Raw genomic sequence first — 60,948 nt, 5'->3', positions numbered from 1 at the left:
AGTGTTAATAATATGCTTTGAAATTAACGTATTGCTCATGATTCTTATTATTTTACCTAGAAAGCACAAATACATGCAGGCAGATGCACCATTCAACGCCTCACTGGTAGCCATGATGAACACACCCAACTATGACCACATGTTTTAGTATTAACAGTTGGGGATGCAAAATATGCATTTAAATAAGAGGGGACATAAAATAGTGCCCTGCAGACAGACAGACAGACACAATGGCAGTGTGACAGCCTGCAGTTGATGCTCTCCCCTTGCTTGCTTGCTTGCTTGCTTGCATGTGGCCTTTGAACCCATTGTTGTGTCGTGGGGTGACGTCAGTGCCGTGTGCGGGAGACGGAGCGGCGTGCTTCTGGCGAGACAAAGGCGGCGGACCGACCGGGGTCAGGCAGCAGCAGCAGAGAGACACAGAGAGAGAACAACCACTGGGTTTTTAATCTATATAAGATAACTTAATAACCTTGGATTTCAGCTGCCGGTCTCCCTGACGGTACACAGAATGAAGATCCACTGACACTCCCCAGGGAAGATGCTTTAACTCTCCACAAAGAGAGAAAAACAAACCCTCTTCTTTTAACCGTTTTTCTCCAACGCCCCCCAGTTAGCCTGTTAGCTTAGCTTAGCTTAGCATAGCGAGCTAACCTGCTAGCTCCTCTAGCACAGCCTGCTCTCCTCCTCCTCCTCCTCCTCCTCCTGGCTGCTTCTCATCTTTTCCCTCAAAGAAACAAGGCGACAAGCGAAGACAGGATCTCATCAACAAAGACAACATAAAGTAAGTCCATGTGTTTTATTTATTTTTTATAACAAACAGCCTTTTTGAAGGAGAACACTGTCAGAGCTGAGCTAACCAGAGCTAGCTAGCTGTGGTGCTCCCAAACAAAGGGGTCGACAACGTGACTGAGTGGAGCCGACTAGTGTGGAGCAGCTAGCCTGCTAGCTCTGAGCTGTTTGGAGCTAAAACAACAGCATTATGTTTTGTTTTTATTTGTTTTAATTCAGCACAAATAAGAGTGTTAGTGGCACACATGTTCATCTGCAGGAGGAATACTTAGTTCACTAAGTGTAACATGCTTTATTGTCCTGCTTTGCTTAGCTTTGAGCTGTTGGAGCTAAACAACAGCATATCTTTTGTTTTTATTTTTTTTAATTCAGCACAAATATAAGAGTGTCTGGAGTTCACAGGTTCATCTGTATCAGTGCAGGTAAACACTTACATGCTTTCTTATCCTGCTTTTGCTTAGCTTTGTCTGTAGGAGCTAAACAACAGCATTTATTTTGTTTTTATTTTTTTTAATTCAGCATAAATAAGAGTTAGTGCCACACATGTTGATCTGTATCTATGCAGGTAAACACTTTGTTCACTAAGTGTTACATGCTTTATTATCCTGCTTTTGCTTTGGTTGTTGGAGCTAACAACAGATTATATTTTGTTTTTATTTTTTTTAATTCAGCTTAAATAAGAGTGTTAGTGCCTCACATGTTAATCTGTATCTGTGCAGGAGAAATAGTTAGTTCACTAAGTGTTACATGCTTTTATTATCCTGACACAACAACAAGCAGCAGCCTCCTGGATGGTCTCAGTTGTCAGACAGAGGAGCAACAACAGACAAAGCAAGGCGCCCAAATCAACACTGCTAGTGCATGCTGTTGTTTATGGATGGCTCCATTGTGCTTCAGCTTTCTCTTGATGCTTTAATGAGACATATTTTGTATTATTTCAGCAGAGGGTGAGCTCACTCCCAACAAAACAAACAAAAACAAGGCATCCTTGATCTGATGTGAGATCCATGTGAGAGGAGAGACACTATGCCTAGCCCTTTATTCCACCCCGAGATTATGGACCACGACGTGGTGATCAGCAGCCAGCACAACGGGGTCGGTCTGCCTCGAGAGACAGACCACCAGGAGTCTCGGGAAGAGGACCACCAAGAGGCGCTCCGCTACGCCCTGGACCAGCTGTCACTCATGGCCCTGGAGAAGGTGGACTGTGGAGGTGTTGTGGTCGACCCTCTGGATGGGAACCAGCAAGGTCCTGGATCTGATGGCTGCTGCAACGGCTACGTGGATCTACAGATGCACATGGAGCAGCAGCAGCATCCCTCCAACGGGTCCAGGGACTCGCCGACGACCTCCTGCTCTCCATCCCCGGAGTACTACGGCTCGGGCGGGTACCACCACATGGCCGGCTCGCACCCCATGCTCCACGGGGAACAAAGCTCCGTCCTCTGCAGCAGGAAGAGAAGTGTCAACATGACTGAATGTGTGCCTGTGCCCAGCTCTGAACATGTGGCTGAAATAGTGGGGAGACAAGGTAAGAATAGCATGAGAGTGTGTGTGTGTGATGCTTAGGTAGTTATTTGGTGTTTATGTTATTATTGTTCAGGCAGCATGAGCCTCCTTTGTTTGGGTGGCAGTCTGCTGAGAGGAGGGTCTCTCAACTTTTACAGCCTGAGCTTATACTGCACTGTTTTTGCTCTTAAATGTCCGCATAATGCCCATTTTTTAAAAAGCCATACTTACTATATTTATATTCCTTTTTTTGTATTTAGATAATGCATTGACATTAGATTGTGGTAGATGAGTATAGGATGGAGGGGGGAGGGGTGTGAGAGGGTCAGACAAAGCAGCAGCTTGTCGGGGAGTCTGGACATGTCTAGCAGCCTGCATGCACCAAACAAAGGAAATATGCTGATTTTACACGTCGCTCATCATAAGAGGCAGTTTTGAACACCGGACTCACATTTCTATTTCATGCATGTGATTATGGTAGATTATTATGGTCTCTGTTGAGCAGATTTTTAGAGCAGCAGACGCACAAACACGGGACTGGGCGGTGTTACGCCCTGCACCCATCAGCTCTCTGTCTGCTGCTGCTCGCCTTTACGAGCCAATACCTTTTATATATATTTTTCTTTTTTCTTTTTTTATCAACATATGTCCTCCACTTTAAATAGACCCGTGTTGCGGGTTTGGATGGGTCGTCGCAGCCGCGGCAGCGTTATTGCATTGTTCTCTTTGTTTGAAAAAGCCATGCTTTCTGCTTCCCCAGGATGACATCACACTCTGTGCGTCCTATTGGTCGGCCGGGACGAAGCGTCCATATTTAAAGAAACAGAGCAGAGAGTTGACACAAGAGCAGTGCAGCAGCAGCCACTGGGTTCATGTTTGGGCAGACTGAGCTCCTCATGAATATATCCTGCATACTGCTTTTGCTGTTACATATGTTATGCATTAATATCACTTAAAGGGGACATATTATTACATTTCAAATATATTTTTTTTATTATCAGAATAAGAAGAAAGACACTTTGTTGATCCCAGAGGGGAAATTACTTTTTTTTTCAATTTCAGTTCAATTTGCTTTATTGGCATGACTGTCAGGTGAACAATATTGCCAAAAAGTCAATTCAATAATAAATAATAATAAAAAAGAACAAAATAAAAAAACATATATATACATGTATACAATTAATTAAGCAAATTAGAATATATAGATATTTAAAAAGAACATTAATTTTTTGTTGTCAATAAAACAAACAAACAAATAAAAAACAATTAACAATATATTTTAATATCAACGGATAAATGTTTAAAAAAAAAAAAAATGAAGTAGGAGTAAATAAAAGGCAGTAAATTTTTTCAATCTGTTATACACAGTACACACAGGCCCGAAATACACACACACATGCACAAACAGGACCTATATACATGTATTAATGGAGAGATGTCAGAGCGAGGAGGCTGTCCCTGAAAGGCGCCCTGAGCAGTTAGGGGTTTGGTGCCTTGCTCAAGGGCACCTCGGCAGTGCCCAAGAGGCAAACTGGCATCTCTCCAGCTACCAGTTCACACTCAGTACTTGGTCCATGCAGGGACTTGAACCGGCGACCCTCCGGTTCCCAAGCCAAGATGTTTAAAAATGCTCCGTTCATAGAACACTCTGCTGAATATCAAATCAAGTGCTTCCTAAACTAACTAACAGCCACCCACCACGGGGCGATCCAGATGTTTTGGCTTCACTTTTCTGAGTGTTGCGGCTGCAGTCCATAGTAGAAGAGTAATTACAGAGAGCAGACCAAAACAAAAATGCACTGAATTCAGGTGCAAAGATTTGCATATTAGCAGGAATGTAGCACAGCATGGAAGTGAAAGCAGTGCTCTGTTTATTTAATTAAATTATAAGCCTGTAAGTGACTTGGATCATTCTTTTATGTAACATCAGGCTTTACTTCAACATCGCTTTCCTAACATTGTAAAACAAAATGTAACAAATGAGTACATAGATATACATTTACTGAATTGTTAATTTTTAAAATAAATCATACACCAGCAACTTGGTGGTAAAACTTCAAAACGTAAACAGGAATTACAATTCCAGTATATAATGTATATAATATATAAACATAGAACTGAATTGAATAGATCGGCCCCAGGTGTTTATAATATTTTGTCCACCTCATTTATATCAATAAGAGCAGCTAAATACTAGAAACAACAGCATCCAAAATCACCTATAAAGTCAGACGATTACCTTCACATAGGCAGGATCTGTTGTAGGGCTGTTTTATCAGACTACATTAGTTTTACCAAGGTGTACTTAAACTGTGTGTATAGTGGAACAAATCTCATTGTTCTCACACTTGTATGTATGGCGATGTTATAAATAAGTGTATTTGTACTGTGTATATGTGTGTGGGAGTTTGAATGTGTATTAATTATGATGTTTATGTGCTTCTCCATCTTCCAGGTTGTAAGATTAAGGCCTTGCGTGCCAAAACAAATACCTATATAAAGACTCCAGTCAGAGGTGAGGAGCCAGTGTTCATCGTGACGGGACGCAGGGAGGATGTGGAGATGGCCAAGCGTGAAATTGTCTCTGCAGCGGAGCATTTCTCTATGATCCGGGCGTCCCGCTGCAAAGCTGGAGGGCCTGGAGGAGGAGCAGCAGCAGCAGCAGGAGCAGGAGGAAGCAGCAGCGGCGGCAGCGGCTCTCTTCCTGGACCACCACACTTACCTGGACAGACCACCATACAGGTACAGAAACCCCTGTGGCTTAGTCGTCATGCTGTGTTTTTGTTTTACTCTGCTGGGTAACAAAGGGATAACTGGATGTTAGATGTATAACATCTGTTTAAAAACTACAACTCTGTCCTCTCTCCTGTAGTTGCATTAAAGTATTTCTCTTGTCACCAATCCAGGTGAGAGTGCCCTACCGAGTAGTTGGTTTAGTTGTTGGACCAAAGGGAGCAACTATCAAGCGCATCCAGCAGCAGACTCACACCTACATCGTGACACCCAGTCGAGAGAAAGACCCGGTGTTCGAGGTGACCGGCATGCCGGAGAACGTGGACCGAGCGAGAGAGGAGATCGAGACCCACATCACCCTGCGAACTGGAACCTTTGTAGACCTGCAGGGAGACAATGACTTCCACTCCAACGGCACTGATGTCAGTCTAGAAGGTCTGGGCGCCCTGGCCGGAGGGCTGGGGTCGTCTCTGTGGTCCAGGGCTTCTGGCCACCATTCTGCCCCCCCACCTCCTCCTCCAACCTCCCCACCTCCTCCTCCCATTCCCATGTCCATGCACCACTCCTCCAGCCGGAAGATGTCCTCCTCAGCAGCCTATCACACGCACAACGGCGGGATGAGCTCAGAAAACTTCAGCAACACTCGCAAGGCCAACGAGGGAGGCAGCCCCACTAGCCCTTTTAGCACAGGCTCCAGCAGTGCTGGAGGAGGATTCACTTTTGGGGGTGACTCCACCCCAGGGCTGCCCTCCTCAGATGAACTGGGCTTTGAGTTCAGTGCCGCCAACATCTGGGCACCTTTCGTCAACGGTGGAACAGGCAATAAGACGGCCGGCTCCTCCCAGCAGCAGCAGCAGCCTCTACGTCGCAACAGCAGCGGCCTCAGCGGTGGCGCCATCACTCCACGATTGTCTCCAACTCTGCCTCAGGACGCAGGTGTGGTCCTGGATCATCCATTAGCTCGTCGTGCACAGAGCGACCCCCTCAGCACTCTCTCCTGGCTACAGTCTGGCAACGCAGGAGGCAGCTCCTTCTCTGGAGCGTCTAGCTCCAGCTCCGGCGGCTCGTCGACCGGTTACTCCTCTTGCTCGGCCTCCTCCCTGCCCGGCGGCTCACCCACTGACTCCGAGGGAGGCAGCAGCGGCGTGGGCCTCAGCTCTGGGATGCTGAGCCGGCTGAAAGGCGGCTCCGGCCCCGGGGTGGCGGGTCTGGTCGGCGTCGGCCCCGGGATCAACAGGGACTGCTTTGTGTGTTTCGAGAGCGAGGTGACAGCAGCCCTGGTGCCTTGTGGCCACAATCTGTTCTGCATGGAGTGCGCCGGGCAAATCTGCCAGTCAGCTGAGCCAGAGTGCCCCGTCTGCCACACCCCCACCACACAGTGCATCCGCATCTTCTCCTAATGCCCCGGCAGGGGGGTGGGGCGGGGGGGTAAAATATGAGGGGGGCATGACGAAGACGGAGTGGGGCACCAGCTGTGGCGGAGGCAATAGAAGGATTCACACTAATAACTTTCACACACACATGATGGACCATAATAAATGCATAATAGAGATGATGATACTATACGGATGTTGATTTATTGCTGATAGCTGTCAAGATTAATAATAATAATAATAATAATAATAATAATTACAATGACTTATTTTCAGAGTGAAGCTAATTGAAGCTGGTCTGCAGACAGTTGGGGCTCAGACAGTCTCTCAGTGGTGAACTTATGGAAGGAAACTAGTGTCTTATCTCTCTTCAGGCCTTCATTTTGACCCGGAGCAGCCTGCACTGCTGGCTGCCGGTCTGTCTCGACATTTCTTCATTCGGGCTTCTTCAGATCTCTGCCTGCTTTCTCTCTCACAGCCTTTCCTTTTGACACTTTTGTACTTAACAGATATTTTTCGATGAAGCTGTCAATGAGGCCTGCACTTTTCTACTCCTTATTTTAATGTTCTTGACAGGACGCAAACCGTTCCAACAAGCCCCCTTCCTTTCTCCTCTTGCTCTCACTCATGCTGTTGTTTGTGACATGAAGCGGCGGGGTTGCTATTTTTCTGTAAGCTTGGAACTTTTTTTTTTTTTTTAAAAAGGTCCGCACGTAGTCGGGCACCTATCAGAACAATATGCCCGAGGTACCTCGTACTAGGATGACTTCCTGTCTCTGTTGCGACAAAAATTAGCCATCAGTAATGCCAAATGAATGCTATTAATAGATTCTTGATCAAATTCAATAACATGTTGGATGAATTTGGATGCCCCACATTTCAAATGTGGCTGCTACATTAATTCACATTAATGTTCCTCTTAATAAGTGAGAAACGTACCATTAGTGATATTGTAGGAATGTGTCTGAGGTCAGTTCTCTGTACGTTTGAGCTGCCTGACAATCCCTTCACATCTCTCTCTCTTGTATGTGTGCGTAAATAATGCCCACTCATGCTGTTTTCACATCGGCGTCATTATGTGTCCTCACCGTAAGAAGGTCTGGTTTCTCTTCCTGCTGCCCCTCTCCTTCACTTCACTCCACTCTCTCAGTCTTACAGGAAGGCTTTGCTCTGATCCATCCACACCAGGACACTTTCCTCTCACATCCCGTCTGTTACACTCAGATCGGCTTGTTTAGCGTTTTTTCTACTAGTTTTTGACTCGTGACTGTCAAAGTGTGTGGCTCGCAGACGTATTTTGAACTCTAGGATAAGATAGGGCTTTTCTGATGTCACACGTGAATGTTTTATCCAATAAGGTTATGGAGAGGCGGCTTCTCCTCCCACATGAAACAATAACAAGGGGCTCGATTGAACCTGTTTTTTTCATGCACTGTAACTCCCGGCCCCTCTAAAAAGTAAAGAAGAAAAGAAACGGCTCTTACTGTTTTTGTTTTGCTCTTTTTGGTCTTCCACCCCACTCTCACAGCAAAGCTGTATGGCACTCTCTCAGATGACACACAGTCATACCCATATAGCGCTGTACTCCTGGCCAAATGTGGTGCACTATACGGTTAGTTGTTTGAGCTTTGTCCTATGTTTTCATAGCATTACTGAGTAACTCCCGATGAGGCGGTTGCATCCTGTTTTGTGTTAGTGGTTTTTAAAGAATTCAGTGTGAGTTTGCAGTAACTGCCTCCTATAGTGTTAATACTGTACGTATGATTTGGGCGATGTCGGTGCGATGGTACACGGTTGCCGTTAATGGCCCTTTTTGAACATGCATGGAATCAGCTCATAGAATGAGACAAGCCATGATATAAGAATTAAAACGACACACCTAATTCTCAAGGGCTTCCTCTGACTGCACAGACACATGATCACATTTTCAGGCTCACTCGCAGTAGGTAGAACTTGTCCTTTATGGCAGCTAGTAGCTAGGTCATCCAGGGCTTCCAGACACTCTTTGTGTTCAAATCCCAGCAGCTGCAGAATGTTTTGCTTCTTGCTTTTTTTAAATTATGTTTTCTAACTGTCCCTACACAGTCATCACATTCGGATCCTGTCAATAGAGCGTAGGGCATTGCAGTCACAGTGTGTCCTCCTCTCTGGACGTAGTCTCAGATCAGGACGGGTTGTAGGGTTTTAATATCAAGGGAAAAAAGGGTAACTCTACTTGAGTAAATAATTGGCGAGAATGGGCAGTTGCTGCTGTGCTTTGGTGCTCCAGCCAGTATGATGTTAACTTATTTGCTGTCTGACTGTTCGTTTGCTTACTTTAGGTGACGAGGACAGCAGCTGCACAGAGGAATCTAATAAGCCGCTGTCCTGGTTGAGCGCAGCAGTGCACTAATTCATGTGTCCACACGTGTAGGAAAAAACCTGCCCAGGAGCTAAACCGGTAGTCTTTGTGAAGACTACCCCATGGTGCTTTGGTGCAACTCCCTACTGAAACACGGCGATGAACAAACCCAGTTGGTAGTGGGAGGCCTCTTAGTTCAACCCACACCCCCTCGTCGGGCTCTGATGTCAAACGTCGCATTGCTTTGCGCGCACTCGGAACAGATGCAGGGCCGCGAACGCGTCCGAACGAACAGATCAGTCGTGACAGTTGGTTGAGGCCAATCTTAAAAGCCGTTTTTCAAACAGTCCAAGTTGACATGTTAAAGGAATTAAACGTGTTGTATTTGCCAGACGGGTCTAATGTAAATCCTGGTGTTGCACTGGGAAGTTTCTGGCCATTGAGAGAATGTTAGGGTTTAATGTACAGTAGTTTCATTGTTAAAAAGGTACAAAGTTTTTCAGATTGACTGCTGATTTTTATTTTTTTTTAGCCAAACTCATCCCCTCCCCCATTTCCTTCCTAAAGGTTTGAAAACAGGGTTTCCTGAGGCATGCTAGCCAGTGACCTCTGACCTTTTTTGTGATTAGAGGGGGGGATGCGAAGAGAGCCATGCCAGTAAGGGGTGACAGACACCCCTCAAGTCGCCGCTCTCCTATTTTTTGCTTTAATTCTCTTTGTATGCAGAACCAAAATGTAAAACGTCGGCAAACTAGGTTTCAGGCCTGACCTGTGTGTGTATATACCCTGAATACAATCATTGGGATCTTGTTTTCAAAAGCAAAATGACTTAATGAAGATAAGTGTAGTTTCTAAAGAACATGTATCATTATTTGTAAGTTAACCATCTGCATGTCTTCAAGCCACCTGGCATTAGCTAATAATTTTTAAGATAAAGACTTTTTACACATTTTATTTTTTACAATTTATTTGCTTACCTAAATATCCCAGACAATAATGTGACCCTTTTTATTACTTCAAATTTATTTTTATTTTCCATTTTTTTATTTTCCTTATTTACTGTGTACTACATATAGGCAATTTATAACAAAATGAGAAAATTATTGAAGAAATTTTAAAATTGAAATATATTTTATTTGAAAGTTTATGGACCTTTTAACCGTGAGCCGGAAAAATTGTATAATCGTATAATTTGAACTGACTTGACGGTTATGAGAAATGTATCAAGAGTTTTATTTTTTATGCTTCTTTAATAAAGTCTTGTTTTTGGTTTCATTTTTTTACTGTAAAATAAGAACTTGTGTGTCTGGTGTCTTCATTTTAGTTCTGTTCAGAGTGGTGCTGCATCTTTGCCACGTGGTGGCAGTAAAAACACCTGCAACAGACAAAGCATGGGAAATGGTGGGACTGAAATCAGACATCTTTTAATGCTTTAGAAAATCAATAGAACATTTGGATGTGCGTTGATCTAACACTTCAATAGATTTAGGTGTAGCTGCTTTAATATTAAATCTTTTAACCAATTTTTCAGGCAAAAAAATCCCAAATGTTTAGGTCCCAGTTTATAAAATGTTAGGACTTGCTGCTTTTTCTTGTCTTACATCATAGTAAACTACATATTTGGGGGTTTTGGACTGTTGGATTTTTAAAAAAAAGTAGTAAGACATTTTTCACCTCCACAATTCATCGAAGGTTGATCACGATTCTGGCTTCCCACAATTGCAGACTGCCTCGCGTCTGCAGAACGGAGCTAGCCGAGACACAGCTCCTCTACGGTGCGTTCATGGTCTACTAAGTAAAATGAATAGTGGACAATGGTAGATTATAACATTAGCATGATGCGTACATATGTAATCTTTAATAAATCCAGTTGTTTGAAGGAGATGTTTGTATAAAATAGATAAGAGAAAAAATTATGACCTGTTTAACTTTCTACCACTATATCTAAGCAGCTTCTAATATATAATTAAAACTACTAATTCCAAGATTTTTCTTTATCAATAAAAATAAAATAATGTATTTCCTCATTTGAATTGTGTTTTTATATAAATAACCACTATGGATGACGTAAAGTAAAAGGATAACATTTAGAGGTTTCTTTTACACACTATGACTATTTTATCACGTTTTTTGACATGCTATACTATGATTTATATTTTTTTGACATACTATAAGACTTTTTTCCATAAAATGTTTTGCCATACTATACTTTGACTTTCTCTCATAACGTTTTTTGACATACTATACTATGACTTTTTTGTGAATGTTTTTGACATATACTATGACTTTTTCAAGAAAGTTTTCGACATACTATACTGACTTTTTTTCATAAAATGTTTCAACATACAATACTATGACTTTTTGTCCATGAACTTTTTCGACCTACTATACTATGACTTTTTTTCATGAAATGTTTTGACATATTCTATGACTTTTTTTTCATGAAATTCGTTCGACATACTATACTATGACTTTTTCTCAATTTTTCGACACACTATACTATGACTTTTTTTCATAACATTTTTCAACTTAATGTACTGACAATTTTTCAAATTTTTTTTCGACATTCTATACTATAATTTCTTTTCAAGAAATTTTTCGACACATTATACTATGACTTTCTTTCATTAAACGTTTCGCCATACTATGACTTTTTGTCATCAAATTTTTTGACATACTATACTACACACCTGGAAATGTGAAAAAAGTAAAGAGGTCTGAATACTTTCTGAAGGCACTGTACATTGACTTTATTCTGACATTTTTATGGGATATTACTGTATGACATTTTTAATGTTTCTAAGGGTTTACATCAGCGAACACCTGACCTGGACTCACCACACGGACACCATCACCAAGAAAGTGAGACGATGCTTCTTCTTCCTTGCAGCCCGATAAGAATCAACAGGAACTCCAAGACACTTCTGCAGGTGCACCATTGACATTGTCCTGACCGGCGGAATCACCCGGACAGAGTTGCCATCCATGGACGACCTCTAGAGCCAACAGTGTAGGAAGAAGGCCAAATGGATTATCAGGGATCCCAATGACCCCAGCCTAGGACAAACAAATAAAAATAAATTTTTATTTTGTATTTTATCCCTATATTTTACTATTTTAGTGCTTAGAATCACATTTCTTTTCCTTGCGTAATTTCCTTTTTACACATATTTAATGAGCATTGTTTAAGGGAGCCTGAGAAAAGATTTTCATTACCAATGAATGCTTCTCTGTAATTATTGTGTATATAACAATAAAGAATTTGAAACTATGACCTTGAACTGTACTTCATGACACACTATACTATGTCTTGTGACATTTTTCCAGCATACTATGACTTTTTTTTCATAACATTTTTCGTTTTTTTTTTAATAATATTTTTCGACATAAGACTTTCATAAAATATTTCGACATACTATACTATGACTTTTTTTCATAAACGTTTTCAAAATACTATAGTATGACTTTTTTCATGAAATTTTTCGACATATGACTTTTTAATGATTCTTTTTTAGACATACTATAATATGACTTTCTGAGACATACACACTATGACTTTTTTTGACATGCTATAGTATTCCTTTTGTTAACTTTTTTCGACATATTATACTATGACTTTTTTATGACACATTTTATGATGATTTTAATTGAATGTATTTACTGTGATTCGGTAAAAGTACAAAAGTCAGAATATCTTAAAATTAAAATATACTTAAAGTATTAAAAGTAAAAGTATTCTTATGCAGAAGGGCCCATGTCAGAATAATATATACTACATTATTGGATTATAATTATTGATGCAGTACTTTATACATCACATTAATATTGCAGCTTGATAATGGTGTGGCACATTTTAAATACTTAGTTTAATCTACAATAATATATCATCATTTATTAGTTGATTCAGATTACTAATACAAAATCTGTAAAATAAATTTAGTGCAGTAAAAAGTACAATATTTCCCTCTGAGATGTAGAGGAGTGGAAGTAAAAAAAGTAGCAGAAAATGGAAATACTCAAGTAAAGTTGGTCTAAAGAAATGTAAGTACCTCAAAATTATACTTAAGTACATTACTTGAGTAAATGTACTTAGTTACATTACATTAAAACATTTAAGTGGATATTACTCACCATGTGTTGGATGTCCCTGGATCTTTCTCCCTTCACGTGATCTGCATTTGATCCCATCCAGGTTGTCTTTCATTCACTGGAGTTGCTGATGGCTGTCAGCTGTTAGCTGGTTAATGTGAGCTGTCTGCAGGCTAAACACATTAACTCGAGCTGAGAGACCTGGAGGACAACTCTTAAACCTCGGTAGTAAAGGAAATAGGAGAAGGGTTTCTCACAGACACGGATAAGGATGCTCCCCCACCCTCCAAATTGTCAGCCCACGCTGTAGGCCATGTTTCCGCTGCTCATCACGTTAAACCCGCATCAGGTGTGTGCGCACCTGTGGGATGACGTCACAGTCAATACAGGTTTGTCAGGTGTTCTGACAAAAAGAGCTACCTGCTCAGAAAGTCCTACCAGTAGCTCATCCTGTCATTAAAAAAAGTCATTTTTATAAAACGGTCGCTGTATCCTACGACGGAGTATTAGAGCCACATTGAGGAAGAAAAAAATAAATCTGAAATTTCGAGAATAAAGTCATAATATTATGAGAATAAAGTCATAGGTTTACAAGAAAAAAAAGTTGTAATATTATGAAAATAAAGTAAGAAGTTTACGAGAATAAAGTCATAGGTTTACAAGAAAAAAGTCGTAATATTATGAGAATAAAGTAAGAAGTTTACGAGAAAAAAAAGTTGTAATATTATGAGAATAAAGTAAGAAGTTTACGAGAAAAAAAAGTCGTAATATTATGAGAATAAAGTAAGAAGTTTACGAAAAAAAAAAGTCGTAATATTATGAGAATAAAGTAAGAAGTTTACGAGAAAAAAAAGTCGTAATATTATGAGAATAAAGTAAGAAGTTTACGAGAAAAAAAAGTTGTAATATTATGAGAATAAAGTCATAAGTTTACGAAAAAAAAGTCGTAGGAACGTGGAGCATCTTTCGAAGATATATTTTAGGTTTCACAAATAACTAAATACTTAATCTTTTGGCACATCAGCACCATATTATCATAAGTAGAATGTGCATAATAGAATGTGCAAGAAACTTTATTCCCGTATTACGACTTTTTTCATGTAAAGTTATGTCTTTATTTTTGTAATATTACCACTTTTTTTTCTCGTATTTATTCTCGCAATATTATGACTTTTTTTTCGTAAACGTATTTATTTTCGTAATATTACGACTTTTTTCTCGTAAAGTTATGATTTTATTCTCGTAATATTACGACAATTTTTCTTGACTTTATTCTCGTTAAATTACGACTTTATTCTCGTAATATTACAACTTTTTTCTGGTAAAGTTATTTATTCTCGCAATATTACGACTTTTTTCTCGTAAAGTTATTTATTTTGGTAATAGTACGACTTTTCTCGTAAAGTTATGGTTTTATTCTCGTAATATTACGACAATTTTTCTTGGAATAGTATGACTTTATTCTCATTAAATTACGACTTTATTCTCGTAAAATTACAACTTTTTTTCGTGTAAAGTTATGAATTTATTCTCGTAATATTATAGCTTGTTTTCTCGTAAAGTTATTTATTTTCGTAATATTACGACTTTTTTCTCGTAAAGTTATGACTTTATTCTCGTAAATAGCATGACTTTATTCTCATTAAATTACGACTTTTTTCTCGTAATATTATGACTTTATTCTCAAAATCTCAGCTTTCTCATTTGTCAGAACACCAGCCAATCCTGGTTGGTGATTCAATAATTAGATTTGTTGAAGTCCCAAATGGAATCAAGGGGGAAAACACAGTATAGCACACACTGTGTTCACCAGGCTTGGCTTCTTTTATCTCTAACAGGTTTAAGAATTTCAGCCAGATTTAAAAACAACAACAACACAAGTGTGAAAAAAAACATGATTATTGTAATCTAATGTGTACACTAATGTTAAAGAGAAAAAATGTCCTAAGTTCCTATTGATTTTTTATTCAGACTAACTGCAACTGAGCTTATATTTCTCCCCACCCTCGTCGACTGTGGAGAAGGAGCTAAAACATCTGGTTGAGCTTGTGTAAAGTGGTGGTGTGTGATTCTCACCTCCCCCCTCCACAATGAGGTCAGAGGTCAGAGGTCAGAGGTCATGGAGAACAGACTGAGCGCTCACTGAAGTGGAAACCGGTTGTTCCAGCTGAAGGTTAACATAATATATAACACCCTGTTGTCTTCATCTGAAAGGGAACAGCATCTGTCGAAACACCTTTTGAAATTTACACATTTTCATAACTTATTGCTTTAAAGGCTCCTTTTTGTTATAATTGGCCGATTGCTTGGCCCCCCAGAAGTGCTGCTTACAGCATTGTCGAGAACCGCGGTATGGCTGCTCGTATACCCGCCAAGTCCGAAATTGATTGGATAAACAGTGAGATATGTGAGGAACAGTCATACATACAGTACATATAGACAGACTGAGAATATTTCCTTTAGAGTTAGAGTATGCTGCTACTGGCTAAATGGCACCAAATTTGCCAAGGTCACTCAGACATCACATCTACACGTCCACCAAATGTTGTCGCAATGGCTCAAAGCGTTCAGGAGACATGACCTTTTTTGTAATTTAAGCCCTGCCCACAATGTTTGAGCTAACTTTGAGAGCCAGCTATAGTAAAACTGTATGGAACATCAACAATCCAAAAAAGTAATTTTTCCCGGTGTGGTCCAGAGATGTTCTGTACCAAATTTCGTTATGATTCGCTCAAAATTTGTAGGAAGAGTAACAAAAAAAAAATCAGATTTGGACACAATTAAAAATGTCCTTTCTGAGTAAAAGCAGCAGTGGGTCGAAATGGAGCAAACATGATTTTTAAAAAGTTATTTTTATACAACGATCACTATATCCTGACAGTAGTGCATGAGACAGGTAGTCTGAAAAAAATCATGTTCCTCTGTGTCCTCCGGTGCTCCTAATGGCATCTGCAGGATTTCACAGACCGGAGGAAAACAACCAATCAGAGCCAAGCTGGAGCCTGCCGTCTCTGAGCAGCTGTCAATCACTCGTAAACTCTGATCAGACGGTCAAACAAGGCAGCGCTGATCAAATATGAATCAATATTCTGTTACTGTAATGCCTATTTCTCACCTCAAATGTTTTCAGAAACATCTTGTAGTGTACTGTTTAGCTGTAAAATGAGACAGTTTGCTCCGGCTGGTGGGCGGTGCTTGGTATATCTTCGACTGATTTCAACATGGCTGTCGGGTCACAAACTTTCTCATTGTCTCCCATCATGGGCTACATTTTTTCAAAGCCTGAAAACAGAGCCATGAGGAGGTGCAGATGTCTAGTCTTCACTCAGAACACTTGAATTACAATATGCTGAAAGGTCATTATGGAAGTTTTGCCCGATGATGCCAAAAATATTCTGCCTACTGCAGGTTTAAGGTAAGTTACCAGCCAAAACGTAAAGCTCATTGTTGTAGTGCCACCATCTGGTCAAACTGCACCACATTCGACACTGTACTCCCTTGGGTCCCTGGCAATACACCCACCAAGTGTGAAGTAGATTGGATGAGCGGTTCTGGAGATATGCTAAGGACACACGGAAAGACAGACAGAGATTCCTCACTCTATAGTTATATTAGACATATGTATTCTGAGATTTAATAACTGAATAAACACATTCTCACACATCAAAGTGCAGTAATGTGATTCTCGGGTACCACAGAAAGAATAATAAAGCGAACGTTTAGATCGTGACACAAATGTCCTTTTTAATAGGAAGCAGATCACAATCAGGCTGCATTCCAGTTCCCCTTCATCCTCATTAAAGAACAATCAATAATGATAAGAAACAAATTAGAAACATCCTTAGTAGAAAATAATTCTCTCATGCGAGTTCTGTGTTCACACTACATTCATATTGGTTACAGATGACGTATTCACAAGCTGTTTTGAAAAAAAACAAAAAACATTGATGACTTATCATTACATAGCTTTTGGAAATCAAAATTTAAAAAAAGGAAAATAAAAAGTCACATCAAAGAGACACGTGCTGGCACGATAAAGTTTCCCATCATGCAATTGTAAGTTGATTCTATTCACAGGGTGGGCGTCATTGGTCTCCACGGAGTTGTGTCGGCGTGCATGCATGCATGTGTGTCATCTTACATGTGCCCTTTTTTGTGCTTGAGCAGAGATCGGTGTGTAGATGTGTGTGCAGGTGTGTGTGTCGTCAGTGCGCGTGTGTGCAGTGGTGTGTGCAGTGGTGTGTGTGTGTGTGTGTGTGTGTGCATACATAAAGCAGGCAAACCAACGAGCCCCAAACTGGATGATCGGTTATAAATGCTGTTGTTTCTTTTTTTGCTTTTACAGCTACAACCTGACATGTCAAGTTTTGTCTTGAGCCCTGGGATTACTTATTGAACACATAAAAACAATGTATCTGCACTGCGTGTTAAATGTTAAATTTTGAAAGGCTGGTTCTCCCATAATGATCCGTTTTATTTAAGTGAAATTTGGACGCCTGAATTAAAGGTATGGTTGGTGTCCATTTTGGATTTAACTGTCCCTCTGATTGTAGAAAGAAGGCTCTGCTGAAGATAAATAACATTCAGAAGCTTTGTTTTTTGGTAGAATTCAACAGTATTTCATAAAGACAACATGTGACAGGCCAGCAGTGACAGTCTGGTGTAGCTCCGCACAGCGACAGGAAAACCTCACTGTCACTGACATCATTAAATTTCACAAAGAGACTACAAGACGAGCCGGACTATGACTGTGAGTGTTTGCTCACCTTTTTGCAGTGAAAGATAAAGGGGTTCATTAACGCTCGTGACAAGACTTAAACTGAGACAACATAAATGCTTGGCGGTGACTCCGATGGCTTCTTTCTTTGAAAACAAAAAAAAACATGAGCTCGTGCAAATTTGGTCCTAAAGGCAAATAGGAACTCTCGGACAAAACACTTCCCTTCTTATCCAAAACGTGAGAAAAATCGTACACACTCTCAACAGGAATGGGTTTTTTATGAGTCCATAAATAAAATGAAATTTAAAAAAGAATCTTAAAGTTTCCCATTCCTTGGGTCTGGATATTGCAGTTGGTGCTCCTGTATTTATATTGACAGCGCATACATTTAGGGTATGTAGATACAATATATTGCTCACAATCTCACAGCCCATTTTGCCGGGTGTGACAGTCAGCCCACACACACACACTCACACACACCTTCACACACATGCACACAATAACAAAAGACACAGCAGTGTCCACAGGGGGGTTTGTTCTTCTTAAAAACCACAAGGTTCAGTGAACGTACAAACAAACCACTATTGCCTTAAAGAGATGGGTTTAGTGTGCAGGCGATCGGGAGGAAAGTGTCCTTCAGCGTCGCGTGTCCTTTGAGCTTCCTCCACAGTGTCACTCATGAGAGACTTTCTGAATCGGAGCGTGTCTGCAGTGTGGCCTTGTTTCTATGGCAGAGCAGGTACAACAGGGGAGGGCGGGCACATGGGGAAACCTTGTGGTCAATTTGCCAACAGAAGTGTGGACAGTATGTATTAGTGCGTAAACTGACATCCCGGTCCACTGATCCTGTAGCCCTTTTTGGAGTTAATGTGCACTCTAGGGGTGTGTGTATGTGTTGGACACTGGGGTATTGCTCCGTTTGTTGTGATGTGAAGCAAGAAAAGTAAAAAAGCAAAAAAAAAGCACATTGTGGCCTCAACCTTCGTCTCTATCAACACATCAGGCTCAGCATGTTTCCACTGTCGGTGTGTTTTCTCCATGATAATGACGGTTAGTCGGGTCATAATTATAAAACCTTACTGTACAAGGGTTATATATGCACCATGCTCACACTGGTAAAATATTGGAGGCCCCCAACTTTTATAGGGGGAGTTACAGCAAAGTGAATCACAGTGTTCCTGGGGTCAACATGCAGGGCGTTAGTACATTACAGGACAGACTAGCAGTGACGTTGCCCCTGGACACTGATCTAAGGTCAGTGTTTTTCTCTATTTGGATTTTTGGGCAAAAAGGGAGCTGATCTTAGATCCGTGCCTGAACTCCAACCTACACAACACATCACACCGTGGGAAGACTACGCAGAGCAAACGACGATGAGTGGTGGGGGGGTGGGTGGGGAGAAAGACCGACGGACTGGAAGAACGACACACAGTCAGGCAGGCAAGCGGACAGACAGACGGACGGACGGACAGAGCACAGCTAGGCAAGGACTGGTCTCCTGAAGACACAGAGAAGCAAAAGTGCAAAGTGGTCGTCCTCAAACTATTCACATGGTTTAGTTGTTGTTCTGCGTTGCATCATATCACATCTAAATGTACAGCGTATAAAAGGTGTGATGTGTTATGGGAAAGATTGAGCGGGGGGTTGCTAATGTGAGGCTGGACCTAAACTGAGAGCTTTGAGTTGGGCTGTGGAAATATTCAAAATTAAATATGAATGTTTATAAACATATTCCTCCATGTTTGCATTGATAACATTGCAATGTAAATGTTGCATAATGTATGCAGATATATGTACAATAGAGCATTTTCATGTGTGTGCTTGTGTATTGCACATGGTTGTCTATCTATGTAGGTGGGACTACTATATGTGTGCCTACTATGTCTCTGGTGTTTTTGTGCACACACTTGTGTCCTCGCTCTCTCCGCCCTCCCTCACGTGCGGCCCTCCTCAGCTGAGCGCTGGTCCGACTTGAGCTTGACGAACTCTTTTGCCACATCGTCGTTGTTACGCTGAGAGAGGATGCGCAGCACCGTCAGGCCCGTCTCGTCCATGTGGACACGTCTGCCCAGCGGCATCCAGCAGGTGACGCTGCCCTTGCTGGCTATGTCCTTCACCTGCACCACGGCCATGCCCACGGTGCGGTCCTCTCTGGCGAAGCAGTAGTCCTTCACACACACCTGCAGCTCGTAGCTCTCTGGACCCACCTCCGTACCCAAGGAGCTGAAACAAGACAGAATTGCCTTATTAAGTGTTTTTTTGTTTTAGTATCAGTGGGCTACCTCTGGGTCTGAGAAGTAAAGCCAATGCTGAAGTGCCCTAAACTTGCATTCTTTCTAACAATCTGGTTGCAAAAAGAAGTCTAATTATATAGAAGTCTATGAGAAAATGACCCTACTTCTCACTTGATTTATTACCTCAGTAAACATTGTAAACATGAGTTTATGGTCTCAATCGCTAGTTCCAAGTCTTCTTCAATACAGCATGATGTTCATTTAGTAAATTATGATCCCATTTAGAGTCAAATAGACCATAAAGCAGGGTATGCTTTAGGGTGTGGCTACCTTGTGATTGACAGGTTGCTGTCCTGTCTGTCCCGTTGCAGTATAAGTTAACTCAACTCATTATGTGAAACTGAGGGAATATCCAAAACAAAGCCAATCAAATCCAGCAGAAATGGGTGACACTCACTACTGGAAGCTCTCAAGGAACTTAGGTGACCAGGTGTTGTTCTTGGACTTGGTGGCAAATTTCCTCTTCTTGTCGCTGAGGTGAGGGCCGATGATGTAGACCTCCACGAAGGGCCTGAAGCCCTGCGCCTTCCATTTCAGGTCATTAGCAGCCACCACTAGAGGATGAGCATAGGTAAAGTTAAAGAAGAAAGGTAGGAGAAGACAAGAAAACTGGGACAGCAGTGCAGTCTGCTCTGCCTTTTTTTTTACCTTTGACGCTGATCTTGTGCTCTCCATTAGGTTGGGGTAAAATGTCCACGCCCATAACCACCTCGCCAACTGCATCCACTCCAGATGCTGTAAAGATATGCTCAGTAATTACTCAGTTGATTATGTGCCCATTTGTCTTAGGTTGGTCATTACCAGTGTCTTTTGCAGTCCATAATGTAGCACAGCGAAGATGTATGACTTGAAGAATTCGGATGCATCAGCAGATTGTGAACTAAATTTAAACATACAGAGACTATACACACACATGCACACACACACACTCTGTGATAATCAGATGAGCAGGACTTGGCCGGGTAAAGTAGCTTTTGTGCCAGCTCTATTGCTAAGCAAATGGCAAACTGTAACGCAGTAATGGCTGGTAATTAATTCTTAACTTTCTATTCACACTGAAGGAAAAAAGAAAAAGGAGTTGAAACTGAGAAAGTCCAAACTGCAACACAAAAATCTGTAGAAAAGCTCCTTTTCATCAGCAGACACAATCTGTGCATCTTTTAATCATCGTGTCTTGCACATCCTAGCCTCTCCTCAAGTCACTGCAGTTTTCACATTCAAGTTCTCACCTGCTCAGCTGGTTTGGACATTATCTTTCTGTGTGCATTCTACATACTGTATATAAAAAGCTTCATCTACCACAAATAGTCCATGCATCAGTCATGATTTTTCAGCTGATAAAGAGGAATTCAAATTAGAGAGTAAAAAGGAGGAAAAAACAAGAAGAAGCAGAGTGCCGAGGGATAACACTGCACGCTGTCTGGTTATTTTTGGTTTCTGACAGTGTGATCACACAGATGTCTGAGCAGTCGTCTGAGCCGCTGCAGGTTGCTGTGGGGGACATGCAGATTTGACACAACACCGCTGACACGTACCTTTCTCTGGCGGTGTGTCTTCGTTTGCCGTGCACCTGAGCCCTTTCCCTCCGTGGACTGAGAGGAGACGGAAGAAAGTCAGCATTAGAGGATTGCAAAACAAAAGTGTTCATTCGTACGACAGGAGGAATGACTGATGGTATAAATACCTAAACAACTACGGCGTCTTTGAGCAATTTAAAAGCATTCATCATTCCCGTTTTTCTGCTCTTCTAAAATTCATCTGTGGGCATTTAAAGTTATACTGTGTATAACTAAAACCAGTATTTGCTGGTATTGCTACTGTAATTAACTGAAGCAATGAATTAAACATTTTCTTCCTACACTGTATTTAATCTCATAATCCCATTTTAATTCCATGAGCTGCAGTAAAAGTAAGAATAAGCAGTGGAGCTCTTTGAGAGTACCTGAAAGCATTTTTGTATACTATGCGACAGTGTGTGTGCGTGTGTGTGTGGGGGGGAGGGTTATTGCCGTTTGAAGTCATACCCTGAGCGCTCTGCGAGAGGACAAACTTCCTGATGAGCTTGTCTGTGGCCTGGGTGTACAGAGACAGGGCGTAGCGCAGAGACTGCAGGTCTGGACTCTTCTCCAAGAATGTCTTCTTCAGGCCCACACCGCCAGCATGGAAGTATTGCTGTGTAACAGATGTGACATGACACACGTATTGTAGATGGGTAGACGGCAAGCAGACAGACAGAGGGTAGGACACAGAGAGCTCTGAGTGGGAAATGTGACAAGTATGACAAAACTGTTTTGTAGTGTCAGCCCTGGAGCTATGGAGCAAAGGCATGGTGCTTTGAAGCTGGTTTGGCAACTCAAACACCTCTAAATCTGCACTAAAGTACACCAAACATGGTGTTCAAAGTTGATTAGAAATTGAGAAGAACATTTCATTATTTCATAATCCTTTGATTCATACAAATATATAGCATGTGTCACCCTGAAGTGAGATAAACATGTACATAAATGACTAGAGTTAAATCTGCAAATGCTTTGTAAACAAATATCAGTCTAAACCACATTGTAGGGTTGAGGAGAGACACATTTCCCCTGATCATGAACCCATAGATCCACGGACACAAACTCTATGTTCTTTTAGTATTTCTTCATGTTAAAAGGTAAAGTGTGTAACATCTGGCGGCATCTAGCGGTGAGTTTGCAGATTACACCTTCTCCCGTGGGCCAAGTGTGAAGGCAAACTACGGTGGTCGTCGTTAAAAAGCGAATGGCCCTCTCTAGAACAAGTTGTTGAAAGAGTAGCGTAAGTCATTTGGAGAATATAGAAGAGTCAGTGCGTAGAGTGTGTGTGTTTCCCGTGTCTTGTTTCTCGGCGGCTGATTGGAGGGACGGGGGTTAACTCCGGAGCCAGTAACATTATCGACTCCGGCCCAAGCAGGAAAAGTTAACAGTATTTTGTTTGTCCGTTCTGGGCTACTGTAGAAACACTGTAGAAGAGAGGCCCCGCTCACTATGTAGATATAAACATCTCATTCTAAGGTAACAAAAACAGGAAATTATACACTAAAGAAAACATATTTATTAATATTATATTCCATTTCCACCAATAGATCCCCTAAATGTTACACACTAAAATTATGTTAAAGTAATTAAGAGCACCAATTTCCCTGCCAGCTGTTCGTGTGACACAGGAATACAATACCTTAATAGTGTCCAATGCCAGCTCTATTATTGCACACTGTTTAGGACTGAGAGCTTTGGCCTCCTCTCGCCCCATGTGCTCCTGCAGGACAGATCAAACAAAGGAGTCAGTCTATATCACACTTACTGCTAAAATGCAATCTATAATTTTCATTAATTCGTTTTTTTTTTTTTTTGCTGCCTTCTATTTTCATCACCTTGAGCTTGGAAAGCTGGCCCAACTCCTTAGCAGCGTTGAAGATCATCTGAGTGCCCTATTATGAGAGACAGACAGATAGATAAGTGAGTAGAGAAACAAAAGGGTGGTGTTTGAGAGATATGCAGTTGAGTGAGAGGTGAGTTCAGGAGGTTTAGTGAGGACAGACAGCTGCAGATACAAGAAATGTAGAGTGAGGGGGAAAAAAGAGTAACATTTTTATACTAATCTATATATCCATTAAATAAACAAGCTACATTTTGGGAGAGAAAAAAGGTTTTAGTGCTTTGGTGCACAGTCAGTCAGTATTGCAGGGACTCATGGGCAGGAAATGTTGCCTCTGGTGCAACGTGCTGCCATTTAAATCAGGTTTGATGCACTGATATCCACAGAGAAGGAGAAAGACTTGTAAAAGAAACAAAAAAAACAAAGGCTACAGAGGGTGGTGTTTACGCTCCTGTTAAAAATACAGTGTTTCTCCATGCTAACAGAGGCTGTACACACACATACACACACACACACATACTTACAGCAACCTAAGAAAGGAAGGAAGGGAGAGAGAATGGGGTAATGGCAGGATAAATGGGTTAATGTACAATCACTACGGAACAAAGCAATGAAAGGCATTTAAATTCAGAAGCAGAGAAGAAGAAAAAGGTGAAGAAAATAGGAGTGAGTCTTTTTTTAATTACATACCGTCTGGTCAGTGAGTGTTGGAAGCACAATTGTTTTTTCCATTGTGTTCATCACTAGTTTCCACAGCTCCTTCAGCACTCTCTTCAGGACGGTCTTCTCACAGATCTTAGCGAACAGCGACAGGCTGAAACACAAAAACACACAATCTCATAACTGACAGACATGAAGGCAGCACTGAAACGCATGTTTTCTTTTATTTGTGGAGTGTGTGTGCCTGCCATAGTAACATTCATAAAGGCACAAACAATATATAACGCACTTGTGAGACTTGGTACCATTTACATTTTTGTATTATTATTTGTTCATTTAAAAAATATTGAATGTTGTCTTAGTAAAAGCAGCCATTCAAGAACTGTGCCTTAAAAGGTACAGTGTTTAGGATTTGGCGGAATCTAGTGGTGTGGTTTCAGATTGCAACCAACTGAGTACCACTCCGCTCGCTCCTCCCTTTCCAAGACTGAGATAACGTGAGCTAACGAAAACACAATTCTTAGTTTCAGATGATTAAACACTAATGTAAACATAGTTATGAATATTATATTATATTTCTGCCAATAGATCCCCTGAAATGTTACACACTGTTCCTTTAAAAAAGTGTAAAATCTCGATAAAAAAAATCTGATGAAAGAAAGACTAACCACGACTAAGAATCTGACCAAACATTCATTGCTAACTTCTGAGACACATTTCAGTTAATTCTTCGATATCCAGCCGTACTTACTTGATGTCCAGGAAGTCCATGATGGGCTGCAGGACGTTGTCGGCATCCTGAACCACGCTGCCGTTGGCCGGGACGGTCTGACCTTTTACCTGGGCTAGGATGTCTCCCATTTGCCTCACATTGTCCTCGATCTGTGGCTGGAAACTGCATCACCACACAAAAAGCCAACAAGCTTCAATTTCCTTTCTTTATCATATGCACAACAAATTACAACAAAGCGGTCGTTGGCAGTGAAAATCTTGGATGTCAAGGTTCCCCTTCAACAATGCTCCTTATATGTATATATAAAAAAGGGAAAAAACACAGGGAAAAGCAAAATGAGAATCTAAGACTTAAAATAGTGCAAGTTAAAATATAGGGCCTAAGTAAGTAATGTCAATTTGTGGTAGACAGTATTTCAAATGGATAAACTGAATATAAAGAGTAATGTAGTATGTATATGCATATTGAGAAGTAATAAATATATATGCCAAATGTAAACATGCAAACAGACTTTGAAATCAGCAGGAGAAACTGGTTCCAAAAAGACAGACCCACCTGACAGCAAAGATGCGGCTGAGGTCATCCATGACGCTGTTGAGTTTGTTCTGCAGCTCCTTGAGGAAGTCACTCGCCTCCAGATTGAGCTGGAAGAATACAAACAGGATGAATACAAGAGTCATGTTATATTGGCCCAATCACAACAATAACAGCATGTATGGAAACTCACATCTTTGCCTCCCATGGCCTCAAACATCTTCTCCAACTGAACCCTGAGCTGCTGGATGTTATTGATGATGATACATGGCTGAGGGGTGAAAGAGAAAAATCATTACGCACACACTTCTCACTCCCTTTCCTCTGTCTGCTCCCAGCATTTTATTGTAATCAATCAAGGTTAGTCCTCCTAACTTGTTTTATTGCTTCTTTGGCAAAAAGAGCTCTTAGTGATGCAGGGCAGGAGCAGCAGGAGTTTTCAGTAATTACTGCTCCTCCGGGGGCTCCTGGTCTCACTGGGAGAGCAGCCCACTTTTCCCCGAGCCTACACCACATTCAGCTAATTACACAGCACTAATTCACTCTGAAGCACTGCAACCTGGGCACGGCTATAACACTGAAGAGCAGTTTATTGTGCTAAAATTAATCAACCTGACCACATACACCAATGCTCCTTATGGGGCTCAAATTAAACAGTTGAATCAGTCACTGCTGTTTATTCCGCAGACACAAATTTCCATCTGGTACCTTGTTGTGCCAAACTCTTTACACACTGTTACGTCTTCTACATTAAAACATCTTTAACACCTACCACTTTCTCTTTCTTGACATGATTTTGAAAATCCTTTTCAATGATGTCAGCGTAAGCCAGCAGGACATTACCAATGGTCTAGGAGAAAGAAACAAAATAAAGGAATGAGAAATGTATTGCATTAAAAGCGACTACTCAGGTAAAGACATTCTGTGGGGAGCATTAGCAGGTGAAAGTCACCTTGGCGAATCTCTTCATGTAGTTGCCAACGATCTGAGGGTCGGGGCACTCCAGTTTGCGGATGATTTCAAAGCTCTGATTGAGCTGAGAGAACACGTCCACCACTGAGCAGGAGAACAAAGCGTGCTCTGATGTGACCTGGAACTGCAAAACGAGAAGAAAGGGGGGAGAGAGTGTGAGGAGCTGTTTTGTGGTGCTGATGCTGCAGCACAGTGATGTGAGGACGACTAACACTGAAAGTGAGGGGTTGGATCCCCCTGAGGGCCACCCATGGGAGAGGATCACGGCGCTGTTACACATCATGGACAATGAAGCTGACCCCTCTTCAGCTGCAAGTGATCAAAGGATTTGGGAGGTGATTCCTCTGTAAGCGCTTGGATGAGAGCGATGGAGGTGATAAGAGGGTTATGATGAGGAGCAGGGCCCTCATTAACAGGCCGGCCATTAGTGAATAGTGTTATGGTATGTGACTGGGTCTGGGGACCACTGTTTTCGCTGACACAGGAATGCAGAAGCTGCCTCTGGCGACAGTAATTGGACCCAAAGGAGTCCTGACATATGAGCTGGGGGAATCTTCAGCTGCTCTGAATCGACCTACTTGCTGCGTGGATATGTAGGCACGATTGAGACTGAGTGTGTGTGAGTACATCGACTTATGCTGTAGCATCTGCACTTCTCTGCAGTGAAGTTTTTTTGTTCAATTGCCTTCGGTATTGAATCATTATTGATTGCCCTGAGGTCTTCAACCCGCTCTTCTCAGCCTGGGATGTGCTGAGTCAGGAGAGATGCTGTGAACTGCCTGATTTTGCATGAGAAATGCATGAATACATTTTTTGGGGGGGGGAAATGCTGCAGGTAGGAGATCAGATTTAAGCTTTCATACTGTATTTTATCACTGCCTCAGCAGAATTTGATTGTTGAATTTAGTCAAACTTAAGTCTCACATGATCGCCTGATACTTTTCTTTTTTTTTCAAAACTCTTTCCTCTAAATTTTCCTGCACACTTTGCTGTAGAAAGCTAACATTGTTTCTTAAAGGAACAGTTAGTACATTTTGTTCCGAGGGTCAGATAAGAGGACCGATATCACTGTCAAGTCTGTGCGGTAAATATGAAGTTAGAGCCAGCAGTCTGGTAGCTTAGCTTAGCTCAAAGACTGAAAACAGACTCCAGGAAGTCACTGCACCCTACCAAGAAATAGTCAGGCACCATCGGTAAAACCAGCGCAACCAGTAAAACCAGTGTTGCTTTTACACTTTTTTTGTATGGGTGCTGGCAGGCAGATTTTGTTTCCCCCTGTCTTTATGCTAAGCTAATTTAGCCAGCTGCTGATGGTAGCTTCATACTGTAGAGACGTGTGAGTGGTGTCAATCTTCTCTTTAAATAAGAATTAGGGCAGGAAATCAACTTAAACCAGGCATTTACTAAATGTTTCAAAACTAGGAGGTGTTTGGTGTAATCTTGCATTTAGAGGTTGTGTTTAATAGCTCTTGCAGAAATTCTAGTAACAGACTTTGGTTTATTTTCTGACAACACCTGTTAGTATGCTGGTACAGCTAACATTTTACATATGATGATGCAGATGAAAGCAGTTACCCCGTCTTTTTTGTCCCTCTCCAGGGCTCCATGCAGAAAATCTCTGGACACTTCTTCATTCTCATCCAACCACATGACGACAAATGGTTCAAACCAGCTGCAGAACAAGGAACGAGCAGAGACAACATGAGTCTTCGTGCCACAGTGATAAATGAGAGAGGAAGAGTGTGGATGCTGTTTATAAGATACTTACGCTGGGTATTCAGGTACGTGCTTCTGGAAAGTGGTCAGCTCCTTGCAGTACTCGTTGTAGAGCCACTTCACCTTGAAGTGCAAGTTCATATAATCTGCGCTTTTACACAGGCGTTTTTTCTCGTGCTCTGAATATCAAAGAGAAACAAAGAATGAGGAAAGTCCCACTTCACCACTTTTTCTCCTTATAGTTTGCACATAAAACACACACTCCTGGCACAAACTAATGACTCCTCTTATTTCCAGGCCTGTCTCCTCCTCCCCATCCCAACAACTCACACACACAAACACCTACCCTCCATGGCGTATTTCATGTCTTGAGCAAACATATTCCACATGACCTCGGCGCTGATCTTGCCCACGTTCAGTTCCTGGGGAAACCTATAAGAGGCAGTGCTCAGGCTTAAATCCAGCTCTGTATGCAGTAATGGTAATCTATTATTTAACAAGATAACCCAGATTCACTTTTATCAGTGTTTCCTCTGTATATTTTTTAGCATTTCTATATTAACACAACACTATTTTCCTCATTGTCTCCTAAAACAAAGCCAATGAGTTCATTTAAATTCATAATCATAAGTATTAAAACAACGGTTTTAAAAAGTAGTAGTAATGGGATCCAAATCCAAACTACCCCCTCCCACCAAAGTGTCTGTTGTACAGGAATGACTTGTCTGGAAAGACACAGGCTAAGGATTTACTGTCAGTATGGTACAAACCTACACAGCATTATAATACAGGAAAACATTGTTATCAATATTGAACAGTTGGATGCTTTTGTTTTGTTTATAGTTTGATATTTCTATATATTGTAAGCACATTTGCGTTACTCTCCATTTCATAACTGACAGGACACACATGGGACTTTCAAAACAAACAAAGGTTGTTTGTTTGACTGTTTTGCCTGTTTCTCTTAATGCTCTGACACTCCCCTCCTCATATGCTATTGATATAGTGATACATGTGCCTACCAAATTTCGTACATGAAACAGGTAACCTCAAAAAAATCATGTCCCTCTGTGTCCTCCGGTGCTCCTAATGGCATCTGCAAGATTTCACAGACCGGAGGAAAACAACCAGTAAGAGCTGATCTGAGGTCCGCTGTCCATCTGCTGTCTATGAGAGCTGGCTGTCAATCACTCACGAACTCCGACCAAACGGTCAAACTAGGCAGCACTGATCAAATATGAATCAATATTATGTTACGTTAATGCCTATTTCTCGCCTCAAATGTTTTCAGAATCATCTTGTAGTGTACGGTTTTGCTGTAAAATTAGAAAGTTTGTGACGCCGCCGCCATTGTGAAATCTGGTGAAGGAACGCCAAGTTCCGGTCACATGACCGGAGCACAGCCAATAGGAACACTCTCTCAATGAAGTGACAATTTTAGATTTTTTAAAGCCTGAAAACAGAGCCATGAGGAGGTGCAGATGTCTAGTTTTCTCTCAGAACACTTGAATTACAATATGCTGTAAGGTTATTATGGATTTTTTGCCCAATGATGCCAAAAATATACTGCCTACCGCCACTTTAATGCGTGTGCCAAGTTTTTGCTTTTAAACAAATCCCATACAGCTACTCATAAAGCCTTAGTTTTTCCTAAACTGGCCTTGAAAGTTCCAACAATGGCTCTGCATGCAAAATTTGAGGAATTATGCCCATGTTGTGAGCAGAGACTCACTGATTAAGGCAATGAGTGTAGGAGTTTTTGTCCTCCTCTATGATGGAGACGATGAGGGTGATGAGTTTGGACCAGAAGTCCAGGTTTTTGGTGCTGGGACCCTGCTCATCTGGAGCGTCTGCCTTCGCCTGGAGACAAAAAGATGTACTGGATTCATATCGTAACAAGAACTTCTTTGCAGTGAAAGCACAGTAGTGGCTCTAAAGAGCAGAAATACAGCAATGGTATCATTCACACATATACAGTGCTTTTGCTTCACACACACATGCAGACTTACAGGGTCTGTCTGATATTCCCTGTTGTAGAGGTCGTGGCAGTTGTTGAAAATGTACTCGTAGGTGGAGTTGAGACAGGCTTTCACACAGTCTTTCACCACCTGGCTTGCCCTGGGGGGACTCTGCAACTCCTGGACCTGAACACAAATGGTACACAACATATGGATGAATCGAATTCACCTCAAAGAGCTGACAGACACACACACACAGTCTCAGCAGGAGGTTATCTCAGTGGGAATTTAACCATTAACTCAATGAGCTGCATGAATCACACCAAAATACATTAACACCCACACAGGGTTTCATGATAATTGCTTCAGTTTGGATAGGGTAATGTTATGCTGATTCTCAGTTCTAGCCTTAGACTACTTTCCAGAAAGTACTGGAAATTTGCACCATGTTTGTTTTTGGAGCTAAGTTCTACTGTGAAAAGAAAAGAAAAGAAAAGATCCATCTTTCAGTCATCCTTACCTTCATCCTGAAGAAAGTGATACTCGTCAAGAGATCAACTGTAGACTTGAGGTCTTGTAGTCTTTCAGGACTGCTTGCGGGGAAGTTATTCTGAAAGCACACAAAGAGACGATTATAAGCGGCACAACATGTTCACCTAAGTTTGAAAGTTTTCTTTTTCTTCAGGTAATAAGATGAAAGAGATAAATATTAGAAGTGATATCAAGACAACATAATTTTCATCTCAAAACAGAGACTAGACATTCCCATTCATGTACACACAAAAATAGCACAAACAGATGTGGATTGTAGCAGCAAGTAACTTAGAATCAAAAGTGTTTTGCATTTGTTATGACAGAGAGAAGCAGTCAGTACCCGGTACATGGACAGGTCGATCCTCAGGGAGTTGTGCAGCTGATCCAGCAGTTTGACAAACCTCTCCTTCTACACAGGAAAAGACACAAAAACAGAACAAGCCGCTCAGAAACAGACCACAGCTGAAAGATTATAAGTTACCATTTGACTACACAAACGACGAGGCCCAGCTGATTGGAAGTTTGGAGAAGTAGGCAGGGCCACATTAAACCGACTTTCATCTACAGCCCGAGGGGACCAAGAGCTAGTCATTTCGAAGGAGTTTTTAAAAGCAATATTCTGAAGTATAGCATTTTCCAGTTAGAATATAAAGCCTCTTGTAGAATACTGTCACTCATATACTGTATGAAGAAGGGACTCACGCCAAAGTTTGATGCAGCAAATCTGTCTGAGGCTGAAACATTGTTGGAGGACTGGGTGGTGTGGGCGTAGTAAGCGTTGATGTTGGCAAGCAGGGTGCTCATCACAGCTGGCACTCCTGGGCACATGTACTTAGATGACAAGCAGGCGAAGTGGCTGTGGGGTGGAAGTGGCAAAAAGAACATTTAGTGCATTTTCTTGCTCCTGTTACCCATGTATTGGAAAACATTATAAACTATATATACTCATTATCTAACTGTATAAACATAAGTGGAATAAACCCAATGATTTGATCTCTCTTATTTAACTTTCAAAGGTAAACATTCAGAGTAATGGTTGAGGGACTGACGTCATGGCCTGGTAGATGGACTCTACTCCGTATCTCATGGCAAACTCGTCCACTATCTCCTGAGCCGTCTCCTCAAAATACACCTTCCAGGCATCGTCCCCTTTGGCATCAGGGATCTTTACTACACCGCCATTCTGCTCCTCAGTGGTGTACTGGAACAGATGCTGAACAAGACAAAGGACTGATAAGTTAAAACAAATGCAGATTGTAAAAAAACAAATACAGCCAGATAAAAAAGTGAGGTCATACAGATCAATTGAACAGGCCTTAGATCTACTGTAAGTATTAATGCTTGGATAGCCTTAATGATCATCTGAGAGACCATGAGGTAACACAAGAACAACATATTCATGTGTTTGACTGTGCAAAGCTTTATATATCTGATATGAAGACTTTTAAATGATCTGTTTATCTATTCTAAAATGCACATTCAGCTGGTGTAAGAAGACAAGCAAGATTCAGTACACAGTCTGAGAAGCTGATTTAATTTTGAATGGTTAAAACGTGTAAAACAACACAACTAACATTCACTCCTTTTTTCTGTGATACAGCAAAATGTTGAAAACAATGTCAAACTAAAAATATGCCTAAATCCAGCTTGCTTTTGACTTTTAATTTCATCATTTCAACAAAGCTGTTTCCCAGTTCTTTGCTAATTTCAGAATAGTGACTCATCCCCTTTTTACAATCCTGCAGAATAACAGGATTAATATGAAAGTGTGAAATAGTCTATAGGACTTCATGAGATTCTCATATGTAGCACTGTGTCCCTGCCTGTCCCATATTCAGGAAGTCCATATGGCCCCTATATTGGTGAAAATGGCTCAATAATTCCTGACAATTATTAATGAAGTCAACTGTTAAACTGTTCCGACTCATCTAATGGTGGCAATTTTGTAGTTTATAAAAAGAAGGCGAATTTCCCAAGGTATAGAGGCAGAAAAATGGAATTCACAAGGTGATTGATTGTGTTAATATGAAACTGGAACTAATTAACTCAGAAAGTTGCTCTTGCATATTTAATGTTGTATTTCAAGTGCAAATAATCACAACAATTTCTACCAGATGTCCACTCAGACTGACCTCGTGTAGACAAGTGTACTGGACATGGTAAGGAGCAACCGTCTCCTCTCCTTTGATCTCGACACTTATGTGCATCCGGATGGCTCCCGACACAGCAGACTTATCAGTTCTCTTGTCTGTCAAATGAAAGTAAGATATACATGCTCCCTTAGTTGGCTGAAATCTGTTTCATCTACAAGAGAAAAGCACTTCAATTATCTGTTTCTTGTTCTTCTATCTCCGTCTGTTAGCTCTTTCATCCGTCTCTAATTCCCCGCTGTCTTTTCTCTTATCTTGAAAACTCACCCAGGTTGTACCAAACGTCCATCTCCCCGCTCAGAGTCCGGACTTCGATGATGGTTTGCCCCAGGAAGTCGTCGCTCTCACGCTTGAACCTCTGTTTCACGCGTGACTTGATGTCGTCATCCTCGTCCCACACGCGAACCTTGATGCGGTCAGACGAGTTGTGGCATTCGCTGGATGAGGCAGAGAGAGAAATTGTTGGCTAACAGAAGAAGTTGTGATGCAGACTAACAAATCGTAACGGTGGAGGGAAAATACACTCATCTCTAAGTACCGCATGGTTCTCTGGTGATTGAAAAACATAAACAATGGGGTTGGGCTTGAATTCATTTTTCTGAGATATAACCTGAAATTAGAGCACTACGCCGACCATTATAGTGACATAAAGTGACGAATCAGCATTTGAAACGTTCCACAGTACTCACAAGTGGAAGTTTTCTTCCCAGACAGGGTTGAGGTTTCCGTAGATGGTCTTGGTTCTCTTCTTCGTCTTCCCAACTTGACAAGTTACATAAGGGTCACTGGAGCCTGTTTTGTCTTTAGCCTGCAGGCCCTGAGCACATACCACTGAGGAAGACACATAGAGACATTTAAACAAAGACCGATATAGCTTTCTAAATAAATCATCTTATATCAATAATAACAAAAGAAAACAGCAACAGCACTACTGCCAGCAGGCACCGTGATATTTATATCAGAAACATATGACACCCTTAACTCACCAGTGATGCTGATCTTCGCTGACCATTTGGAGGTCCCTTCTAGCACGCTCTGCTTGATTTGTTTCATTTGCGTGCCGTGTGTTGTTTTGTCGAGGTGGAAGACTTCCAGGATTAGCTCAAAGATCTCTGGTTTGTTCCGCTCTCTGATCTTCATGCGGTCCTTCAGTACCATGATGATGTTCTGGGTTCGGTCCTCTGCCCCGTGCTTGGAGCTCTTCTCTGCAGCTCCTGATGAGACAGATGAATGAAGAGAGGGATGTAGGAAGAACAGTTTATATTGTGAAATATATTCAAGGCAGTATGGCGCACAGGCTAGCAGCTTATCTCCCGTTTCCCTGCAACCCAAGATATAATAGCATAAGATCAATTTTGAAAGTATTTGACATTTCTTGGCCAGGGATCAAACCCCAAACCTTCCAATATTATGGCGGAAACTGTATCCACTTAACCACTGATCTGGTCAGGAAGAAATAGAGAGTCGGAGAGTAAAGGACCAACAGATGTTGTTGGCATTAAGATCTTATGAGACTCTTTGGAGACAGCAGAGTGATGAATTATGCATTGCATAGATTGACTCCAAAATCAGTATGGGAATTGGATAAGTCACCCAGTGTGGAGCTGAATTAGTCAAAGCAGTATGGATGCAAAGGCTATGGGTGGAAGAGAAAGGAGAGGCAGAGGGTATGACAGCACATTACTCAGGAGATAAATTGGAAAGGAAGAGGGAGGAGAATGTGAGAGTGGATAGAGGACAAGAATAATGGGATGTCATCGAGCAGAAGGATACAGAGGAGGAGCTAAAATAGGTTTAGGGTTTGTGTGGACAGCTGGGTGTGTGTATGCCGAAGTAAAAATAGATGCATGTGTTTAAAAGTGTGTTTTGTGTGCAAAAATGTGTGTTTGCGTTGGCGCTGCGATCCTTACTCTGCAGACAGTCGGCATTGAGCAGATCCTGGCACTTGTCGTGGCATTTGACGCCACACTCGGAGCAGCGCATGCCTTGTCGGGCGATACCCCAAAGCAGCCCCTCGCATTCGTAGCAGTAGGTGGGGGTGGTGGCTGTCCACACCTCAAAGTTGTGTGGAGTTGTGGAGGAGATGGGGTAGATCAGAGCCTGCAGGGTCTTTTTATAAACATGACTTTTCTGCAAAGGGCACGGAGGAGAGAAATGTGAGTTTGATACCAGCAGTGATTCAAAGGTTGGAACATCCTGAACAGAATTGTGAAGAAGAAGAAGAAGAAGAAGTGAGATGAGGAAACCCACCAGCTCTTCATTGCCGAGCGTGGTGGAAGCCATGGCGGAGGTGATTCCAGCCTTACGAGAGCTCTGCACTAGAGACTGGGAGCAAGAGGGCAAACACAACAGTGTTTATGTTTGAATGCAAACTACACTGTGGACAGATTTATATTTGATTTAGTGATAAATATATTTGTAAGGGATGAACAAGCACTCACCATTAACTGATGAGTCCAGGCAGAGATGAAACAGAGGAGGAGAGTAGAGAGAGACAAATCTATTTTAGGAATTTCAAACAATGAGCTGTACAAATATTCACGATGCATTGTGTGTGTATGTGTGAGCCACTATGCATCTGACAGACATGTCCTAACCTCGAGAAGAGAACAGTGTAACTACATTGATTAATTACCGTAATTATATAAACGCCACAGATATGCAAGTATTTCATTTATCAACAAATCAAGCATATGACACAGAAGGGAAATCAACACGAGTGGCCTTTATGAGTATATTCATTTGGATTAGGGCTATCGACTAAAGAAATTCTTAGTCGACTAACACATACGATTTTGTTGACTAAACGATTAGGTGATTTAATCAACAGATCTGTAAAACTGAATTTTCTTGACAAAGAATCACACAAATGCACCACTTTAAATCTTGTTTTTAACAGAAATGTGCTAATATGTTTCTTGAAAATAAGTCATTCAGCATGAGGCATAAAAGATGCCAAATCGACTAAAGAAATCTTAGACGATTAACACCAAAACGACCAATTATTTGACTAATCGACTGACTGGGGGCGGCCCTACTTTGGATTATGGAAAAAGGGAATGCTGGGAAGTGGAGAAGAAGTGAAATAATGTTTAGAAGTTTTCAGAGAAAGAAAAAACTAACTATAAAGCGTAAGAGGCAGGAATAGATATTATTGTATTAGAGTAAACTGAGATTCAGTGTAACCAATAATGTCTGCAACAAAAAAGATCCAAGGGCACCCCACAATATTGGTGCACATTATTGCTTGTATGTGTGGCCATGTTTGTTTCTCACCAGATCTCTGACCATAGGAACGGCTTTCCTCTTGCGAAGGTCAGGCATGCTGTCAATACTGTAGAGTGCACCTCCCATTCTGAATAAGAAAAGTAGGAACCATTATACACTCATATGAATATGTTCAATATTCACAGTAGATAAAACGTTTCTATCATCAAAATGTCTTACTACGAAATCATGTTTTGTTACTATGGGGCAGATGTAATTCCCTCTATAATTGTTTCTAATGCTACTCCAGTCAAGGACTTTCCTGGAGGGTTTAATTACGCAGACTGCCTCGCGTCAAATAGTGGGAATGACACGCCACACCTGGGTATAATTGCTGGTTTTCTATTTGACTAACTTAGCACTTATTCAGTATGCAGCCTCAGTTCCGCTCTGAGGTCTGCCTCATCTACAAATGACCTGCCAGCTAAGTCGGGGCAGCCCACCGCGTTCAATACTCACTGGCCAAATGCCATGAGCTGAATGAGCCTGTGGATCAGAATGAAATAGAACGGAGGATTCCCGGACTAAAGAAGGGCAATTTCAATCTAAAGCGGCGGTGGCAGGTTTCCATGATGATCTGAGGATAATTTTAGTTTAATTTATGGAGTTATTGCATTAGCTTGACTAATACGCTGTGTGATTCATAATGTGTTCCATTTAAGAGAAAGTATATTACTTGAGGAACTGACACAGCAGACACTCACCCTCCTTTACCGAACCATAGCGAGCTGGAGGTCTCTCCTCGAGCCTAAGAGAGACGAAGAAGGAATGTCAGAGGAAGAAACCTTCAGTTTATCCCTGCAGCCTTTTCTAGCATTCCTATACTGTATGAATGAGGTTGCATCAGTAGAGTTTAGTTATCTGATTATGAAACTGCTTTATCTTCACATCTAAAATCCCATCTCATCTGTGTGTTATTGCATCAGTGGTTGAAAGGGGGCTGGGTCAGTAAAAACTCTTATATAGAGCTGTAGCTCAAGAGTCTCTGAGATGCCTCATACAATTTCTACAAAATTAAAGCTGCCAAGACATAATAATTGGGAACTAAAGAAGCCCTCTCTTAAATAAATGTCACCCTTATTCTTGTCATTAGAGAATAAATAAACTGTTTTTGTATCCATGCAAAAAACACTTAAAGCCTACATTTTAAAATCAAATATGTCTTTGGAGGATCTGACTTCAGTGTGGCTTATAATCAGACTGGATGACAGCTCTTGCAAGATGCAACAGAAAAGATCAAATTGTCGTGAAGATGAGTGAGCATAGTGAAGGTGCCTGTTTACACACAGTGGGGAGTTCAACAAGACAATCTGTTGCACGCATTTCCTTCTTTCTCTCAAGCATCCAATCAGGTGGTACCTACCTGTCAGCATGCTCCAATGATGGCCGAGCAAAGTGCATGCGAGTGTCACTATGGCAATGACATGAAACTGGAAAGAAAACAAAGTGGGTTTCGGCACAAACAAAAAAAAATAAAGACAAACGAAAGGAAGCCAAATGAACAAAAAACGCAACGTGACACACATCAACATAAACATCGAAGCATGTGATTAATTCTCTGCACAACTGAATTCAAAGGTAATGAATAGCAACATAACATGTGAATATAATGTGCAAGTGAAAACTGATCAAGCAAAACTTAATGAGTGCAATTAAATCAAGCAGTTTTGTCAGGGAGTGGTGCGGTGCTGCACCAAATAAAAGGTTTGCTGTCTGTCAAGCCATCGGTATATTTATTTTAAGAAAACCAAAAGGTAGCAATCATAGAATATGAAACACTTTCTGATGTCGACCTAAAAACACTATCAAAATGGATCTCAAGAACTTACTGTACAGTATGTACCCTGTCTTTGCACATAAATAATGCACTGCACATTCATATTTCAAAGACTTGGTAGACACTTTTAGAGTCTCTTGAACTCAGGTATAGCTTTTAGAGTACAGGGTGGAGCTGAACCAGGCCTGCAGCTCAGGGATTCGGACTGGACTGTTGTGGAGGACTGAACTGAAATTTGGAGAGAGGGTGGGGTTCAAACCAGTGATCTTACCTCCCGAAGCTGCTCTAAGACTTTGTTGTAGAGTCTTAGCCAGTTCTCTTTGGCTCTGACTGCTGGATCCACTGGCTCTTTGGGCTCCTCTATGACTGGAGGACTAAAACAAAAAATGGTTTGTGACTATTTGATGGTAAACGTGTTGTTGCTCTTCTTGTCTATTTTTGTTGTGTAGCTAATTAATCTGATTCCTTAATCTGAACCTTCACTCCTACCTCTCAGGCGGCATCTCTTCTTCCTCTACTGGCGTCGGCGGCCTGCTCTCTTGAAAATGCTCCTCCATTTCCTCCATGGGGAGCTTCTCCTCTGGCTGAGCAGGAGGCGTCCTGGCCTCCTTTTCCAACATTGTTTCCTCCTCTAGCCATGGCTCCTCTGGCTGGAGCGCCTGGTCCTCAGGGGCAGCTGACTGTGAGGTGGCAGGACCGTTGAGATGGGATTGAGGCTGCCCAGAGGTAGGGGCCTGTTGGGAGGAAGGGCCCGTGGCAGTCGAGGGAGGCTGGGAGGCTGAGTTAACCACGATGGCTGGGTGGGATGGAGGGACAACGCTGGCTGCAGCAGACTGGTGTTGCTGAGATACGGCTGAGGCTGGAGGGTGAGACTGGGCAGGCTGCGCGTTGGGAACAGAAGACAGAAAAGAAGAGGCCAAGCCTGTGACTGCAGCTGTTAGAGGATTGGCCATTGAGAAGAAGGAAGTGGCGGACGAGGCGGATGGGGCTGGCTGCGGCTGAGGCTGTGTTTTGGGCTGGGGCTGTTTAGGTGGTTGGGCTGTTGGTTGAACAGATGGGGGCGGTGCTGATGGGGTCATGCCAGGAGGATTAGACTGGCTGGATGTTTGGTTGGGGGGTTGAGTAGGGGGCTGCTGTTGGTGTAAGGACGGCTGTTTCTCCAGAGGAGGTCTGGAGCTGGGTACATCCAGCGTTGGGGGGGCTGTTGACGTTGGGGTGGGGGTAAACGGAGGCTCCAACTCCTCACTGAGAGTCCCATCCAAGTTATACAAATCCTCATCGTCATAGATCATCTCTTCATCCTCGTAGAGGCCCTCCTCTTCTCCCTCATACAGTCCTCCGTCATCCTCCTCGTACAGCGCCGCCTCCTCTCCTCCGTCTTTGCTGTAGCCGCCCTCATCGCTGTACGCCCCCTGGGTCTCATCAGGGTCCCAGTCTGGAGAGCCTTTACTGTAGCTAACCGAGGAGTGGCAGGAGTGGTAAGAGTCGTTCTCGTCGTAAGGGTCCCTCTCTCCATACTCAACGCCATAGTCCTCCTCGCTCAGTTGACTGCTGCACCGACTCAGCTCTGCAGACGATGCGTAGCTCCCTGAGGGACTGAAGGGAGGAGAAGAGAAGTGAAAACAGAAACACAGGAGAGTCCAGGAGAGACTGATTATTAAAGTACTTAAGGGAGATACAGTTTCATAATGAACATAGAGACACTTTCATTCAGGTTATTATTGCATGTATACATGTACACATATAAAATAAATGAACCCTTTATGAACCATAATCTCAAAATGCTTCCAGAGCACTTTATTAGGGCACTCAATGGCCTGTACACTTTGTACCTATTGGACAGCCTTACTAAAAACCTTTTCTACATGTCTTGGGGTGGCCAGGAGTAATGCTGAAGGCTAATCGATGAAAAGCACCGGCGATACAAGAGTACCAGACAAGCAGCAAGAAATAGAGCAGAACAGAAAGGTGAGAGGCCTCCAGAAAGCTGACAAAAGAAGCATCCAGAAATGCAACAAACAGGGAAAAAGTATTTATACTCCTTGATGAATGGGGCTATTAAAAACAGAATAGAGGCACAGCGAGGAAGGAGGATGGATGGGAGAGAGGGAGATAGTGAAGACAGGAAGGGAGTGGTGAGCACAGAGATGAAATAGAAGAAGAGAGCTGCGCAGGGGGTGAGTGTAGAGGGCTGAGAGGAAAGAGATGAAGAAGAATGGGCGGGAGTGTGGGGAGGTTGCCCTGTCCGATACACTCACACAAGCAGCTAATCTTATGTGCAGTATTGACCATTAGATTGCCAGTTGAATAATTCATAAAGCAAGAGATGAAGGGATGCATAGTTTCATTCCCAGTCTGTGAGAAATATGTCAATACAAGCTGAGAAATGAAACAGTATCGTAAATAACTGCGTGTTCATCATTCATACTATGACAAGTCCAAATGTCTGCTGTGACAAAGGACTATCGCTGAGCCAAACCTCACCACTAAAGTCAGCCTCTAAACTGAAACTAGCCATCATCACTATTACATGTAGTGCTACTGTACAACAACAATTAGTTCATTAATTGTTTATTTATATCAACAGAAAATTAATATCAATTAATAGTTTTGGTAATACATTGATCATTTAAAGCTTAATAGCAGCGACTGTGGCCACAAGCGGCAAATACGGGAAAATGGTAAATGCTAAAAAATAGCCTAGCGCCGAATTCACACCAGAACAGCGGCAAAGTGCGGCCAGAGAGGACCTGCAGCCAATCAGTAAACAGATCCTGTGACATGTTGACCTATGGTACAAAGAATTTCTTCCCGCCTGAAACACACAAATACACTTTCCGGCTGCAGAAAAAATGTGTTATTGCGGCGAGCCGCACTTCGCCGCTGCCTGGTGTGAATTCAGCGTAACAGTAGCACAAGTAGAGAAGGGTCATAAAGTCAGCAAACTGACGTAATGTCAGTTACACAGTAGCATCTAAAGTTAGCTAACATTAGCCACCAAAAGCTACTGCTCATACCAGAGCAAATGAGGCTAAAGCTGGTTTTGTTTAGAATTTGGCTATGATGCATTTAATTGCTTATGAATTTAAGTTTTCATTTGTAAAAGGAAGATTTTGTTATTTCTTATAAGTTGCATAGTCTTGCTTCAAGCCATTTATTAAGCAAATACAAAAAACATTCACTGCTTCCAGCTCAAATGCGAGAATTTGCTGTGTTTTTCTGTTTTAAATCATTGTGAACTGAGAATTAGACTGCTAGATGGACAAAACAAACAATCTGAAGTCACCTTGTGCACTAAATTGTCATGCACATTTTTCACAGTTTCATAAACCAAACAATTTATCAAAAACAAATAAAAAAAAAAAGAATTGATAATGAAGATATTCATTACTTCCACGTTATAATTAAACTGAAGCAGGCACACACCTGACAGTCCTCTGATGTTGGTATTCGAGGTCTTGGCTGTTGCCAGAGTGCGGGTAAGAAAAGCTTCTGGAGCTGCGGTGCTGTTGGCTGATGGGATACTGGTGGACAGAGGCGTTGGGCTGGGATGTGCTGTAGTAGGGAGGGGGGATGCTGTTACTGGTTTCACTGCGATAGTCGCTGTCCCTGTCGTCCACAGCACTGTCTGGGTCTTCATCTGCACAGAGGCACAACAAATTCATCACTCTTTTTGATGGTGTCCTCATAGAGCGCAGTAAGAGGAGAAAATAAAAGCAAGAGAAAGAGAAAAGAAATTCATGAAAGTGATGATAAGAGGCTCTAATCAGCTCTGAACCAATCTTTTAGCACTATGGTAATTACAGATAATATAGATGAGATGGCAGCATTCCACTACTGAGCCCTTATCAGACCCATATAGGTCATTCAGAGTGTATCCATACGTGAAGCACATGATGAACATCATCAGCGGGTCCCTTCTCATTCTCATCATCATAACTGAACATGAATACATTCCTGCACACTAAGGAGATGCTTTAATTTTTCTGTGGTGTCAATAGATCAGAGATTAACTTCCCAGAGGGAAGCGATGAGAGACTTTAGCAGTGCTGAATCAGTCAAAAGCGAAACCAGCATCTATTAATCATTCTTCATTATCCATCATCGTCTCTCGCACTCTCGGACGAAGGCGGCTGCTGCACCGCTTGCACCTTCATCGTCATCTGTCTGGGCGTGTAAACACTAATTAAAGTCATTGAACTTTGTTTCTCACTTCAACCGTGTCCCCACATGTCTCTCTCCCTCCCTCTCTCTCTCCCTTCATCGGCTCACCATCTATCATTACCCCCCTCCTCTTTCCTTTTTCCTCTGTGTGAACAGAGATGAGATGAGTCTCTGCAGTTTTGTGGGTGAGTCTGAAAGACACATATATATAAGACCATCTGCTAATCGCAGCAAGAGAGAAAGAGATAGACGGGGAGGGAGACCTTTTTTTGCATATATGCATATATGTATGTTGTTCATATTTATGTGCTACAGGTTTCTATGTGCAGTATGGACAGTGCAGTCCATAAGAATCTGAACAGTGACATATTTTTCATTATTGTGGCTCTGCACTGCAAAACATTGGATTTAAAATGAAACAATGACTGATGGTAAAGGGTCAGTTCACCCAAATTACTCTGAATAATCCACAGACATCGCTGTTTTTCATTGGAACTACTACTTTTTACCAAAGAAATAGTCCCTATGAAAGCTGTTGGCAGGGGAAAATACATATGTTAGACTGAGGACTGTTTTTTTACATTATATTGCCTGTACCCGTGATATAATTTGCCTCAGAATACATTTTATTTAGTGTTTGTGAGAGAATAAATGTGCCTGCACACAGGGGATTTCCGGCAGGTGCTAGCTGTTCAAAACAAAACTGGGGGGTCGCATACACCAAACTAATTATTCTGGGGGGTCGTGACTCGAAAAGGTTGAGAACCACTGATCTAGAGTAACAAGGACACGGTTTCTGGAAAGAGATGCTGCTGTTTGATCCTCTAAATGTAATTTTTTATGCTGTGTGGTGGCAGAAAGTTTAAATGTTTTGGGTAATTTGGATGAACTGGCTCTTTAAACTTCTGACATTCATCTTTGAGGGTGTTTGAGGCTGAACAGTGGGACTCAAAGCTCATTTCATACTGTACACATTCACAATGTATGAACAGTGCAGCAGGACAATGACAAGAGTACAAGTCCCACACTGTTCATCCAATATACATGTAAACACCGTCAAATTGAAGCTGAAAGTCAGCACTTTACCCTTAAACTTACTGTTACATTTCAAACCACATGTGATGGATTACAGAACCAAATCAATTAAAAATATGTGATTCTCCAGATACTTGTATGCACTGTATGTACGGGATGTATTGTATGTACACTTACTTTGTTGGTCTCCCCATAGACTCCAGTTACCTGCAATAAAACAGGAGGGTGTCAGTATTGATTATGAATTGCGCTGGTGTCGAAGCATAAACATAAATTCACACAATTAATGCATTAATGCTCCCAGAAGGAGCTTGTGAAAGGAGGGAAACAGAGCACAGAGGGAGTGCTGAGCCTCCGAGTCTTTCCACCTGCACCAGACAGCTGGCTCAGCAGGCTCGGCAGACTGGGCCAATAGTGGAAACACAGCAGCATCCTGGAGGAGCTCGCCTCCGGACATCTGATACCGCTATCGATCCTTTACAGTGCAGCAATCTTTTCCCCTCTAGCACACAACAACCCATGTGTGGTTACACGCATATTGCACACGCTGAGCTTAAGCAATCTAATTACATCTCAACAGATGAACACATTATGCTCTTGTTCAGCACAAATAAATGAGTGGTTTGTACAAACAGTGATCGGTCACTTACAGCACTGGGTTCCCGGTACACGTAGAGGGCGTTCCTGCTCCTCCTGGTAAGAATACAGGAGTCAGACACATGAAATACTAACATTGATGAAAGAGATTAACTGGTAATCAATATGGAAATTGTATTCCTATATGCAGGAAGTGGAGAAAATGTAAAGTTGGATTTCATCTCATAATGTGTGACATAGTTGTTCCCCCAATTAATCATGTTGGCGTGTTCCTAAAATGTGAGGATATGCTGGGGTATTAAATCAAATGGGGCGACAGCTTACATCTTGGTCCCTCATGGCATTCAGCTGCTCCAGTTTTTTAGCCCAGTATCGCGCCTCATCCTCAGGGATATCTGAAAACAACAAGCCAGACAAACTCAGGTGGTAAAAACAACCCTAATGGAGCTCCACATACGTAGGCTGTTAAAATAGTTACTCACAAAACTTTCTATCTAAAAACAGTTTTGTTACAAAAATGACGACAAAGTACTGTGAGCTAAAACAAGCCATTTGCAAATAGTATTTGACCAAGATACTTTGGTCTGCTAAGAACACAGTGACATTGAAAATTGGCCTTAAAGCCAAACCCCTATAAATAGATCAGGTCCACAAACTGAGGAGTCAGGTGTACAGTATCGACCAGAGGAAGAGGAAACAGTAATAAAATGACACCTAATCAATGTTAAGAGGAACGCAGCTTAATTACCGAGAAGGAAAGGACACAAACACTCTCCCTGACACACATGCATACAGGAAGCCTTGAATACATATCACTGAAAAGTAGGTCAGTTTAATTAATCAGTCAGGGATTATTGTGGTTCATATATCACTGTCTGTTGTGAAAATATACAGACAGACATCATTTATTCAAGTCATCTTCTCCCTCCCTCGAGGGTTGATGATTTCCTATATTTTCATATTCTCATCTTCTCCCACCTATCGACAGTTTCTGACTTTGATGTGAATATTGATTTCTCACCGAGAGGCAGTTCAAAGCGTGTGTCGAGCAGCACCAGGTGGAGAGTGGGCTCTTTGGTGCCACAGATCTCGTTATCATTCATGATGACCTGAGAGTCCAGTGTGAGCCACTCCCCCGGACCTTCCTGCGTACAAAAAGATATTTTGCAAATGAGACACAAAAAACATTCTGTACAAATGGACGAGCATGATGAAAACACGTCCAACCAGCAACTGAGTTGAGTCCCTTGATTACAGAGTGTTCAACTACAGTATTTCTCAAGTGGTGCTGGTGCTGAGTGGCAAACCTCATTTGACTGTCGGATGCTACGGAGGGGGATCCACACAGTGCCGACCATGGTGTCCCAGATTAACCCTTTGTTCCACACCTCTACTGTCAGACCCAGGTCCAAGCGGTTGATTTCGCTGGATAGAAAGACAAACAGGAAAGTTAAAAGGCAAGAGAAAATGTGAATGACTTAATAACAAAAACACATTTAAAGACAGCTGTGGAAAGTAACATTTACTCAACTATACTTATGTACATTTTTGAGGTACTTGTACTTATTTACATTTTATGCTAATTAATTATACTCCACTACATTTCATAAGGAAATATTGCACTTTTTACTCCAATACATTTATTTGACTTTATTTACTTTCAGATTTTACATAAAGGAACATATGATAACTTAAAAAATACAACACACTGTTAAAGATGATACCTGTGGTTGATCGATGTAAAATTATCCAATATTTCACAGGACAACTAAGATTAGAGAAAAGTGTGTGCTTTCTTTTTTTTTTCTTTCTTTCTTTCCTTCTTTCTGTTTTTTTCCTTTTGTTTTTTTTCCTCGCAAATTTATTTTGTGACCCTTTGGCCGAGGTTTGGAACCACTGGACTAAACTACCAAACTGTATATAAAGTAGCTCAAACTATCTCCACCTCGAACAGCTACAACCGTTAAAATGACAGTTACACATTGTTACATCTGCTGTATATGTTATATACGATAATATATTATTCACAGGGGCAATTTTTCTGCATTACGAGTACTTTTATTTTGATAATTTAAGTCTATTTTGCCGATCATACTTTTAATAGGAGTTTGAACAAAGGACTTTGACTTGTAATGGAGTACTTTTACATTGTTGTATTGGTGCATTTACAAGTGCAAATAAAGAATCTGAGTACTTCTTCCACCACTGTTTAAAGACAAATACTAAACACACACAGGAACTCATTCACACACAAGATGCAGAGTAATTACTTGTAGGCTTCACTGTGACAAATATAAGACACGTCTCTGTGGGAGCAAGCCTGAGAGAATCTAACATAAAACATTTACAAGACAGCAGGAAGCAGGACAGAAAGAAAAGAAAGACACAGAGCGAGAGAGAGGGATGAATGAAGGGAGGGAAGGAAGGAGAGGAGAAGAGTGTGATGAAGGCAGTGAAGGAGGTGATTGTATCGCATGCCTGGAGGGAGAGAGTGGGAACTTTAATTAAGAAATAGGGGGACTGGATTTCCCGTCTCGGCGGTGACTCCTTTTAGGAAACGTGCCTGTTTGATTCATGGCAGTGACTGAGGGGGCACACTCATTTAAAGGCGGTTTGAAGGAGCGGATGAGGCTCTCGCTGCAGCCCAAACATTACATAACACAGCTTCACTGATGCAACCCCAGTACAATGCTCAACGCCTCCGAACATCATGCACAGGACTCCGCAGTCAGCCTGCCTGCCGCATCCCACATGCTAAACGATTCTTACCATTTATCGCCCATATGCTGCTACACTGTCAATACCATGCTGTTATTCTCTGTGCATTCCAAATACTCTTTTGTGTAATGTTTTAATGATTGCAAAGAGCTATCATTCCAATATTTATAGAAGCACAAGCTCAAACAAACTCATTTAAAAGTGTGGAATGTTGCCTAGAGAGTAGAAATAGGAGGAGAGGCAATATGGGTGGGGGGAGTAAGGTTGAAATGGAAATATGAGGAGGAGGAGGAGGGCCGAGTAGATGAAGATCAAGGAGCTGTATTTCGAAGAAGTGACAGAGGAGAGGAAGGAGGGGTTGGGAGGGAGCCAAGGTTGAGAACGAGGATGAGAGGGGCATAAGTGTCGAGGGAGATCAGATGAAAAAGAGGATGAGGCGGTTGTTGGAGGCGGAGGTGCGGATGCGGAGAGGAAGAGCTACGTGAAACAATACAGGGATGAAGGGTACTTGGGATGGAGGAGTGAAAAAGAGGGAAGGGTTCATAGAAAGTAAGAGATTAAAAAAACAAACATAAAAGCACTCAAGTAGCTGAAGTGGAGAGTAGATGAGAGGATGGAAAGAGAAAGCAGAGGAAAGAGCGAGGGAGAGGGAGGAAGGAAAAAGAGTTTTGTCTGAAGACAATGAGGGACTCACAACATGAAGTCTTGCTCCCAGCTGGGCAAGTTGCCCCTGACAGCAATGGTTGTGCTCTTCACATTTTGTACCTTTAGAGTCACATAAGTGTTGAACTTCTCTGTTAAGGAGAGAGGGATGAAGAAACAGATGCGTTACAATGAAACGCCTCTGCATTAGAAAATAATATATGTGGTCCCTGTGAGATATAGATGTTATATTCTACAGAGTAACTGACTTCCCATCCCTTCATTTCCATTAATAGCTGCAGAATGTAATGTGCCCTCAGTCTGCTTAAAGATTTATGTCACATAACAGCTTCCCTCCCCGTTTCTATTTCCAGGATCGCAGGTCTTACCTTGGGGTCCATCCAGCTTGGCTTTCTTCACTGTGGACACACAGAGAGGGACAAAGTCACACACAGGAACACCATCTGCTTTCACTTCTGAACGCTCCTGCATCCTCTTTTCTGGCTTTTACACAGAGAACAGGCAACATGAGGATGCCCATGCTAAATTAAAACACAATCTGTGAATGATAGCACAATAAACTTGTGGAAATTACTGTAAAACACTACAATTCCAATCACCAGTAACTGCCAGTGGATATACAGTGCATATTCACTTACTAGATGAGTGTTGACACAGGATACTGAAATTGCAACTATGCAGATTTGGACTAAGTGCTCTGCCTTTTTTTGCCATAAGGTCCAGACATGTTGGCACGGAGTGTGGTGACAACACATAGAAACACAGTGCTGGAAAAACATGGGCGGCTTCCCCGCTGTGCTTCGTCAGTGTGGGATACAGAAACAGAGAGTACAGTACATGCAAACAAAAAGAACCACATATCACAGATTAAATAGATGACCAAAATGTGCACATTATTTTCATTCATAAAATGTTTTTATTCGATGAAAGTCCAGTTGTAATAGTAGTAGATGTGGTGTAAAAGTTAAGAAGATGGTTAACATGCAAGGGCCCATGTAGGGGTGCAACGGATCACAAAATTCACAGTTTGGATTGTATCATGGCTTTGATTCACGCATTGGATCAGCGGAAAAAAAGGGAGCAAATATAACTTTTAGAGATGTCACCTTTTTGTGCCGCAGACTGACGATCGTCGATGCGCCAGATCGGACGATTCAGATTGTTTTTGTCGATGTTTTTAAATTGAAATGTTGTTTTTTACTTTGATTAAGTCATGTCAAAAATAATCATGGCATTAGTAGTTCTAATGATGTATTAGAAGCTGCTTAGAGCTAGTGTTGGGAAGTTGAACAGGTCACAATTCTCTCTCTAATATCTATCTAATTTTGCTGTGAAAACATCTCCTTCAAACAACTCGATTTATTAAAGTTTATCACCAAAAACTACATTTAACGATATTACATGCAAACGCATCATGATACCATTATAATTTACCTTTTCCCAATAATCATTTTTACTGAATAGATCCTGAACGCACAATAATGTGAGCGTTAGTAGCTCTCCTCCTGCCAATTTAAACACGGATTTCTTCACTATGATGTTTAAACTGCGTTGTTTCACATGCGTGCCGAACCGTGTGTGTGTGGGGGGGGATCCGTACAGATCACAGATCAACTATGGTCTGTTACACCACTAGTCAGAGGATTTCTCAGAGTACAGTTAAAGCCCAGGCTCTCTCGCTCTCTCTGCAGCACCTTTTTTTTTTACCAGCTTTGACGTAACTCACACATACATTTTTAATGCTCCACTACCTGCTGCTCTCCACCACGCACACACGCTCTACAGCCCCACACCACACTGCAGCTGTGTACACATCATGCTCACACATTTGCATTAATGAAATGCAAACGCAAGCCCAATACGCTATGTACCTGCACCTTTATCGCCCCTTGAGAAACACGATGTGAACACCAATTCACGACTTAATCTCACAATATTCTCCACAGACCATCCACACCAGAACCGGTCGCCATAGTGACTGCCACAAAATGAAAAGTTGATGTAAAATCAGTCAGATAGCAATGCACTTTTCTTGTTTCTATTATTCACTACTTTTAACTTTGTGTTTCTTTCATGAAACACACAAACTTGAGCTAAATCTGCAGCTTAAGTGCCATGCTGTTACATCAGCAGGCACAGAAGCACACACACTCGACTGCAGTGACTCACTCGCATACACCAGCAGCAATGACAAAATAATATTAATCTCTGCTTCCATTCATACCTCACCAACCTTAACGTCAACTCAACATGCAATACACATAAACACACATGTACTTAAGGTCAAACTTAAGCTCAGCATCCTTTGTTCAGTTTTCAACACAGCTGTAGCTGTAAATGCTAAAAGAAAACAACATCATTTAATACAATGAATGAATGAAGACCAGATAGGAACCGAGCTATGCTTTAAGCAGTCCTTTACATTGTTTAGGTAGACCACATCGGAGCCTGCTTCATGCTGTGTTTTAGTGCCCACACTAAAACAGCCCTGGAAATATATCAGTACACGAGGAGGATCAATAAAAAAGGAATTGGATTTTCGACAGTGGAAAGCTGAAGCTTAATAATACCACACAATCATAAATCTCTCTGACAGACTGAGTTACGATGTCCACAAGCCCCACAAACAATATTTTGTCACAATTGCATGTATCGAAGCAGACGGGACGACCCCAACACACACATACAAATACTGTACATGTCAGCGCCTATAACTCATAAACAAAATAAGCCTGTGAAGGACTGTAGCATTGGATAAATCAACTGAAATGTAGGTTATGGGTAAGTAGCCTAGATTAAGAAAACGAGGTCAAAGCTATAACTATTTATCACCATCTGATTAAATGTCTTAAATGACATAACAAATTGTGTATTGTTTTGTATTCTTTAATCAGGATGCGCAACAGAATCTGTACGACTCAACAGTAAATTTTGTGCAACCCCATTTACTTCATTCAGGAAGTACCTCTGACACAGCAGACTCTGACTTATGGGAACTAAGCGGATTGCCAAGAATACAGAGCCTCGACAGGGAATCAAGCAAACCCTTCAACATGAACTGTCAGGGAATGTAAAGTAGGGAGCGGGTGAGCTGAGTTCAGCCATCCAATGACAAAATGAGGGCTGACATGATTCAGATAGACAGCAGCGCCATATTCTGAAGGATCACGCAGATATGCAGTAGTCTTTGCAACTGCTGACGGACACATTACACTCCAAGATTTAGTGTCCAAATCAAGACAGGGAGAAAAACTGGACTTAAAAGTATGTGGTATATCTGCAGGAAAAGATTCCAAGTTTTTCAGAGTTAATCTGCATCTGTGTCTGAATTCTGCTTTGTCGGCAGATGCTCCAAAGAAATGCTGCCTATTCAAGAGGCACAAAGTACTGTGGAGGCCAGAAATAGCTCCAGTCAGGTAAGCATGAATGATGTAACAGGAACAGAAAGAGGGCTCTCTGCCAAGTCTCGTAGTCTACGACACTGACAGCCGCAGCAGCCGGTGTTTATGAATGAATAACGCTCGGGGTCTTAATGACGCCTGGGACTGACTCAGTGCAGGAACAGTCGATGGGTGGACCTGGCAGGACAGGATGAGGTGGTGTAGCATCCATAATGGGCCTGATGTATAAAAGGTGACTTTGAAACCCCCTTAACTTTCATTTTGTCCCCACATTGCCATTATTCCATCAACGACAAATGTCTAGAGCTCGAACACACCTCCACACACTCATTTACTGACCCGTGCTTGTTCAGATTTAGAGTTTAAAGGATTAATCGATTAGTTGATCGACAGAAGAATAATCTACAAAGGTTTTGATAATCAATATTTGTCATTTTTCAAGCAAAATGACAAATATTCTGTGGTTTCATCTACTTCAATGTGAGGGTTTGTTTTGTCTTATGTGATCAAACATTAAATATGTTTGGGCTGTTGGTCTGACAAAACAAGCAATTTAATGATTGTAATTAGGGCTACAACTAATGATTATCATTATCGAATAATCTGCCAATTATTTTCTCTGTGATTTGATTAGTCGTTGGGTCTAGAAAATGTCAGCAAATGGTTAAAAAACGCCCATCACAATATCATAAAGACCAAGGTTATGTCTTCGAATGTCTTGTTTTGTCCAAACAACAGTCCAAAACCTAAAGATATGAAATTTACTGTCAGACAAAGTAAGGCAGAGATTTCTCATTATTGAAAAGCTGGAAGCAGACCATGTCTGGCATTTGTGCTTGAGAAATTACTAGGGATGCACCAATCCAAGTTTTTCAGTCCCGATACCTGGGCTTTGGGTATTGGCTGATACCGAGTACCGATCTGATATGTAAGGGATAATGTACAGCGAGCCGGTCATTGTTTTGAAAGAATCCCTGACCGGACGATGCGACGCGAAGCGGAGGGGTCTCTCATCGCCCTGAAGGGGATTCTTTCCCAACAATGACCCGCTAGATGTACATTATCCCACTTATAACACGGCTACTTACTGAAGAAATCCATATTTTGACGCAAAAATGGTCCGCCAGAGTCCGACATCAGAGCTGCGCCCATAGCAACGATCTGTTATACATAGCAACGGTCTGTTATACAGAAATTACAGATCGCAAAACGGCGTGACTGACCAATCAGAATCGAGTATTCAACACAGCTGTGTAATAATAGTGTATAATAAGCTCACTGTTTGGAAGTGACTGGGATCCCTCTTTTATGTGTAAATAAAACATCAGGCTTGACGTCAATATTGCTTTCCTTACTTTGTAAAACAAAATTTAACAAATAATTACATAGATATAAATGTTTTGAATGGTTATTTATTATTAGAATAATAAATCTATTTATAAAAAAATCTTCAAAATTAACAGGAAATTGGTTGAAAACTTAAAAAGGAATTACAATTCCAGTATATAATGTATATAGTATCGAGTCAGTATCGGCGCATCCCTAGAAATTACTTAAAAATAATTAATCAATTATCAAAATAGTTGCCAATTTATTCCCTTTGGATCACTTATTGACTAATTAACCAGTTTCAGCTCTTATTGGTATATTATAGACCAACAATTGATCAGTTATTTGAGAGAATATACTCACCATTTAAAACCATGGTTACTAGCAGATTCCTGATTGACAGTTTTTGGTTTAGCAGTGAAATCATAAACATACTTTTATAGGTCCTCCTCTGCTTAAAATCAAGTCGACTGAGGATGAATTGCACAGAAAAACCTTGCTAATTGTCATTCCTGTATATGTACTAGTGAATTAACACAACACTCATAATTTTGATAAAGATGTTTTTGCAATTATGCTGCAATTATGCAATTATGCTGATTTAACCTGTATCTGTCCAACAAACTGTTGGACCACAAAATGCGTTTTAAAGAGGGGTCCCCTCTTTTTTCTCAGCTTGGGCTGTATATATATATATATATATATATATATATATATATATATATATATATATGCCCTGCATGTGAAGCTGGAGGTGTTTTTTACTTTGTGAGCAATCCCAGTAGATGCTTATTCATCGCACTGAGAGGCAACAGTGTCAGCATCATCAGGAGCCTTTCAGGGAGTCTGGTATAGGAGGAGGAGGTGACGCATCGCTTCAAGGAAAAACGTTGAGATGGTGACGAGCATCTCCTGCGAGTATTCCCTCACGACTACAGCGGAGCGGCAGAGCGGAGGCGGCGGAGCGGTGCGGTGCGGTGCGGTGCGGCAGCGGCAGGGGCTTTTCCTCGTCCTCCACCTCCTTTGACTGTGCTGCCCACGCATGAATGAACAGAGCGGATGACACATTCACACACCAACACCGCAACAGTACACCCACCACACCAGGGGTGGTTCTCCTCCTCCTCCATGGAGACATTTATAGAAACTCAAAGAGCAAATGCTGGTATTAACAGTCACGACTGGGCTAACTCATTCATACAAGCAGTGCATCTTTATATGAGTAAATTAACATGTCATTCAGCGACAAAAGTATCCCCCAAAGGTGTCGTGTTTTCCGTTAGTGTGATTTAATGACTGATCAGCACTAACCGTCACTAACCGTCAATGCTCCGGCTAACCGTCACTGATCAGCACTAACCGTCACTAACCGTCACTGCTCCGGCTAACCGTCACTGCTCCGGCTAACCGTCACTCCTCCGGCTAACCGTTACACAGACTTTTCTACGAGGCTGATAGCCTGCAGGCTCCTCTGTCAGAGAGAACTGGTGCAGCTAACTAAACCGCGAGTTAAGTGACAATAACATCACACATTACGTTAATTTCCTCTCTTACCTCCCACACATAGCAGGGACATCTCTGATAGCGGTGTGAGCGTCCCCGGCTGTCCCCGGCTGTCCTCTACTGAGAGTGCTCCGTGATTTGTTTGGTCCGTTGGTCCGTTGGTCTCTTTGGTTACAAGAAAAAAAAGAACACTCAAACCGCCAAACCGTTACCCTCAACGGTTACCTGGTGACGGAAACCGTTTAGCATCATGGTCAGAAGCGCTGGTGGTGTTTTTTCTCTCTGAGGAGCTGTTGCTCTCTTTTGACAGGACAATTACAAGTAGACACACACCGGAGTGAATTCCTCGCCCCCCTCTCTTCTCCTTCCTCTGCATTGCCTCAGCTCTCCTCCTCCTCCTCCGCTGCTGCTGCTCCTCCTGCGCGCACAGCCATCTTGTTTCAGCAGCACCCCTCCGCGCGAGGACAGTTCCCACCGCGCCGCCCTGACGTCACGGTTGATGAGTAGCAGGCTGAGAGAGAGAGAGAGAGAGAGGTGAACGGAGGAGACGGGATGGGCCTGAATTAATACTATAATGGCCTGGTGTAATGCACTCATTGATGTTGGTGAGGAATTTCATTCATTATTTTCAAAGTTACAAAGCATTTTTAGAAAAGTTGTCTTTTTCTGGTATATTTTTTTATCTAATATGCCCAGCTTGACCTGAAGGTAATAAAATGTAATTCAAATACTGGAATCAGCCTATATGTGAGCCAACTAGTTTCAATTGTAGAATTTAAACTCCCCTCACCTCCCTATAACCCTCACATTCCCAGAAAAATACATGATATCATTGTTCTTATAGTGCCAGCTACAGCCCTGATAATTAAAAGTAAAACAAATTATTCCTGAAACTATTTGCCAGAGGTGTTCCAAAGTATATACTTAGAATACTAGTTTTCTGGTATTCACATCAAACAATGCAGGTTAAATGGAGCAATGCTGTATCTGCCCCGTTTCATGTCAATAATGGTGTTTGCCAAGGTGGTATTTTGTCTCCTATTTTGTTCAATGTGTATATGGATGACCTATCGAAACAATTGAATGGGTGTAACACAGGGTGTCTTGTTGGAAACTCTGTTATCAATCACCTAATGTATGCTGATGACCTGGTAATTCTCAGTCCATATAGTGCTGGGCTGCAGCAATTACTGAAGGTGTGCTCACAATACGGCAAAGACTATGACATTAAATTCAATGCCAAAAAGAGTAATGTGATGATTCAGTGATGAGTCAGAAGTAGAGAAGATAACAAATTTGTTCTTCCTGTGTTTCATTTGTGTGATATTCCTGTCACGACATGCACCCTCACATTCCCTCAAAATACATGATATCATTGTTCTTAGTGCCAGCTACAGCCCTGATAATAAAAAGTAAAACATATCATCATAAAACATGTGACATTCAATTAGCACTTCAAAAAGGGACCCATTTGATATTGGTTCACATGCTTTACTGTTAAATGTCTTTAGCTTACAATTTAGGCTTTAGTTTGATGAATGAACAGAACCCAGAAGTGGCTTCATCTCATAATAAAAAATATATTATTTCCTTAAATCTAATCTTCACACATACAGTTGTACTCATTTGAAGGGGTGAACGGAGGAGACGGGATGGGCCTGAATTAATACCAGACTTGGCCTGGTGTAATGCACACTCAATGATGTCGGCGAGGAATTTCATTCATTGTTTTTTCAAAGTTACAAAGCATTTTAGAAAAGTTGGCTTTTTCTAGTATACTTGTTTTTTATCTAATATGCCCAGCTTTGTAAACTACATTTAAACCTGCAGTAGGCAGAATATTTTTGGCATCATTGGGAAAAAAATCCATAATAACCTTTCAGCATACTGTAATTGTAAGTATTCTGAAGGAGAAAACTAGACTTCTGCACCTCCTCATGGCTCTGTTTTCAGGTGTTAAAAAATCTAACCCATGACAGGAGACTTTGACCAATCACAGGTCATTTGAGAGAGAGAGCGTTCCTATTGGCTGTTCATTCAACGGATGCAGCTTTCAATCACTGGTGAACTCCGATCAAACCAAGCCCCCAGCAAGAGCACCGGTCATTGACATAGATGTATTAAAGGGACTGTTTGTAAGAATCAGAAATCGCTTGTTAACAACGACACCTGTGGCCGTTAAATCAACGAAAATCAGCATTCTGTTGCTCACTTGCTGATCAGTCATTAAATCACACTAACGGAAAACACGACACCTTTGGGGGATACTTTTGTCGCTGAATGACATGTTAATTTACTCATATAAAGATGCACTGCTTGTATAAAATGCACTAATAGCCGAATCCAGAGTTATCTGTTATTTTCTTTCCTCTGTTCATATGTTATAGAAACATCTTGTAGTGTACCGTTTAGCTGTATAATTGAGAACGTTTGGTGGTATTTCTGATGGTAAATCTTGCAGATGCCATTAGGAGCACCGGAGGACACAGAGGCACATTATTTTTTTCAGATTACCTGTCTCATGCACTACTGTCAGGATATAGTGACCGTTTTATAAAAATATTTTTTTAATCATATTTGCTCCATTTCTACCCACTGCTGCTTTTAATGTATTATTTATTTATTTCATAAATTGATTTAGATTTTTAATATAGGTGGCCTTTGCTAAAGGTCATGAGTCTCAATCCCCCTATTTTTTCTAATTACATTTTTATTTCCCATATGAAGACCTAAATCCTCTTTCAAAGCCTTACTCTACCAGGGATACAATTATAGTGGAGTGGTGAATCCGTTATACGCTTCAGCTTGACCTGAAGGTAATAAAATTTAATTAAAATACTTGAATCAGCCTATGTGAACCAACTAGTTTCAATTGTAGAATTTAAACTTCCCTCACCTCCCTATAACCCTCACATTCCCAGAAAAATATAGAGAACATGATATCATTGTTTTTAGTGCCAGCACTGTGTGTTCTGACACCTTTCCATCAGAACCAGCATTAACTTTTTCAGCAATTTAAGCTACAGTAGCTCTTCTATTGGACAACATGGGCCAGCCTTCGCCCCCCACGTACATCAATGACCCTTGGGTTTGACCCTGTCGCCGGTTCACCAGTTCTCCTTCCTTGGACCACTTTTGGTAGGTCCTGACCACTGCAGACCGGGAACATCCCACAAGAGCTGCAGTTTTGGAGATGTTCTGACCCAGTCATCTAGCCATCACAATTTGGCTTTTGTTCCTATTGGCTGTTCATTCAACGGAGGCAGCTGTCAATCACTTGTGAACTTGTGTTACTGTAATGCCCATTTCTCGCCTCAAATGTTTTCAGAAACATCTTGTAGTGTACTGTTTAGCTGTAAAATGAGAAAGTTTATGACCTGGCTGGTGGGCGGTGCTTGGTATTTCCTCAACTGATCTCAACATGGCTGTCGGGTCACAAACTTTCTCATTTTACAGCTAAACAGTTCACTACAAGATGTTTCTGAAAACATTTGAGGCGAGAAATAGTCATTACAGTAACAGAATATTGATTCATATTTGATCAGCGCTGCCTAGTTTGACCGTTTGATCGGAGTTTGCGAGTGATTGATAGCTGCTCAGAAACGGCAGGCTCCAGCTCGGCTCTGATTGGTTGTTTTCCTCCGGTCTGTGAAATCTTGCAGATGCCATTAGGAGCACCGGAGGACCGGAGGACACGGAGGTACATGATTTTTTTCAGATTATCTGTCTCATGTAGATACTATTGTCAGGATATAGTGACCGTTTTATAAAAATAAGTTTTTTTAATCATTTATACTCCAATTCTACCCACTGCTGCTTTAAATACTGGTGGTGTTAGAGCAGGGGTCTGCAACCTGCGGCTCCAGAGCCAAATGCGGCTCTTTAGCCCCTCTCCAATGGCTCCCTGTGGATTTTTAAAAAAAATTGTGGAAATGAATAACTGTTTTTTGTTTACATTTTCAATTTTATTTATAATTTTTGTAGGTCTATGGTACGACGGTACGACTGAGTATTAGGGCCACATTGAGGAAAAAAATCGGAGATTTCGAGAATAAGTCATAATATTACGAGAATAAAGTCATAATATTATAAAGTAGTAATTTTATGTGTTATTTTATTTTTTTCTCGTAAAGTTATGACTTTATTCTCGTAATATTACGACTTATTTCTCGTAAACTTCTGACTTTTTTTCTCGTAAAGTTACGACTTTTTTCTCGTAATATTATGACTTTATTCTAGAAATCCCTGATTTTTTCCCCTCACTGTGGCCCTAATACTCTGTAATACATTTGCACTTTGGCCCCCACTGCATTAGACTTATATATTATATCCTTAGGCTATAAACTGTGTTACCTTCATCACAATGCGGGCCCTAGTCTGTTTAACAAACTGCCTCTCCACATCAGATCTGCTCCCTCTACGGAGTCTTTCAAAGCACAGCTCAAGACCCACCTCTTTTCTTTGGCTTTTGAATGTACTTGAATTGTGATTACTAAGTAGCCTTTTATAATGCTCATTATAACAGTCTTTTACTCATGGATTTTACCTTGGTCTCTGTCTGTGGATGTGTGAGATTTTGTTGTCTGCTCTGTTGACCTGTTTTAATTCTGCCTATGTCTGTAAAGCACTTTGGTCAGCTCATGTTGTTTTAAAGGGACTATTTGTAGAAATGCTTCTTAACAGCGACACCTGTGGCCGTGAAATCAACGAAAGTCAGCGTCGGGCTCGCGCTTGCTTGCTCTAAATATACCTGAACGAGCGTCGCTCAAAACAGTGAGGCGACACACGTCAGCTAAAACCACAATATCACTCTATATTTCAGCTGCTTGGCAGTAATGTTAGCTGACCAGACGAAGGTCTCTCCATGAACATGATTTAGATCTGATCCTAGTGTTGGCTTTTCCTGCCTAAGTGCAGGCTGAAGCAGCGGGGCTCTGCAGCGTGTCTCCTCTGCTCTCTCCGCCCGCAGCCGGAGAGAGCAGAGGAGACACCGGCACCCGGTCGGTAACGAGAAGACAACGTAACTCTCTGAAGAGCACCGTCACTTCACAAGACACGGGAAACCTCTGTTGGTCTGGAGGAGCTGCAGCATTTATTTCTGCACAAACGTCCCCTGTGCATTCACTAGATATTCTCAGAGCTAAACTAACTCTTCTGAGGTGTGTAGTGAGCGCGCGTTCACGTCTAGAGGTGGAGCGAGCTGAGCTGTCTGAGTGAAGGAGAGCAGGCAGAGGAGGGTACAGCGGCTACATGCGAACGCGCATATGCGAGCGCGCATTTGTGCCGACCCGCTACATTTATACGCTTAAAAAGTTACAAACAGTCCCTTTAAATGTGCTGTAGAAATAAATTTGACTTGACTTGATTTGACAATGCTCAAATGTTTTGCGGCTCCAGACAGATTTTTATAAAAAAATGTTTTGCCTCTTTTGATAGTAAAGGTTGCTGACCCCTGTGTTGGAGGAAAATTGCCCTCCTGTGCAGGTGGAGGAGCACCTTGCAGTACCACCAATGACCTTGAGGTGGCAGCCACGGTAACCATGACTGTCAAGACTGCTAGAAATACCCAAAGCGATGAAGTGCGTTGTTTACGCCTACACTTGGTTCAAGATGGCTGCTGGAGACAACAGCGGTAGGCCTCCTTGCCTTAATTTCTCCGGTCCGGGTCCTTTGGGGAACAGCCAGCCCAGCAACAGCGTCTTCTCCATGCCGGCGTCCAACGGCGGAGCGGGCGGTGCGGGCGGCGGAGCGCAGGGAGCCGCTCGGCGTCCCAACCCACAGCTGGGGCCTGGCGGCGGAGACAGCAACGGAGTGTCGAGCGGAGCTCAGCCGACTGCGCAGAACTCCCTGCAGCAGTCCGCTGCGGCAGGTGCTGCGGCAGCGGCCGGAGGAGTCATGGCCACTCCGGCGTCCAACATGGCAGCCAGCGCGGCGTCAAACGCGTCGGCGTCGCAAGCACCGAGCTCCACTCCGGCAGCCGCGTCCGTGCTGGTGTACCGGGAGCCGGTGTACAACTGGCAGGCGACGAAGAGCACCGTGAAGGAGAGGTTCGCCTTCCTCTTCAACAACGAGGTGCTCAGCGACGTTCATTTTCTAGTGGGCAAAGGAATGGGGGTTCAGAGGATACCTGCGCACAGGTAAGAAGATGATTCACTAAAAACATATTATAGCTAGCTAAGAATAGGAGAGTAGAATAGAAAGCTTTATTGTTATTGTATTAAATACGAGATTCACAGATGCCATTTCTGGTCAGTGCTTTAAAACAAATAACAGGTAAAACAAATAACAGGTAAAACATATAACAGGTAAAACACACACACAGGTATAAAGCAAATAAAACAGGTAAAGTAGATGTAATAAATAAATATAAACAGAAGTGTAACACTAGAAGTAAAAAATATAAAAATAGATGTAATGTAAACAGATGTAATTGCAGGTAAGAAGAAGATTAACTCATTTTTTTACAAAATGTTTTCCTTTAGTACAGATACACACAATTATTCCACAAGGCATGCTGCTGCATGTTGTTTTACTTTACCAGGATACAAAACCAAATCAGGTCAAAGTACAGCAACATACAGAGCAATGCAAGAATCATATTACACAACAAAATACTATATATGGTTTTAAAAAAACACTAAAAGAGCATTACTTAAGAAACTTTAGTAATTAGTAAGTATTCTTTGGTGTGTAAGGGTATTAAGGGCATCCCATGTTAAATGATGATATTTATCTGTTAGATCATGACAGATTAAGTCGGAGCCTTTCTGTTTTCTTTGTGTTTTTGTTATTTAAACTGTGTCATTAAACTGTGATGAGTAGTGTGAATGTGTGTTTTTGTATTGTCACCATGTAAACGATGTGGACCCCAGGATGAATAGCTGCTGCTATGCAAAAGCTAATGGGGATCTTAATAAACAAACAAACTCAAATACATTAGCCAGCTAACTGTGTGAATCTGCAAAGCGACAAAGACTCACTCTTGTTCTCTGTTTCGTTGTCTGATTTGTTGACATTGTTCAGGTTTGTTCTGGCTGTGGGCAGCGCAGTGTTTGATGCCATGTTCAACGGCGGGATGGCGACGACCTCCACGGAGATCGAGCTTCCTGATGTGGAGCCAGCTGCGTTTCTGGCCCTGCTAAAGTAAGGAGAGCGAAGAGAGGGAGGGAGGGCAATTTAATCTCCTGAAAAAGGGGCGTGCTTTTTCTTTTTTTTAATGTCATATCAGCATTTGGGGAAAATAAATAGCAAGAATTTGTGCGTAAAAAAGAAGCTCAGGCACATCAATTCAATACAAGCTTTATTGCAGACTCAAGGTCCAGATAAGAAAAAAGAAAAAATACAAAACATTAAAAAAAAAATGTCCACAATATTTTATTGAATTTTCAAAATCAAAATGCAACACAAAAATAGAAATCACGTGGCAGCAAGGGCAAACACGAGCAGATCGCAGACCCCAAGGATTGGAAAAACAGAAGAAAAAAACAGCATGGTATGTAGATCTATACATTACTTGAAAAGACATTATGCAGAATTCTCAGGGCTTGGATATATTATACAAATCAGGGAATACATAGCCAAGGCAAGGCAGTAAAATGCCCAGAGAAGAACCATAGACACTCAATTTATGCTTGCAGACACAAACATTTCACTTGCACTGCAACATCTTGGTCTTTTTAGTAATATTCTCATTGCATCATTATATGCGACCTGAAGTCTCTGTAAGGTCGCTTTTTTTATTGTTTGACCACAAATGGGCTGTATGCAGTGGTGTACAATATGCTCTGAACAGAGACGTCTTCACTCTATCTGAACACATACTAAACTTCCGTGAGAGAATGTTTGCTTGTGCGTACATCTTGCGGCATTGCCTATAAATATCATCATCTGTCATGCATTCAGTTTTCTTCAGACATCAGATTTCATACAAATACATTTATCATATGATTATGAATATACAAGTCACTAAAATCAGAATTGTAAAATA

General features: G+C 41.7%; 3 protein-coding genes across 5 annotated transcripts in view; 2 read left to right on the top strand and 1 right to left on the bottom strand.

The window, feature by feature from the left end:
* Positions 1 to 236: 236 nt before the first annotated feature.
* On the top strand, positions 237 to 10,045 carry LOC141777063 (RNA-binding protein MEX3B). Of its 2 annotated transcripts, none has more exons than XM_074650997.1 (4): positions 237 to 784; positions 1,737 to 2,323; positions 4,757 to 5,043; positions 5,208 to 10,045. In XM_074650997.1, exons 2-4 carry the CDS (start codon positions 1,819 to 1,821, stop codon positions 6,432 to 6,434), a joined length of 2,019 nt encoding a protein of 672 aa, XP_074507098.1. In that variant the 5' UTR covers positions 237 to 784; positions 1,737 to 1,818; the 3' UTR covers positions 6,435 to 10,045. The 2 variants fall into 2 exon arrangements, with proteins under 2 accessions (XP_074507098.1, XP_074507096.1); XM_074650995.1 differs by having other exon boundaries at positions 238 to 784; positions 1,734 to 2,323.
* Positions 10,046 to 16,555: 6,510 nt separating this feature from the next.
* Positions 16,556 to 53,439, bottom strand: LOC141777070 (protein unc-13 homolog A). 2 transcript variants are annotated; one of them, XM_074651007.1, is made up of 41 exons: positions 53,013 to 53,439; positions 47,097 to 47,126; positions 46,760 to 46,859; positions 44,655 to 44,772; positions 44,369 to 44,492; positions 43,672 to 43,742; positions 43,401 to 43,455; positions 42,928 to 42,957; positions 40,978 to 41,191; positions 38,041 to 39,147; positions 37,823 to 37,925; positions 36,479 to 36,522; positions 35,784 to 35,862; positions 34,758 to 34,832; positions 34,418 to 34,637; positions 33,494 to 33,721; positions 33,197 to 33,338; positions 32,775 to 32,944; positions 32,490 to 32,605; positions 31,407 to 31,570; positions 31,060 to 31,213; positions 30,698 to 30,766; positions 30,344 to 30,433; positions 29,875 to 30,009; positions 29,598 to 29,725; positions 28,212 to 28,297; positions 27,918 to 28,044; positions 27,725 to 27,821; positions 26,130 to 26,273; positions 25,950 to 26,027; positions 25,371 to 25,448; positions 25,199 to 25,287; positions 24,662 to 24,805; positions 23,941 to 24,064; positions 23,246 to 23,302; positions 23,050 to 23,130; positions 21,876 to 22,023; positions 21,387 to 21,443; positions 20,500 to 20,586; positions 20,249 to 20,405; positions 16,556 to 19,780 (listed from the first exon to the last, which is right to left on the bottom strand). In XM_074651007.1, exons 1-41 carry the CDS (start codon positions 53,032 to 53,034, stop codon positions 19,492 to 19,494), a joined length of 5,631 nt encoding a protein of 1,876 aa, XP_074507108.1. In that variant the 5' UTR covers positions 53,035 to 53,439; the 3' UTR covers positions 16,556 to 19,491. The 2 variants fall into 2 exon arrangements, with proteins under 2 accessions (XP_074507108.1, XP_074507107.1); XM_074651006.1 differs by having other exon boundaries at positions 43,401 to 43,443.
* A 5,081-nt stretch (positions 53,440 to 58,520) lies between these two features.
* LOC141777062 (BTB/POZ domain-containing protein 2-like) overlaps positions 58,521 to 60,948 on the top strand; it is a 7,065-nt gene continuing 4,637 nt past the window's right edge. Inside the window, exons 1-2 of the mRNA XM_074650994.1 lie at positions 58,521 to 59,098; positions 59,985 to 60,104. Coding sequence (XP_074507095.1) covers positions 58,536 to 59,098; positions 59,985 to 60,104 — 683 coding nt within the window. The 5' untranslated portion in view covers positions 58,521 to 58,535. The remainder of the gene's footprint in view (positions 59,099 to 59,984; positions 60,105 to 60,948) is intronic.

Source organism: Sebastes fasciatus, chromosome 11 (assembly GCF_043250625.1).
Source record: "Sebastes fasciatus isolate fSebFas1 chromosome 11, fSebFas1.pri, whole genome shotgun sequence".
NCBI classification, from domain to species: domain Eukaryota; kingdom Metazoa; phylum Chordata; class Actinopteri; order Perciformes; family Sebastidae; genus Sebastes; species Sebastes fasciatus.
Note: the sequence above shows the minus strand (reverse complement) of the source record. Positions and strands in the feature narration are given on the sequence as shown.

Bases quoted from the DNA above. Each gene is read 5' to 3' on its own strand.
- LOC141777063 (XM_074650997.1), top strand. From the start codon at position 1,819: ATGCCTAGCCCTTTATTCCACCCCGAGATTATGGACCACGACGTGGTG. The intron at 2,324-4,756 runs GTAAGAATAGCA...TCCATCTTCCAG, and splicing joins TGAAATAGTGGGGAGACAAG to GTTGTAAGATTAAGGCCTTG. The intron at 5,044-5,207 runs GTACAGAAACCC...TCACCAATCCAG, and splicing joins CTGGACAGACCACCATACAG to GTGAGAGTGCCCTACCGAGT.
- LOC141777070 (XM_074651007.1), bottom strand. From the start codon at position 53,034: ATGTCCCTGCTATGTGTGGGAG. The intron at 37,926-38,040 runs GTAGGAGTGAAG...TTTTTGTTTTAG, and splicing joins GAAGAGATGCCGCCTGAGAG to TCCTCCAGTCATAGAGGAGC. The intron at 19,781-20,248 runs GTGAGTGTCACC...GTCTTGTTTCAG, and splicing joins TTCCTTGAGAGCTTCCAGTA to CTCCTTGGGTACGGAGGTGG.